This window comes from Ranitomeya variabilis, chromosome 2 (assembly GCF_051348905.1).
Source record: "Ranitomeya variabilis isolate aRanVar5 chromosome 2, aRanVar5.hap1, whole genome shotgun sequence".
Lineage (NCBI taxonomy): Eukaryota > Metazoa > Chordata > Amphibia > Anura > Dendrobatidae > Ranitomeya > Ranitomeya variabilis.
The window spans coordinates 695,096,780-695,168,868 of NC_135233.1; the positions used below are offsets into that span (position 1 = coordinate 695,096,780).

At 46.5% G+C, this 72,089-nt stretch overlaps 3 long non-coding RNA genes across 3 annotated transcripts; 1 reads left to right on the forward strand and 2 right to left on the reverse strand.

The window, feature by feature from the left end:
* Positions 1-42,890: 42,890 nt before the first annotated feature.
* LOC143809842 (uncharacterized) lies at positions 42,891-43,702 on the reverse strand. The gene is made up of 4 exons (XR_013222483.1): positions 43,500-43,702; positions 43,355-43,413; positions 43,220-43,281; positions 42,891-43,021 (listed from the first exon to the last, which is right to left on the reverse strand). It is a non-coding gene; the product is annotated as an uncharacterized LOC143809842 (long non-coding RNA).
* A 3,834-nt stretch (positions 43,703-47,536) lies between these two features.
* Positions 47,537-48,348, reverse strand: LOC143809843 (uncharacterized). The gene is made up of 4 exons (XR_013222484.1): positions 48,146-48,348; positions 48,001-48,059; positions 47,866-47,927; positions 47,537-47,667 (listed from the first exon to the last, which is right to left on the reverse strand). It is a non-coding gene; the product is annotated as an uncharacterized LOC143809843 (long non-coding RNA).
* Positions 48,349-57,826: 9,478 nt separating this feature from the next.
* On the forward strand, positions 57,827-58,643 carry LOC143809844 (uncharacterized). Its single transcript, XR_013222485.1, has 4 exons — positions 57,827-58,029; positions 58,116-58,174; positions 58,248-58,309; positions 58,508-58,643. It is a non-coding gene; the product is annotated as an uncharacterized LOC143809844 (long non-coding RNA).
* Positions 58,644-72,089: the final 13,446 nt, after the last annotated feature.

Genomic DNA, 72,089 nt, shown 5'->3' on the forward strand with positions numbered 1-72,089 from the left:
AGGCATGCGGCGGAGTTAGAAAAACACACTGAAGAGCTAGGCCAACCAACAGCGGCAGCTACCACCTCTTCAGCTCGTGTTGCGTCTTCCTCCAGCTCACACGCAGCTGGTTCGGCTTCCTCCCAGGATCGCCGTGGAAGAACCTCTGGCCCTGTTGTCCAGAGACCCGCTGTAATTCCACCCGCAGCACCACTTTCCCAGTCATCCACACACTCCCAGCCCAGTGTACAGCCATCTGTAGTACAGGCATGGGAGAAAAGGCGGCCTTTCTCGTCAAACCACCCACGAGCACAGGCTCTGACTGCAGGCATTGCCAAACTTCTGTCACTGGAAATGCTGTCATTCAGGCTGGTGGAGACTGACAGCTTTCGTGACTTGATGTCATTGGCAGTCCCACAGTACAATGTGCCCAGCCGCTTTTACTTCAGCAGACAAGCCGTCCCTGCCCTGCACAAGCATGTGGAGGGACACATAAAACACGCGCTACTGAATGCCGTCAGTAGCAAGGTCCACCTCACCACCGATGCGTGGACCAGTCAACATGGACAGGGGCGATACCTTTCCCTCACTGCCCATTGGGTTAATGTCGTTGAGCCGGGTACAGATCGTGCGAGTGGCGCAGGACGTGTCCTGCCCACTCCAAGGATTGCAGGAATCCAGTCTGTTCGCATTGACTCCTCCTCTTACACCAGTTCCTCAGAATCATCGCTGCAGGAGCCGTCACAGTCCACCTCCACATGGACCCATGATGAACGTTTACCTGTTACGACCGACATGAGCACAGCCGTGGCCAAACGTCAACAGGCCGTCTTGAAATTAATTTCTTTGGGGAATCGAAGCCACACAGCGCAGGAGCTCTGGAATGCCATCAAGCAGGAGAGCGGTGTGTGGTTTGTGCCAGCGAATCTCCAGCCAGGCATGGTAGTGTGTGATAATGGACGAAATCTGGTGGCAGCTCTGGGCCTCGGCAACCTCACTCACATCCCATGTCTGGCACATGTGCTCAATTTGGTCGTGCAGAGTTTTTTGAGGGACTATCCGGATCTTGATGCACTGCTGCACAAGGTCCGCCTAGAGTGTGCTCACTTGCGGCGTTCCAGAACGGCAAAAGCGCGCATTGCGGCTCTGCAGCGCCGACACCGCCTGCCGGAACATCGCATCATATGTGACCTACCTACCAGGTGAAATTCCACGTTACATATGTTGGAGCGGTTGTGTGAGCAGCAGCAAGCTGTAATGGAGTACCAGCTGCATCAGGCGCAAAGAAGTCGCACTCAGCGCCGTTCAGACTTTACAACCACAGAGTGGGCCACTATGAATGATGTCTGCCAGGTTTTGCGTCCCTTCGATTATTCCACGCGGATGGCGAGTGCAGATGATGCACTAGTCAGCATGACTGTCCCCCTTATCTGCCTGCTTGAAAAATCACTGCAAGCGCTAAGGGATGATGTTGTGGAAGAGGTGGAGGATGAGGATTCACCATTTCCATCATCTTCTGGACAGTCAGCGCCACGTGGTTCCTCACAAACGCGTAGGCAGGGGACAGTTTGTGAGGAGGATGAGGAGGAGTCAATGGAGGAGGAAGACATCCGTCCAGAGGAGGGAGTTAAGGCCCCGTCTCACTAAGCGATTTACCAACGATCACGACCAGCGATATGACCTGGCCATGATCGTTGGTAAGTCGCTGTGTGGTCGCTGGGGAGCTGTCACACAGACCGCTCTCTCCAGCGACCAACGATCAGGGGAACGACTTCGGCATCGTTGAAACTGTCTTCAACGATGCCGAAGTCCCCCTGCAGCACCCGGGTAACCAGGGCAAACATCGGGTTACTAAGCGCAGGGCCGCGCTTAGTAACCCGATGTTTACCCTGGTTACCAAAAAAAACAAACAGTACATACTCGCCTTTCGGTGTCCAGGTCCCTTGCCGTCTGCTTCCTGCTCTCACTGAGATCCGGCCGTACAGCGAGAGCAGAGCGCAGCGGTGACGTCACTGCTGTGCTCTCACTTCTCACTGTACGGCCGGCAGTCAGTGAGAGCAGGAAGCAGACGCCAAGGGACCTGGACACCGAAAGGCGAGTATGTAGTGTTTGTTTTTTTTGGTAACCAGGGTAAACATCGGGTTACTAAGCGCGGCCCTGCGCTTAGTAACCCGATGTTTACCCTGGTTACCAGTGAAGACATCGCTGGATCGGTGTCACACACACCGATTCAGCGATGTCAGCGGGGCCTCAACGACCAAAAAAAGGTCCAGGCCATTCCGACACGACCAGCGATCTCGCAGCAGGGGCCTGATCGCTGGTACGTGTCACACATAGCGAGATCGCTATGGAGGTCGCTGTTGCGTCACAAAACTTGTGACTCAGCAGCGATCTCGCTAGCGATCTCGCTATGTGAGACGGGGCCTTTACACAATTGTCCAGTAGTCAGTGTGTACAGCGAGGGTGGGGTGATGACGAGCGGGCAGAGATCACGCCTCCAGCAGGGGACAGCGTTTCTTGGCCAGTTGGCAGTCTGCAGCACATGGTGGATTACATGCTGCAGTGCCTGAGAAACGACCGCCACATCGCCCACATTCTCAACATGTCTGATTATTGGGTGTTCACCCTCCTCGATCCTCGCTACCGGGACAACGTAGAAAGCCTCATCACACAGTTGAACAGGGAGCGAAAAATGCGGGAGTACCAAGACACAGTGGTGAATTCCATCATCATCTCCATTCCAACTGAGAGAAGTGCTGCTAGTGCATTACAAAGCAGCTCAGTGCGTCCAGGCAGTGGTGGAGGCTCTGCACAAAGAGGGAGCAGAAGCAGTGCCTCTGCCCAAGGCAAGACCAGTATGGCCCAACTGTGGCACAGTTTTCTGTGCCCGCCACAAAAGTCTACACCATCACAGACGGCTCCAGTCAGCAGGAGGCAACGGTTCCGTCAGATGATGACAGACTACATGTCTTGCCCTCTTGCTGTACTCCCAGACGGCTCTTCACCTTTCACGTTTTTTGTCTCAAAGCTGGATACATGGCCAGAGCTAAGCCGGTATGCATTGGAGGTGCTGGCTTGCCCTGCGGCTAGTGTATTATCGGAACGCGTCTATAGTGCTGCAGGTGGTGTACTAACTGACCGTCGCATGCGACTATCCTCCGATAACGTTGACCGGCTTACTTTCCTGAAAATGAACAAGGCCTGGATCTCGCAGGAATTTGCCACTCCTCTTCCTGATTAAATAATTAGGTGACTGTCTACGTTATCCAGGTCTCCTGTTGTGTTCATCTTTCTACCACCTGAACTTAAATTCCTGGGCTCCAACACCGCCAGTTGAGGCTCAGAAGTGCCATCTGCACAGTCAAAACATACGACCCAGTGTTATTGGGTTTCAGTAACGTCAGCTGATCCCCAGCTGTGTAGCCGGCAATGTGTCCTGCGACCGCCACGCTGACACAACAACTGAAATGTAAGGGAACCTGTCCCCCCCCCCCCAAGGCGTTTGTTACTGAAAGAGCCACCTTGTGCAGCAGTAATGCTGCACAAGGAAAAGGTAGCTATTTTTGTTTAGCTCCTTGCACACGCAGAACTTAACACTTATAAAATGTGTCCACTGATGCTGTAAAACCGTCCCGGAGGTGGGACTTTCCTTCGTAATATGACGCAGCACAGCTGTCATTCCTACCCCCTTGGCACCGTTCCCCGGCTCCTCAGCGTTGTTTGATTCCGTCACAGAGCCTGCGCTGTTATGTTATCCCTTGGCCAGGCACACTTAGCGCTGTCCATCTTCTGACATCATTTGGTGTCAGGCTGGCTGCGCCTGTGCGGCCGCGCTGGCCGAGAGCCCGCCTCGCATTGTCTTCTGATTTAATCCCACTGGGGGCCTGAGATCCATGGACATGCGCAGTGCATATCTGAACCTCCGCCTCTCACTCATCTCCCTACGCCTTCTTCAGACTATGCGCCGTCAGCTGATCCCTAATAGCATGCCACGGCCGTGACGCCGCACAGTCTGAAGAAGCCGTAGGGAGGGGAGTGAGAGGCGAGGATATGCACTGCGCATGGCCACGGATCCCAGGCCCGCGGTGGGATTACATTAGACGACACTGCGAGGCGGGATCTCGGCCAGCGCGGCCGCACAGGCGCAGCCAGCCTGACACCAAATGATGTCAGAAGACAGGCAGCGCTAAGTGTGCTTGGCCAAGGGATAACATAACAGCGCAGGCTCCGGGACAGATTCAAACAACGCTGAGGAGCCGGGGCACGGCGCCAAGGGGGTAGGAATGACAGCTGTGCTGCGTCATATTACGAAGGAAAGTCCCACCTCCGGGACGGTCTCACGGTTTCAGGGGACACATTTTATAAGTGTTTAGTTCTGTGTTTGCAAGGAGCATAATGAAAAGAGCCACCTTTTCCTTTTGCATCTTTTGTGCTGCACAAGCTGGCTCTTTCAGCTACAAACGCCTTGGGGGGGGGGGGTTAAAGGTTCCCTTTCTCCAATCAGGATTCGGCCTACATTGTGTTCCTGTGCTTCTCCTGCTGTCCCTGGGCTCCAACACCGCTAGTTGTTGCCTGGTAGTGCTGTACGCACAGTCAACAGTCGCTCCTCTGTTATTGGGGTTCAGTAACGTCAGCTGTTCCCCAGCTGTGTGTGTGGCAATCCCTCCTATCTCCTCCACCTCCTCCTCCTCCTCCTCCTGTCCCTGGGCTCCAACACCGCTAGTTGCCGTCCAGAAGTGCTGTCCGCACAGTCCCAACAGTCGCTCCTCTGTTATTGGGGTTCAGCAACGTCAGCTGTTCCCCAGCTGTGTGTGTGGCAATCCCTCCTATCTCCTCCACCTCCTCCTCCTCCTCCTCCTGTCCCTGGGCTCCAACACCGCTAGTTGCTGTCCAGAAGTGCTGTCCGCACTGTCCCAACAGTCCCTCCTCTGTTATTGGGGTTCAGTAAAGCCTGCTGCTCCCCTACTGTGTGTGTGGCAATCCCTCCTATCTCCTCCTCCTCCTCCTCCTGTCCCTGGGCTCCAACACCGCTAGTTGCTGTCCAGAAGTGCTGTCCGCACAGTCCTAACAGTCCCTCCTCTGTTATTGGGATTCAGTAACGTCAGCTGTTCCCCAGCTGTGTGTGTGGCAATCCCTCCTATCTCCTCCACCTCCTCCTCCTCCTGTCCCTGGGCTCCAACACCGCTAGTTGCCGTCCAGAAGTGCTGTCCGCACAGTCCCAACAGTCCCTCCTCTGTTATTGGGGTTCAGTAAAGCCTGCTGCTCCCCTGCTGTGTGTGTGGCAATCCCTCCTATCTCCTCCACCTCCTCCTCCTCCTGTCCCTGGGCTCCAACAACGCTAGTTGCCGTCCAGAAGTGCTGTCCGCACAGTCCCAACAGTCCCTCCTCTGTTATTGGGGTTCAGTAAAGCCTGCTGCTCCCCTGCTGTGTGTGTGGCAATCCCTCCTATCTCCTCCACCTCCTCCTCCTCCTGTCCCTGGGCTCCAACACCGCTAGTTGCCGTCCAGAAGTGCTGTCCGCACAGTTCCAACAGTCCCTACTCTGTAATTGGGGTTCAGTAAAGCCTGCTGCTCCCCTGCTGTGTGTGTGGCAATCCCTCCTATCTCCTCCACCTCCTCCTCCTCCTGTCCCTGGGCTCCAACACCGCTAGTTGCCGTCCAGAAGTGCTGTCCGCACAGTCCCAACAGTCCCTCCTCTGTTATTGGGGTTCAGTAAAGCCTGCTGCTCCCCTGCTGTGTGTGTGGCAATCCCTCCTATCTCCTCCACCTCCTCCTCCTCCTGTCCCTGGGCTCCAACACCGCTAGTTGCCGTCCAGAAGTGCTGTCCGCACAGTCCCAACAGTCCCTCCTCTGTTATTGGGGTTCAGTAAAGCCTGCTGCTCCCCTGCTGTGTGTGCGGCAATCCCTCCTATCTCCTCTTCCTCCTGTCCCTGGGCTCCAACACCGCTAGTTGCTGTCCAGAAGTGCTGTCCGCACAGTCCCAACAGTCCCTCCTCTGTTATTGGGGTTCAGTAAAGCCTGCTGCTCCCCTGCTGTGTGTGTGGCAATCCCTCCTATCTCCTCCACCTCCTCCTCCTCCTGTCCCTGGGCTCCAACACCGCTAGTTGCCGTCCAGAAGTGCTGTCCGCACAGTCCCAACAGTCCCTCCTCTGTTATTGGGGTTCAGTAAAGCCTTCTGCTCCCCTGCTGTGTGTGTGGCAATCCCTCCTATCTCCTCCTCCTCCTCCTCCTGTCCCTGGGCTCCAACACCGCTAGTTGCTGTCCAGAAGTGCTGTCCGCACAGTCCCAACAGTCCCTCCTCTGTTATTGGGGTTCAGTAACGTCAGCTGTTCCCCAGCTGTGTGTGTGGCAATACCTCCTATCTCCTCCACCTCCTCCTCCTCCTGTCCCTGGGCTCCAACACCGCTAGTTGCCGTCCAGAAGTGCTGTCCGCACAGTCCCAACAGTCCCTCCTCTGTTATTGGGGTTCAGTAAAGCCTGCTGCTCCCCAGCTGTGTGTGTGGCAATCCCTCCTATCTCCTCCACCTCCTCCTGCTCCTGTCCCTGGGCTCCAACACCGCTAGTTGTTGTCTGGAAGTGCTGTCCGCACAGAGCCAAACACCTCGCCAATGTGTTAGTGGGGTTCAGTAATGCCTGCTGCTCCCCTGCTGTGTATACGGCATCGTGTCCTGCGACTGCCACGCAGGCACAACAAGTTAAATTTAAGGGAACCTGTCCCCCCCCAGGCGTTTGTTACTGAAGGAGACACCTTGTGCAGCAGTAATGATGCAAAGGGAAAAAGTGCCTCTTTTCGTGGTGCTCCTTGCACATGCTGAACCTAACTCTAATGAAATGTGTCCCCTCACATGGTGAAACCGTCCGGTCGGTGGAACTTTCCTTTGTCATGTGACGCAGCACAGCCGTCATTCTTACCCCCTTTGCGCCGTGCGCCTCCTCCTCAGCGTTGTTTGAATCTGTCCCGGAGTCTGCGCTGTTATGTTATCCCTTGGCCAGGCACACTTAGCGCTGCCCGTCTTCTGACATCATTTGGTGTCAGGATGGCTGCGCCTGTGTGGCCTCGCTGGATGAGATCCCGCCTCGTAGTGTCTTCTGATTTAATCCCACTGCGGACCTGTGATCCATGGACATTAGCAGTGCATATCTTAACCTCCGCCTCTCACTCATCTCCCTACGCCTTCTTCAGACTGTGCGCTGTCAGCTGATCCCTAATAGCATGCCACGGCCGTGACGCCGCACAGTCTGAAGAAGCCGTAGGGAGGGGAGTGAGAGGCGAGGTTATGCACTGCTTATGCCCATGGATCACAGGTCCGCAGAGTGATTACATTAGATGACACAGCGAGGCGGGATCTCGTCCAGTGCGGCCGCACAGGCGCAGCCATCCTGACACCAAATGATGTCAGAAGACGGGCAGCGCTAAGTGTGCCTGGCCAAGGGATAACATAACAGCGCAGACTCCGGGACAGATTCAAACAACGCTGAGGAGGAGGCGCACGGCAACAAGGGGGTAAGAATGACGGCTGTGCTGCGTCACATGACAAAGGAAAGTTCCACCGACCGGACGGTTTAATCGTGTGAGGGGACACATTTCATAAGTGTTAGGTTCAGCATGTGCAAGGACCATAATTAAAAGAGCTAAGTTTACCTTTTCCAGCATTAGTGCTGTACAAGATGGCTCTTTCAGCTACAAACGCCTGGGGGGGGGTGGGTTAAAGGTTCCCTTTCAACTTGCTCCAGTGCAGGCTGCGGCCTACACTCTGCTCCACCTGCAGAGCCCGGGCTCCAACACCGCTAGTTGCTGTCCGGAAGTGCTGGCTGCACAGAGAAAAACACCTCGCCAATGTGTCAGTGGGGTTCAGCACCGCCAGCTGTTCCCCTGCTGTGTAGCCGGCAACGTGTCCTGCAACAGCCACGCAGACACAACAGACCCAAAGCTGCCGCCAGTGCAGGCTTCGGCCTACACTCCGCTCCCCCTGCTCCTCCTGCTGACCCTGGGCTCTAACACCGCCAGTTGGGGCCCAGATGTGCTAGCTGCACAGAGAAAAACACCTCGCCAATGTGTCAGTGGGGTTCAGCACCGCCAGCTGCTCCCCTGCTGTGTAGCCGGCAACGTGTCCTGCAACAGCCACGCAGACACAAGAACTGAAATTGAAGGGAACCTGTCCCCCCTCCCCCAGGCGTTTGTATGTTTTACAGCCACCTTGTACAGCGGTAATGCTGCATGTGTGCAAGGTGGCTCATAAACTTATTCTCCTCACACATGTGGAACTGAACACGTCAAAAATGTGTCCTCTGTGACCATTTAACCATCCCGGAGGTGTGACTTTCCTTTGTAATGACACGCTGCAACCCCCTTGGTAGCGCTGCCCGTCTTCTGGCATCATTGTTTGGCTGCCTGCGCCTCTGCGGCCGCCCTGACCCACACAACGCCCCTCGGTGTCTTATTTATTTGGACTGCAAGGGTGTGATTGATGGGCATGAGCAGTGCATATGTTCGCCTGTCCCTCATCTCCTTCCGCCTTCTTCAGACTGTGCGGCTTCATGGCCGTGGCATGCGATAAGGGATCAGCTGACGCAGCACAGTCTGAAGCGGGTGTAAGGACCCGAGTGTGAGAGGCGAACATATGTACTGCGCCAGGCCATGAATCCCAGCCCCGCAGTGGTTTAACTATGTAAAGACACTGCGGGGCTGGGATTCATGGTCATCGCAAACCGCAACGGCCGACATTAAATGATGTCAGAAGATGGGCAGCGCTAACAGCGCAAGGCCAAGGGATAACACGACAGCGCAGACTCCTGTACAGCAAACAACAATGCTCAGGAGGCTGCGCCCAGCACCAAGGTGGGAATCTTTGTTATCTGTGCTGCGTCTCATTACGAAGGGAACTCTCGCCTCCAACACAGTTTGACTGTATAAAGGGCTAAATGTTATACGTGTTTCATTCAGCGTGTGCAAGGAGAAAAATGAAAAGAGCAACCTTTGACTTGTGCAGCACTACTGCTGCATAAGCTGTGGCTTTTCTAGTTTGTAACACCTGAGGGGGGGTTAAAGGTTACCTTTGAAATTGGTTCAATTAGGCTTCGGCCTACACTCTGCTCCCTCTGCTCCTCCTGCTGACCCTGGGCTCTAACACCGCCAGTTGGGGCCCAGATGTGCTGGCTGCACAGAGCCAAACACCTCGCCAATGTGTCAGTGGGGTTCAGCACCGCCAGCTGTTCCCCTGCTGTGTACCGGCAACGTGTCCTGCAACAGCCACGCAGACACAACAGACCCAAAGCTGCCGCCAGTGCAGGCTTCGGCCTACACTCCGCTCCCCCTGCTCCTCCTGCTGACCCTGGGCTCTAACACCGCCAGTTGGGGCCCAGATGTGCTAGCTGCACAGAGAAAAACACCTCGCCAATGTGTCAGTGGGGTTCAGCACCGCCAGCTGTTCCCCTGCTGTGTAGCCGGCAACGTGTCCTGCAACAGCCATGCAGACACAAGAACTGAAATTGAAGGGAACCTGTCCCCCCTCCCCCAGGCGTTTGTATGTTTTACAGCCACCTTGTACAGCGGTAATGCTGCATGTGTGCAAGGTGTCTCATAAACTTATTCTCCTCGCACATGTGGAACTGAACACGTCAAAAATGTGTCCTCTGTGACCATTTAACCATCCCGGAGGTGTGACTTTCCTTTGTAATGACACGCTGCAACCCCCTTGGTAGCGCTGCCCGTCTTCTGGCATCATTGTTTGGCTGCCTGCGCCTCTGCGGCCGCCCTGACCCACACAACGCCCCTCGGTGTCTTATTTATTTGGACTGCGAGGGTGTGATTGATGGGCATGAGCAGTGCATATGTTCGCCTGTCCCTCAACTCCTTCCGCCTTCTTCAGACTGTGCGGCTTCATGGCCGTGGCATGCGATAAGGGATCAGCTGACGCCGCACAGTCTGAAGAGGGTGTAAGGACCCGAGTGTGAGAGGCGAACATATGTACTGTGCCAGGCCATGAATCCCAGCCCCGCAGTGGTTTAACTATGTAAAGACACTGCGGGGCTGGGATTCATGGTCATCGCAAACCGCAACGGCCGACATTAAATTATGTCAGAAGATGGGCAGCGCTAACAGCGCAAGGCCAAGGGATAACATGACAGCGCAGACTCCTGTACAGCAAATAACAATGCTCAGAAGGCTGCGCCCAGCACCAAGGTGGGAATTTTTGTTATCTGTGCTGCGTCTCATTACGAAGGGAACTCTCGCCTCCAACACAGTTTGTCTGTATAAAGGGCTAAATGTTATACGTGTTTCATTCAGCGTGTGCAAGGAGAAAAATTAAAAGAGCAACCTTTGACTTGTGCAGCACTACTGCTGCATAAGCTGTGGCTCTTCTAGTTTGTAACACCTGAGGGGGGGTTAAAGGTTACCTTTGAAATTGGTTCAATTAGGCTTCGGCCTACACTCTGCTACCTCTGCTCCTCCTGCTGACCCTGGGCTCCAACACCGCCAGTTGGGGCCCAGATGTGCTGGCTGCACAGAGCCAAACACCTCGCCAATGTGTCAGTGGGGTTCAGAACCGCCAGCTGTTCCTCTGCTGTGTAGCCGGCAACGTGTCCTGCAACAGCCACGCAGACACAACAGACCTGCCGCCAGTGCAGGCTTCGGCCTACACTCTGCTCCCCCTGCTGACCCTTTGCTCCAACAACGCTAGTTGGGGCTCTAGGAAGACAAGCTTGAATAGGTCCCCATCCTGGTTCCAGCACCGTCAGCTGGTTCCGGACAGAGCCTTTGGCTTAGGTGCTTCCCTCTGGGTATCCGAGTTCCACCAATGTCAGGTGGTCCCTGGTAGTGCTTTCAGGCACGGGTACCTCCTGCTTAGTAACCGGGTTCCAGTAACGTCAGCTGGTCCTCGGTAGTTCCATTGGCTCTTGGACCTTCGGCTACCCATCCAGGTACCAGTACCGTCAGCTGGTTCTCGGCAGTGTCTTTTGCTCTTGTACCTTCTGCTCCCCATCCTGGTTCCAGTACTGTCAGCTGGTTCCGGGCAGAGCCTTTGGCTTAGGTGCCTCCCTCTGGGTATCTGAGTTCCACCAACGTCAGGTGGTCCTTGGTAGTGCTTTCAGGCACGGGTACCTCCTGCTTAGTAACCGGGTTCCAGTAACGTCAGCTGGTCCTCGGTTGTTCCATTGGCTCTTGGATCTTCGGGTAGCCATCCGAGTTCCAGTTCCATCAACTGTTTCTCGGCATTTTCTCAGCCTTCTTGTACCTTCTGCTACATTTCCAAGTTCAAGAAACTAATGACGATGACCCGGAAGACCACCCCTAAGATGACAACGACACCAGAGACGACAACCACCGAGATGACGACGACCCTGGAGACGATGACCCTGAAGACCACCCCGATGACGACGACCCCAGAGACGACGACCCTGGAGACGACGACGACCTGGAAGACCGAGAAGCAGAAGAACAAGAGGCTGCAGAACAAAGAGCAGAAGAACATTAAGCATAAGACTAAATATCAGAGCAAAAGATATTATCTAAATTATAAGCAGAAGAAGACTAAGCAGTGTATAGGGGTGAGTCCGTTCCTCCTCGTGGTGCCCCTGGATAAAGCCTGATGCTGCAGGCCAAACTGAACGCGGACAAATGTAACTCTTTTGTGACAGGCAGAACGGAAGGTGTAATCTTCAAACTTTTATAGATAACTACGGGAATGCCTGTCACAAATAAGAATATGATGAAGAAGTAGAAAATGATGACGATAATAGTAAAATAAAAAGAATATGAACAATGTAAGAAAAAAAAATAATAGGTAGAAGATGAAGAAGAAGATGAATAAGGTGAAGAAGTTGATGTCAAAGAAGCTGATGATGAGGATAATGAAGAAGAAAGTGTGGGAGAAGTAAAAAAGAAGGTGAAGGGCGTGGAAGTAGTGAAACATCAATATCTGACAAAATAAAAAAAAAAAAAAACATAGTCAAAATCTTTCTAACGCCGAACGTCATAAAAAAAAATAAAAATCATGCTATTCTATTAGATTGGGCTAAACCTCTGTGCCTTTAATGTCTCCACCACCTCCCCCAATACATCCTACATTATTCTTAGTTGTTTTCCTTCATGTAGAATGAACCTACAAGTTTATAAAGGGTTTATTTTAATTCCGATATTTTCATCCCATTGACTTGCATTGGGATCGGGTATCGGTATCGGATTAGATCCGATACTTTGACGGTATCGGCCGATACTTTCCGATACCGATACTTTCCGATATCGGAAGGTATCGCTCAACACTAATGATGTGATTGCCATTATTCATGGAATTACAGCAACCGCAAAAAAGTCTGATTTACCATTTATTTCTCTCTCCTCTGATATGACCTAGCACATCAGAGGAGAGAGAAAAGGGGTCCCATGAGCACCCCGGTACCTCCAGTGTCCTCCTGTCCCTCTGGCTCTGTTCCCCAACCCTCAGCATCTTCTTCTGGGTAGAAAATGGTGGTCGCATGCGCAGTGCGCCTGCTGAGATCTGCCATCCAGCAACCGGCAACAAAGAAATAGTAAATAAAACCTCTCTTTATCACCACCTTAGGTAAAAATAATAAAATAAAAAAATGTATTTTTTTCCATTTTTCATTAGAGTTAGGGTTAGGGCTAAGGTTAGGGTTGGGGTTAGAGCTATGGTTAGGGTTGTGTCTAGGGTTAGGGGTGAGGCTAGGCTTAGGGTTAGTGTTGGGGTTAGAGCTAGGGTTAGGGTTGAGCTGGAGTTAGGGTTGAGGCTAGGGTTACAGCTAGGGTTAGGGTTGGGGCTGGGGTTGGGGTTAGGGTTGGGGCTAGGGTTAGAGCTAGGGTTAGTGTTGGTGCTACGGTTAAGGTTCTGGCTAGGGTTAGGTTTGGGGCTAGGGTAAGGGTTGGGGATAGGGTTGTGTTGGGGTTAGGGTTGTGGTGATGCGGTTAGGGTGGTGTTGGGGTTTGAGTTGTGGTTAGGGTTATGTTTCGGGTTGGGATTAGGGTTAGGGTTGTGATGAGGTTAGGGTTGGTTTAGGGCTAGAATTTGGGGGTTTCCACTGTTTAGGTACATTGGGGTTCTCCAAACGCAACATGGCACCCGCCCTTGATTCCAGCCAATATTGCGTTCAAAAAGTCAAATAGTGCCCCCTCCATTCTGAGCCCTGCCATGTGCTCAAACAGTGGCTTTTCCCTACATACGGGGTATCGCCATACTCAGAAGAAATTGCACAACAAATTTCATAGTCCATTTTCTCCTGATGCCCTTGTGAAAATAAAAATGTTTGGTGCAAAGTTACATTTTTTGTGAAAAAATTAAAATGTTCATTTTTTTCCGTCCACATTGCTTTAGTTCTTGTGAAGCAACTGAAGGGTTAATAAACTTCTTGAATGTGGTTCTGCACACCTTGAGGGGTGCAGTTTTTAGAATAGTGTTACTTTTGGGTATTTTCTGTTATATTGACCCCCAAACTTGCTTCAAATGTGAGGTGGTCCCTAAAAAAATGGTTTTGTAAATTTTGTTGGAAAAATGAGAAATTGCTGGTCAATCGTTATAGCGTCCTAATAAAAAAAATTATGTTTCCAAAATTGTGCTGATTTAAAGTAGACATGTAGGAAATGTTATTTATTAACTATTTTGTGCGATATGACTTTCTGATTTAAGGGTACAAAAATTAAAATTTTGAAAATTGCAAAATTTTCAAATTTTTTGCCAAATTACCATTTATTTCATAAATAAACGCAAGTCATGTCAAAGAACTTTTACCACTAACATGAAGTGTAATATGTCACGAAAAACAGTCTCAGAATCAGTGGGATCCGTTGAAGCATTCCAGAGCTATAACTTTTACAGGAAAAAATGTTTAACATTTTTTTCCTGTAAAATGCAATTTCCCGTCGGTTTGGGATGTTTTATTATTACTCCTTAAATTGGAGTAAAAGTGTGACATCATTGTTCTCAGCAGCGATCTGGAAAGTTGAAATGCTTCCTGGGGTCTTCTCCATGCTGTTCTCCTTCTATTTTGCACTTTTCACATCCATTTGAATATTTTCACTGCCCCCCAGACCTCTTTGTAGGGTCTGTAGGAAAAAAGCCCGTCTTTCCCATTGACATTATACTCGTTAATCGAGCATGTGAGTATTAGGAATTGCTTAGTTTGAACAACGAGCATTTTATTGCTCCCTCATCTCTATTAAATACCCATTGTTTGATCGCATGTACTATATATTGCAGTATATAATAAAAATCTATGTCTCCTGTGAAGTCAGCATTCACAAGGCCCCTAGCTACCATGGCAGTCTATCAACACTAGAGAGGAGCAAATACAATTGAGCGTTAATTAATTCTTGTCTGGTTTTATAAAAATCCACATTTGCCAAAATGCGGATTATTTTTGGAATCGTAGAGGTTCCTTACAAGTTTGGGGCTGCATTTCAGAAATTGGAGCTAGGGATTTAATCAATATTAAATGGGTTGTCCACTACTAGGGCAACCACTTTAGAACTAAATGTTTTGACTCAACAAAATAAAAAAAACTATACTCACCTATCATGCTGGAGAATTTCCAGCGGTGTCCGCACTCGCAGTCCAGGAGCTCTGGTGCTCAATCAGCGCTGATGTCCCTATCCCCACCTTCGTACGGAATTAACATGACAAGGAAATCCGGGCTGCACTTGATCTCTGACTTCCTCTTCATGTTTAATCCATAAGAAGGCAGGGACAGCGATGGCAGTGCTGATTGGGAGCCGGACACCATGTGTCATTCCACTGTATCAGAGCTCCGGGACTGCGAGTGCTCAAAATGACGGAATGTTGCCAGCACAGGATTTGAGTATAGGTTTTGTTATTTTATTGGGGCCAAACATTTAGTTCAGAAAGGGGTTGTCCTATTAATGAACAACCCCTTTCATGGTGACCTCAGTGTTGAGAAATACTTATTCAATTTGTTTAAGCATTTTTACTTTGCAGAATGTTTTCTACATCTGCCTAAAACTTTAGGTATATATATATATATATATATATATATATATATATATATATATATATATATATATACATACATATACCAAATTTAATGTACCTGATGTTGTCTGCTTGCAGTAATAGTCCTTTATAAAATTATATATATTCACTAATTGCTTCAAATGTAAGAAAACATCTCCTTGCAATCCATCACTAAACTATGTTTTTTGAAAATATTTTTTTTTAATTATGCTGAATGATGAGCTCACTTGGAACACAAACAGCTGAGCAAAATATGTTACAAATATTATGTTCTGCATTCTTTATCTAATGATTGTGGGGGGACCAATTTAAATACTACCACATGTGTTACTTACTAGATATGATTATGATCATCCATTTGCATGTATGAGAAAGTGTACTTTTTTGTGTTTCATATAGCTATTAGTGTTGAGCATTCCGATACCGCAAGTATCGGGTATCGGCCGATACTTGCGGGTATCGGAATTCCGATACCGAGATCCGATACTTTTGTGGTATCGGGTATCGGTATCGAAACAACATTAATGTGTAAAATAAAGAATTAAAATAAAAAATATTGCTATACTCACCTCTCCGACGCAGCCTGGACCTCACCGAGGGAACCGGCAGCGTTGTTTGCTTAAAATGCGCGCTTTTACTTCCTTCCGTGACGCCACGGCTTGTGATTGGTCGCGTGCCGCCCATGTGGCCGCGACGCGACCAATCACAGCAAGCCGTGACGTAATTTTCAGGTCCTCAATGCCTAATTCTAGGCATTCATGATTTTAAAATTACGTTCTGGCTTGTGATTGGTCGCGTCGCGGTCACATGGGCGACGCGACCAATCACAAGCCGTGACGTCACGGGAGGCAGGAGACGCGCGCATTTTTAAAATTACATCACGGCTTGTGATTGGTTGCGTGCCGCCCATGTGACCGCGACGCGACCAATCACAGCAAGCCGTGACGTAATTTCAGGTCCTGAATGCAGAATTAGGCATACAGGACCTGAAATTACGTCACGGCTTGCTGTGATTGGTCGTGTCGCGGTCACATGGGCGGCACGCAACCAATCACAAGCCGTGACGTAATTTTAAAAATGCGCGCGTCTCCTGCCTCCCGTGACGTCACGGCTTGTGATTGGTCGCGTCGCCCATGTGACCGCGACGCGACCAATCACAAGCCGGAACGTAATTTTAAAATCATGAATGCCTAGAATTAGGCATTGAGGACCTGAAAATTACGTCACGGCTTGCTGTGATTGGTCGCGTCGCGGCCACATGGGCGGCACGCGACCAATCACAAGCCGTGACGTCACGGAAGGAAGTAAAAGCACGCATTTTAAGCAAAGAAGGCTCCCGGTTCCCTCGGTAAGGTCCAGGCTGCGTCGGAGAGGTGAGTATAGCAATATTTTTTATTTTAATTCTTTATTTTACACATTAATATGGATCCCAGGGCCTGAAGGAGAGTTTCCTCTCCTTCAGACCCTGGGAACCATCAGGAATACCGTCCGATACTTGAGTCCCATTGACTTGTATTGGTATCGGGTATCGGTATCGGATTAGATCCGATACTTTGCCGGTATCGGCCGATACTTTCCGATACCGATACTTTCAAGTATCGGACGGTATCGCTCAACACTAATAGCTATGCATTGTTGATATCAGTGTTAAATTAATATTAAAGAATTATAAGGAATTACTCTAAATCCACTGAAGATTTATACTATTAGCTGTATCAAATAAAACATAACAAACACTTAAAGGCAGATGCTGCTGATGAAAAATAATTGTCTCTAATGTTTAATAGATATTTTGTCCTAGTCCTAGCGATAGATACCAACATGAATCATGTTACAAGAAATGCAAAGGAACAACCTTGCTGTTTCTTCTTCTTCATGCTTAACAGATTGTGATGTTTATCTATGTCAGAAATATTAAAATAATACAGTTTCATTTATATCAATTTCATTACTAGGGTTTTTTATTTCTTTTTGCATTAGAGCCTCAGGTAGCCTGGCAATTTTAACACTTTTGATATATATCAGTAAAATCTAAATTGCAAAATAAAATATTAATATTGTACTCAGTAGGGTAAATACCAGGGGGCCTGGGATCCGCACTCAGAGGGGCATTCCCAGTGGTACGTACTGTCACTGTTAACCATATTGTCGTGCGCAGCATGCCTATATAGTTGAGATCTGCGGGAGAGCAAGGAGACACGATTTCACTGCATTACTGCTCTCTGTTCTGTAGAACACACGCCACTTTAAACCTGCGGTCTACAGAACAGCAGGTAATCCTCCAGTGTAAGCAAAGGACTTCAGATTGACGTCAGGACTCTAATGTCCTATGCGTGGGATGACAGCACGTTGGTCTCCCTTGCTTTGCAGGGTGGACTTGTCAGGATCCTGGATTAGGTGAGTAAAGGATGTTTTTTGTTTTATGTCAAACGTGTCATCGGACTGAGGGGGTATCATAAAGCATAGAGTCCTTTCATATAGTGTAGGGGGTCCCCTCATACATTGTAGGGATTAATGTTTGGGGCCCTCATACAAACTAGGAGCTTATGAAGGGGCCATTATACACCATGAAAGTTATTGCAGAAGTCATTATACTAATGCGAGGGTCATTATACAGTGTGAAAGTTAGTATGGGAATCATTATACGATCAGAGAAAGCTTTGGCCCGCAGCGCCCATTGCCCTCTTAGCTGTTCAACCCTGTTCCTACAAAACCAGCTTCTCCACCATGGCAGAAGATCAGCTCTCCACCCTCCTGTCAAGATCACACCCCACCACTGCACGCTTGACCTGCTCCCGTCCCACCTCATCCCTAACCTTGCCTCGGTCTTCATTCCACCCTAACACACCTCTTCAACCTCTCATTCACAACAGGTGTCTTCCCCTCATCCTTCAAACATGCCAAGATCACACCCATCTTCAAAAAGCCCTCCCTTGACACATTCTCTGTGTCTAGCTATCACCCGATATCTCTTCTCCCTTATGCCTCAAAACTACTGGAACATGTCCATCTTGAACTGTCCTCCCACCTCTCCTCCTGCTCCCTGTTTGACCGGTTACAATCTGGCTTCTGACCCCATCACTTAACCGAAACTGCCCTAACTAAAGTCACCAATGACCTACTAACTGCCAAGAGCAAGTGACACATCTCTGTCCTCCTCATGGACCTGTCTTCTGCCTTTGACACTGTGGACCATTCCCTTCTGCTGCAGATCCTCTCATCTCTTGGCATCACAGACTTGGCCCTATCCTGGATATTGTCATATCTGACAGACCGAATATTCAGTGCCTCCCTCCCCCACACCACCTCCTCACTCTGCCCCTTGTCCGTCGGTGTTCCTCATGGCTCTGTTCTAGGACCCCTACTCTTCTCCATCTACACCTTCAGCCTAGGACAGCTCACGGAATCCCACGGTATGCAGTATCATTTCTATGCCGATGACACGTAGATCTACCTATCTGGACCTGACCTCACCCCCTTACCAAAATCCCACACTGTCTGTCTGCTATCTCGGCCTTCTTTTCTGCTCGCTTTCAAAAATTGAAGATGGACAAAACAGAATTCATCATCTTTCCCCATCTCACTCTACCTCTCCACCAGACCTATCTATCAATGTCAATGGCTGCTCACTTTCCCCAGTCCCATACGCCCGGTGCCTCGGGGTGATCCTCGACTCTGCCCTCTCTTTTAAGCCACATATCCAAGACATTGCCTCCTGCCGTCTCAAACTCAAAAATATCTCCCGGATCCGCACATTCTTTGACCGCGACACCACAAAAACACTAGCGCATGCCCTTATCTCCCACCTTGACTACTGCAACCTACAACTCTCTGGCCTCCTCTCTAGCACTCTAGCACCACTCCAATCCATCCTACACTCTGCTGCCCGACTAATCTACCTGTCTCCCCACTATTCCCCAGCCTTTCCCCTATGCCAAACCCTTCACTGGCTTCTTATCATGCAAAGACTCCAGTTCAAAAGCCATCCACAACCTGTCTCTTCCATACATTTATGAAATGGTCTCCCGGAACTTACCTACACGCAATGTCCGATCATCTCAAAACTTCCTTCTCTACTCCCCTCTCATCTCTTCTTCCCACAACTGCATCCAAGACTTCTCCCGTGCTTCCCCCATACTCTGGAACTCTCTACCACAACACATCAGACTCTCGTGTACCATAGAAACCATTATACAGTGTGGAAGCTAATGCAGGAGCTGATATACACTATGGGAGCTAATCCTGGGGCCACTGTAGAGTTTGAAAGCTACTGTGGGAGCCATGTGGGAACTACTGTGATAGAATTCATACACTGAGGGGGACTTTATAGAATGTAAGAGCTATGGTGGGTAGCCATCAAACTGTGGGGACCATTTAGGGGCTATTATACAGTGTGAGAGCATTTATACAGTTTGGTGGCTACTGTGTTGGCTCTCAAGGTGTGGGTGCCATTATACGGCGTGAGTACAACTTTGAGGATCAACAAACAGTGTAGAGGCTACTGTCGGGGCCATTATACACTGTAAAATCAATTATACCGTGTGTTGACCATTATGCTGTGTTATGGGGGAGCTGTGGGCCCACCACTCTGTGCATGGTTAGCTGTGGGCTCATCATACTGTGTATAGGGGAGCTGTGGACTCACTTTACTGTATACAGATGAGTTGTGGGACCATCATACTGTGTATAGATGAGCAGTGATGAGCAGTACGTTCATCTTACTTATATAGGGGAGGTGGAGGAGCATCATAATGTTTATAGGGGAGCTGTGGACCCATCTTTTATGATACTGTAGCAACTCACTCACGAAAATAGGTAACACACCAAAAACTGCAACTGACTCTGCTATTTCCTGTACTCCGCAGTCTCTCATGGTTCGTGCATGACCTGAGATAGCCATAACCAAAGACTAGATGATGGCAACTCAGATCTATGCTGCCTGAAAGACAGTCAAGCATTTTACGTTCCTCCTAAATAACCGGAGGGCACAGCAGAGTGGAAATTACCTACAAAAGGGAAAGTGTGCTGAAACAGAAAGAGATTCAAGAGTGAGTAAAACAAACCATGTTATACAAAGTAAAGGAGTAAATAAGTATGTTAGAGAATATGCTGCCTACCTCCTAAAAAGAAACAGGATATAGGTACAGGATAAAATAACAAACAGATAAGATTGAAGTGATTAAACAGAGTCAGCATGGGTTCGTATCTAATAAGTCATGTCAGACTAACTTAAATTTCTTTCTATGACAGAATCACTGACTGGGTGGATCAGGGAAATGCTGTAGATATAGTATATCTTGACTTCAGCAAAGCATTTGACAAAGTATCTCACAAAATCCTTATTGAAAAAATGACTAAGTATGGAATAGACAAGGCAACTGTTAGGTGGATTCATAACTGGCATAGTGATTGGACCCAAAGAGTGATGGTAAATGGCTGCACATTCAGTTGGAAGAATGTCTCAAGTGGGGTACCACAGGGCTCTGTACTGGGCCCTGTATTGTTCAACATCTTTATCAATGATTTAGATGAAGGAATTGAGGGTAAACTGATTAAATTTGCTGATGACACAAAGCTAGGAGGGATAGCTAATACTAGAGAAGAGAGAGAGAGAGGATTCAAAGAGATATAAATAAACTGGAGCAGTGGGCAGCTACTAACAGAATTATTTTTAACAGGGAAAAAATGCAAAGCACTACATCTGGGCAATAAAAATGAAAAAAGTATATACAGAATGTAAGGAATAGTTCTAAGCAACAGCACATGTGAAACAGACTTAGGTATACTAATAGATCACAGACTAAACATGAGTCAACAGTGTGATGCAGCAGCAAAAAGGGCAAATACAATTCTGGGATATATTAACTGAAGCATACAGTCTAGATCATGTGAAGTCATTATTGCCCTCTACTCCCCTTTGGTCAGACCTCATTCAGAGGGTGGTGTATGCTGAACAGGTGGTGTATACTGAACAGATGGTGTAACCTGAGCTTCTACCAAGGTATGTAAATCTTGGAGAGCCTGACCAAACACCTGCGCATTGTGGTTAGCCCGGGAGTCCATGTCTCTAATTTTATTTTGTACAGCCGCCATCTCCTGCTGCAAGGAGTTAATCATAGCAAACATCTTGTCTACTCGTGTCTCTGTCATTGCCCCAGCAGAATCCTTTTTAGGCTGGAGTATCCTGTAATACTATTGTAGGAGCTCGAGGATTCTGATAGCGTGGGGCAATGAACAGACAGACGGGTTTCTTTAGTGCAAATAGTGTATTTTTACAACAGCAATAACACCCAAAACAATATACTGATAACCAACAGTGTCCTGGAATGAAACAAGTCCTTGAGACAAATACACCAAATCGGCAGAGTTCTTACGGCAGAGTCCTCAGCAAGGTGACCAAAAGGTGAGTGTGACAGGTGACATGGTGCAGATCCAAACACTGTCGGTGCAGAAAGAGTCAAATCCAGGTATGAAGTAAACACAGGGAAGTCCAGAACAAGTCCACAAGTTCATCCCAGGTGTGGCATGAACACGGGTAAGTCTAGAAACTAGTTCACAAGTTGAACCCAGATGTGGCATAAACACGGGTAAGTTCAGAAACAAGTTCACATTTAAGTATTATACTGGTGTTGTTTCCAACAGCTCCCACCGGGGGGAGTAAATGAAGGATTAAGTAGCAACACATAGTCCAGAATCAAAGTCCAAAAACAAAGTTCAAAAACACAGTTCTTACCAGGAGGAATGAACCAAGGGTTAAGTTCCAAGTCAGCAGACTAATGATAACATAGAGAGTGTAGCTTACATATGCAGGAATGTCCAGAGCCAGAGTCACACTCAGAACCAGCAGCTGAGCTGAAGGAGTCAGAATCAGAATACTCCAGCAAAGAGGCTGACACCTGACCCAGGTTTTAAACAAACGAACAGGAAGTAGGGCAGACAAAAACAGCAAACTCCATCTTAACAAGGGCAAAATCATTCACAAGGTGACTTGGAAAACCTGGAATACTGTCAGGCTAGAAGCAATGGGATGAAACTGAATGAGAGGAGACACAGATTAGATATTAGAAAAAACTTTTTGACATTGTGATCAATGAGTGGAACAGGCTGCTGTCATGTTCCCAATGGCAGGGAATTTAACAAATAACATGGGCAAAAACAGGACGAGCTCTAGGGTGATGGAACCTGAGCTGACCGCGATCCTGAACCTCAACACTCAACTAACAGTAGCCGGGGAGCGTTCCTGGGGGGACTCTAGACGCCTCGCGCCAGCCGGAGATCTAGCTTCCCCTATCAGAAGAATCACAGACCTATCTTGCCTCCAGAGAAATATTCCCACAGAAATAGCAGCCCCCCACATATAATGACGGTGAAATGAGAGGAAGGCACAATCGTAGTTATGAAAATAGATTCAGCAAAATGAGGCCCGCTTTAAGCTAGATAGCAGAGGATACAAAAGGTGCACTGCGCGGTCAGCTTAAAAACCCTTCAAAATACCATCCTGAAATTACTTGAACTCATGTGCCAACTCATGGTACATGAGTGGTAATTTCAGCCCACCAGAGCAACCAGTAGCAGAGAATTACATATCTGCAAGCTGGACTAAAAACATGAAAGCAAACATGAAACAGGGAAATCAGAACTTAGCTTGTCTTGAAGGCTTTAGGAGCAGGTAACAGAGACACACTGATACATTGATAGCCAGCAAGGGAATGACAGGAAAGCCAGGTTAAATAGGAAACACCCAGCCTCTGATGGACAGGTGGAAACCAGAGACCGCCACCCACCAAAGTCACCCAGTATCAGTTGTAACCACCAGAGGGAGCCCAAAAACAGAATCCACAACAGGCTGCCACGAGAGGTCATGAGTTCTCCTTTAATGGAAGTCTTCAAACAGAGGCTGCACAGATGATTTAGTGAATCCTGATTTAAGGAGGGGGTTGGACGCCCTGCGTTTTACCTGCCGATTATCTGCGGATTTTGTGCGGATTTCTCCTGTGTTTTTACACCTGCGGATTCCTATTATGGAATAGGTGTAAAACGCTGCGGAATTGACATTGAACTGTAGCGTTTCCGTGTGGAATTTTCCGCAGCATGTGCACTGCGGATTTTGGATTTCCATAGGTTTACATGGTACTGTACAATGCATGGAAAACTGCTGCGGATCCGCAGGGCCAAATCCGCTGCGGATCCGCAGCCAAATCCGCAACAAGTTGTTAGGACTGGCGGAACGCACCAAATAATATTTAGAGAGGATATGAGGTGCATTCGCAGCCCAGGGTCAACCGTGCAGAAAGGACACCTGCTGCTCGGTAATGGTGGGCTAAATGGCAGTATAATGTGAATACACACAAGGGTTAGATTCACCCGGTATGAAGGAAGCAATCCCTGTTGCATCACAGGGCCGCGATACAGCACAGAGAGCGCAAGTAAAAGGTCACAGAACTCTGTCCCAAGACACGGGGAAAGAGTTCTTCAAGACCTCTTACGCTTGACACTGTAACTGTGGTATCAGGTGTAGAACTGAACTAATAATAATAATAATTTATCGCACAAGAGTGCGTACAATGCCACTCTGGCGGACGCCACTAACCACCCTAAACAGGGCCCAGAAAGCACACTAAACGCACGATGCCACACTGGCGGTCGCTGCTGAGAGATGCTGATTTGTGTGCTGGATGTGCAGAGTAGCACTGTCTGGTAGTAGGTAGCTTCCACCATTCGCGAGCAGGCAACAACACTAGGGATGGGAATGATTCGGAGCTTTCATCCATCGACAGGCATTCATTTACACATACACAAGTAAATAAGTTTACACTAGCGCATGGCCAAGCGGCCATGCAAACCTTTTATAGCAGTAGCTCTCCAGGAGCTTCCTGATGGTCCAATATCCGCAACAGGACCTGAGCATGTAACCCCCGACCTCCAATGGGAGGTCATCCCGTGGGCATGCTCAGTATGGGAAAAGCAGGACTTAATCCCAGAAAGGCCTGCTTGCTGCTGATCAGTGCTGGCTACAAAGGCAGAGCCTGGAAAGGCAACAGTAACCATTTGCACAGTATCATCTTGAGCCAGACACTGGAACCAATGTCTCTGCTGAGCAGGTTCCACTGTGGCTGGAGGAGAATGGGAGACCGCAGTGGACATAGTTCGAGATTCCTCCTGTGCAGTGGTGGGAACTCGACACCTAACATGTGTGCACATATCCTTAGGGAGTTTAGTTCCCAGTTGTCATCTAATAGTTCTTTGGTTAGGGCTAGCTCTATACCCGTAGGCACCACTTGGGACTGTTTTGTCAGGATATCTAGCCTGTACAGGAACCAGTAGGCTCAGTAGCTTTATTTTAAATGTTTAGCCTATTAATCCCAGTGAGTTTATACACAAGCATAGTGTAAACGCTACCTTCTGCTAATACGAGCTATATCAGATGGTGGAGCTAGATGTTGTGACATGCTGAGTAAGGTTTAACACATTTCTAGCATGCTAACCATCCCTTCTGCGATGGTGACGGTGCCAAAGCTGTGTTGATTACTTCCTCTTCTGCCTTGTGCTTCCTCTGAGCCCCCCCTGAGCTAGCCCATGATCTTTCCAGCCTGATAATGTAAGCTCACGGCTGTTTGCCTTACCTTTGCTAGTTATCAAAAATGGAGGGAACTTATGTAATTATTTTCATATACTTATTACATTAAAAGTTGCACAGTAAGGCAAGCCACAAATTATATATGTGACGGATAGCTACTGTATCTATCTACTCATTTATCAATTCAATCATTACTCCAAAGCAACATGCCCGCTGCCTTGGGGTCATCCTTGATTCCGAGCTTTCATTCACCCCCCACATCCGATCACTGGCTCGCTCTTCTTATCTGCATCTCAAAAACATTTCTAGAATTCGCCCTTTTCTTACTTTCGACTCTGCAAAAACTCTTACTGTTTCTCTTATTCATTCCCGTCTGGACTATTGTAACTCTCTACTAATCGGCCTCCCTCTTACCAAACTCTCCCCGCTCCAATCTGTCCTGAATGCTGCTGCCAGGATCATATTCCTCACCAACCGCTACACCGATGCCTCTACCTTGTGCCAGTCATTACACTGGCTACCCATCCTCTCCAGAATCCAGTACAAAACTACTACCCTCATCCACAAAGCACTCCATGGCTCAGCACCACCCTACATATCCTCTCTGGTCTCAGTCTACCACCCTACCCGTGCCCTCCGCTCCGCTAATGACCTCAGGTTAGCATCCTCAATAATCAGAACCTCCCACTCCCGTCTCCAAGACTTTACACGTGCTGCGCCGATTCTTTGGAATGCACTACCTAGGTTAATACGATTAATCCCCAATCCCCACAGTTTTAAGCGTGCCCTAAAAATGCATTTGTTCAGACTGGCCTACCGCCTCAACGCATTAACCTAACTATCCCTGTGTGGCCTATTAAAAATAGAAAAAAAACAACAAAAAAAACCACATAATCAGGTTCCTTGCATCGTGTTCTCATACACTTTATGCAGTTAATAGCACTCTGTGTCTGTACTGCTAAATACTTAGGCTGTTAACTAGTGTTGAGCGATACCGTCCGATACTTGAAAGTATCGGTATCGGAAAGTATCGGCCGATACCGGCAAAGTATCGGATCCAATCCGATACCGATACCCGATACCAATACAAGTCAATGGGACTCAGGTATCGGACGGTATTCCTGATGGTTCCCAGGGTCTGAAGGAGAGGAAACTCTCCTTCAGGCCCTGGGAACCATATTAATGTGTAAAAGAAAGAATTAAAATAAAAAATATTGCTATACTCACCTGTCCGACGCAGCCGGGACCTCAGCGAGGGAACCGGCAGCGTTGTTTGTTTAAAATTCGCGCTTTTACTTGGTTACGTGAGGTCCCGGCTTGTGATTGGTCAGGGCGGCCATGTTGCCGGGACGCGGACCAATCACAGCAAGCCGTGACGAAATTACGTCACGGCTTGCTGTGATTGGTCCGAGTCCCGGCAACATGGCCGCCATTAACCAATCACAAGCCGTGACGTCACGGGAGGCTGGACATGCGCGTATTTTGAAAAGCGCGCGTGTCCAGCCTCCAGTGACGTCCCGGCTTATGATTGGTCACGGCGCCATGTTGCCGGGACGCGGACCAATCACAGCAAGCCGTGACGAAATTACGTCACGGCTTGCTGTGATTGGTCCGCGTCCCGGCAACATGGCCGCCATTAACCAATCACAAGCCGTGACGTCACGGGAGGCTGGACACGCGCGCTTTTCAAAATACGCGCATGTCCAGCCTCCCGTGACGTCCCGGCTTGTGATTGGTTAATGGCGGCCATGTTGCCGGGACGTCACTGGAGGCTGGACACGCGCGCTTTTCAAAATACGCGCATGTCCAGCCTCCCGTGACGTCCCGGCTTGTGATTGGTTAATGGCGGCCATGTTGCCGGGACGTCACTGGAGGCTGGACATGCGCGCTTTTCAAAATACGCGCATGTCCAGCCTCCCGTGACGTCCCGGCTTGTGATTGGTTAATGGCGGCCATGTTGCCGGGACGTCACTGGAGGCTGGACACGCGCGCTTTTCAAAATACGCGCATGTCCAGCCTCCCGTGACGTCACGGCTTGTGATTGGTTAATGGCGGCCATGTTGCCGGGACGCGGACCAATCACAGCAAGCCGTGACGTAATTTCGTCACGGCTTGCTGTGATTGGTCCGCGTCCCGGCAACATGGCCGCCCTGACCAATCACAAGCCGGGACTTCACGTAACCAAGTAAAAGCGCGAAATTTAAACAAACAACGCTGCCGGTTCCCTCGCTGAGGTCCCGGCTGCGTCGGACAGGTGAGTATAGCGATATTTTTTATTTTAATTCTCTTTTTTACACATTATTACATTAATGTTGTTGCGATACCCGATACCCGATATCACAAAAATATCGGATCTCGGTATCGGAAATTCCGATACAGCAAGTATCGGCCGATACCCGATACTTGCAGTATCGGAATGCTCAACACTACTGTTAACTGGTTCATGCAGCTTTACATGAACACCCGAGCCTTACACTATGGCTGGTCCAAATAACTAAAGCACTTGTTACCATCCACCTCTCGTGTCTCCCCTTTTCCTCATAGTTTGTAAGCTTGCGAGCAGGGCCCTCATGCCTCCTGGTATCTATTTTGAACTGTGATTTCTGTTATGCTGTAATGTCTATTGTCTGTACAAGTCCCCTCTATAAGTTGTAAAGCGCTGCGGAATATGTTGGCGCTATATAAATAAAAATTATTATTATTATATCTATTTATTTGCATATCTTTAGCACATAAAAATCTGTCATTTCTTTCCTGGTGCGTATCACAAGGATGGCAAAAGTATGTCTCATGAATGTTAGACGTTTACACATGGATGATACACACGCACACACAGATGGCACATGAATGGTACACACACACTCATGGATGGCACATGGATAGCACACGATTGGTATACAGTTGTACATGCAAGCACACGGATGACACACACATACACATGGATGAACAACAGAAAACTACACAGACAATTAAAAATGACTGTCCCATGTTTATGTTTTTTTGAACGGACATGTGAACGGGTCTAACTATACCTACTGATATTGTTCCAAGTGGGCTTCCCTTACGTTAAATGCAGTGTCCTGGAATCTGCTTCAGTAAGTTAAACTGTGCATTAAAGAGGTGTTATGGAAAACAATTTAATTTTAATTCTATGTGTCTTTTTATTAATACACTTTAGTTAAAGCATTAAGCTACTTACGGGTAGCGGCATTTCTCGGAGGCCCATGACAGCACGACGAGAGAGGGGATCCGCCCATTAGGAACAGGAAACCTACAGATACAAAAGGGCGGCACCTCTCCCCTGCATCAGTTGTATTTCAGAGCCTTGAGAGGACTACCGCGGTTAGTGGCACACAAAAATATACATTATATACAGTTTATATACAATATTATAACCCATATATTGGAACTGGGTATCATACGTGAGATATATACATTATAGGAGGTGCAACCCCCACGTGAAATAGGGAAGGAACTAAGGGTGCTGTCATGGGCCTCCGAGAAATGCCGCTACCCGTAAGTAGCTTAATGCTTTACTCGGACTCCCATGACAGCACGACGAGAGATTTACAGAGATGTAACACTACCTTAGGGAGGGACTATAGCTTGCAGCACCCTTAACCCGAAGGTGAGATCAGAGGAGGCCCCTAAATCCAACCTATAGTGTTTAAAGAAGGTGGACGGGGATGACCATGTGGCCGCCTTACATATCTGGTCGATTGAAATAAACTCAGTAAAACAAAAGACGTGCGCACTGTTCAGCCTGAGCTTCCTGTTTCACCTCCCTTCGGCTTAGGAACGTTTCACTACCACTACGGACCAAGGGTGCTCATACAGAAAAAAAGCTAATCCACATGAATCCATAAAAGAAAAGAGAGAGCACTCACCATCCGTGTGTTCAAGTCCGGTCTTTATTAAAGTGGCTTACGATAAAAAACAGAGCATGGCAGGGAGATGCAGTGGAGGGACGACAGCTGTTTCGCGCTCCTGCGCTTCAACAGGTCCGATTCGGACCTGTTGAAGCGCAGGAGCGCGAAACAGCTGTCGTCCCTCCACTGCATCTCCCTGCCATGCTCTGTTTTTTATCGTAAGCCACTTTAATAAAGACCGGACTTGAACACACGGATGGTGAGTGCTCTCTTTTCTTTTATGGATTTATCTGGTCGATTGATACTCCAGATTTTTCCGCCCAGGATGTAGCCATGGCTCTGGTGGAATGCGCCCTCAGATTCTGCGGAGTCGGACCCCCACCTGCAGTATAAGCCAAAGAGATAGCCTCCCTAATCCACTTCGCTAGTGTGTACTTTGATACCCTGAGTCCCTTTCTAGGATTTTGGAAAGATAAAAATAACGCATTATCTTTCTTCCATGTATCAGTAACAGATGTATTCTAACAGGCATCTCCTAACGTCTAGTGTATGGAGTAGCTCTTCTTTAGGGTTGGAGGGATTGGGAAGGAAAGATGGTAAAACTATCTCCTGTGACCTGTGAAACCGTGATGACACTTTTGGTAAATAGGCTGGGTCCGGTCTGAGGACTACCCTATCTGGCAGAAACTCTGTGTAAGGGGAAATTCTGGAGAGAGCTTGTATGTCCCCTACCCTACGGGCAGATGTTATCACTACCAGAAATGCTGTTTTAAGGGATAAGGCCTTAATTGAAGCTGATTGTAATGGTTCAAACGGCTCTCTAGTCAATGCTGACAGGACTAGATTAAGATCCCAAGGCATAGATCTATCCTTATGTATGGGTCTAGCCCTACTAGAAGCTTTAATGAACCTTGAGATCCAATAATTATTGGCGATGTTACAGGAAAACAAGGCCCCTAGGGCCGAGACTTGTACCTTCAGGGTACTAGTGGATAGATCTAGCTCTAAGCCCCTTTGCAGGAATTCTAAGATCTGTTTTATAGGAATTCCCTCTTCTAAATTAAAGTCAGAAGAGGCTAGGAATTTCCGCCAGGTTCTAGCATAGATTGTTGTTGTAATCTGCTTTCTACTTTTCATAAGGGTTTCAATAAAATTTGGGGAGAACCCTTTGTCCTTCAGTAACGCCCTCTCAAACTCCATGCCGTTAAATGGAGATTCTTTACTTGAGGATGGCTGATTGGACCCTGGTAGAGTAAATCTGGAATGTCCGGAAGCACCCAGGGGTCCTCCACTGACATGATCCTGAGCCAGGTGAACCAGGCCCTTCTGGGCCAAAATAGGGCAATCAAAATAACTCTTGCCCGATCCTCTCCTATTTTCCTGATTACCAGAGGTATCAAGGCCAGCGGGGGGAACGCATAAGCCAGCCGAAAGTTCCAACTGATCAGAAAGGCGTCTACCGCTAGAGGATTCTCCCTGGGATTTAGGGAACAGAATTTTACTGTCTTTCAATTGTCCCTGGTGGCAAATAAATCCACCTCTGGATGTCCCCATTTGTGGACAATCTGGTCGAACACAAGATCGTTTAGAGACCACTCCCCTTGTCTCAGGGTGTTGCGGCTTAGAAAGTCCGCTTTTACATTTTCTTTTCCTCTTATGTGCAGTGCGGTTAAAGATAGAAAATGGTCTTCCGCAGTCTGGAATAGATGATCTGTCACTCTCATCAGTGATTCGGAATGAGTTCCACCCTGGTGATTTATGTATGCGACCGCCACCTGGTTGTCCGAGAGGATCTTGACGTGGTGACCCTGCAGATATGAGAGTAATTTTTTAACTGAAAGTTCAACCGCCATTAATTCTTTTTGGTTGGAGGAGGCTGATGTTAGGGGGTCCCATAGACCCTGAACTACCATGTCATCCATGTGTGCTCCCCAACCTGAAGGGCTAGCGTCTGTCGTTACAATATGTGTCGCCTGTGTCACCCAGGGAACTCCTGCCGATAAATTGTCATTGATTAGCCACCATCTAAGAGATGTCAGTGCTTCTGGATCCAAAGTAATCTGACTTTGCAAGGACCCTTGTAAGATTCTGTCATTAACCAGTACCTCGGATTGTAAAGGTCTGGTGTGAAATTGGGCCCAACGGACAGCGGGAATGCACGAGGTTAGAGATCCTAACAGTGACATAGCCTGTCTAAGTGTCATGGATGGATTATCAGTTGCTCTAGACACCTGTTGTTGGATGTGTAATAACTTGTCGGGCGGAAGACAACACTGTTGGGTCTCTGAATTTAACAATAGTCCTAAGAATCTCTGTATTTTTTGGGCTGTAATCGGGATTTTTCATAATTCACAATCCACCCCAGATGCTCAAGTTTGGTTGTGGTTGTTTTTAGCTGAGAGAGGCAATGGTCTGCTGAATTCCCAACTATAAGGAAATCATCCAAATAGGGGCAATTAAGATGTCAGACTCTCGTAAGTGCGCCATGACTTCGGCCACTAACTTGGTAAACACCCTAGGAGCCGCTGATAAGCCAAAGGGAAGAGCTCTAAACTGGAAATGACGAATTTGTCCCCCCATTGACACAGCTACCCTCAGGAATCTCTGGAAGTCTTCATGTATTGGGACATGATAGTACGCGTCCTTTAGATCTACAACTACCATGAAGCAGTGTTTAAACAACATTTTTATTGCTGAACCAATTGATTCCATTTTGAACGATTCATTGGTCAGAAAATTATTAAGGCCTTTAAGATTTATGATCGTTCTAAACAATCCGTCCGGCTTCTTGATCAGAAAGAGAGGAGAGTAAAATCCCCTCCCTCTTTCTGATACTGAGATTTCAACCAAAACATTCTTGAAGCATAAGTTCGTGACCTCTGCTTCCAAGGCTGCTTGCTCAAGGGGGGAGGAACGTAAAGGGGTTAATTTAAATTTATCTCGAGGCCAGTGATCAAAGTCAAGTCTTAGACCTTTCGCTATGATGCCTCGGACCCATTTACTGTTCGTAATGTCAAACCAAGCTGAGGAGAATGCTGACAGTCTACCCCCCACAGGGATTGCTAGTCATTGGTCTGGTTTTTTCTGTTCTTTCGAGGAACGGCGGAACATATAGCCCGTACCTCTTCCGCGTCTATCCTCCCATCTAAAACTCTCTCTAGAGGGTGAGGATCCGCATTTTTTCCCGTGACCAAATCTCCTCTTAATGAAGGGCCTGCGGTAGGATGCTGAAGACGGATTAGGAAATTTCTTCTTATCATCCCCCGCTTTCTCCAGCAACTCATCCAGAGTTGGTCCAAAGAGATATTCTCCTTTACACGGGATGGCGCAGAGCTTAGTTCTGGATTGAATGTCGCCAGACCAGCACTTCAACCATAAAGCTCTACGAGCCGCGTTGGAGAGTCCTGCCGCTCTAGCCGCCATCCTGACTGAGTCCACAGATGCGTCTGACAGAAAGGCCGCAGCATTCTGCATAGTTGGTAAAGCCTTCAGAATGGAATCTCTGGAAGCGCCGTCCTTGAGCTGGGACTCTAACTGATCCAGCCAGACCATTAAAGACCTGGCTGTACATGTCGCGGCAACTGCTGGTCTTAGAGATCCCGTCGCCGTCTCCCAGGTTCCTTTAAGGAAAGTATCTGCCTTTCTGTCAAGGGGGTCCTTGAGGGTCCCCATATCCTCAAATGGCAATGAGGCTTTCTTTGACGCTTTTGCCACCGCCGCATCCAGCTTAGGGGCTTTATCCCATATTTCCACAACCGGATCATCGAAAGGGTACCTGCGTTTCAATGCTGGTGGTAAGGAACCCTTTTTCTCGGGTTTCTTCCATTCTCGGAGAATCAAGTCTTGGATTTTTTCGTTCACCGGGAAAGATCTATGTTTTTTACGATCCAATCCGCTGAATATCATATCCTGCTTTGAGGGCTGCGGCTTGGGCTCTTCTATCCCCATTGTGCCTCTAACAGACTTGACGACTTTGTCAATTCTATCCAGGGGTAGACAGAATCGTCCAGACTCCTCATCTGAAGAAGAGGAGGAAGGACTTGAGTGATAGGCACCCTCTTCTCTTTCTTCCTCTGAAGAATTAGAGTCCAGGGGGGTCCTATGTTTTGAACCTCCCGCTTGGGACAGGGACCGTAGGGATTCCCTTACTTCCAAACGGATCATTTCTTTCAGGTTAGCCGCACTCACAGATTCTTCCGCTACCTAGGGGAGGACAATATAGGTGATAACTACTATCTGACCTAATGTCACTTCCACCCAACCACTCCTGTAGACCTCACTGTCTGTTGTATACAGGGGGCACATAATTTTTTGGGACAAGAATCAGGTAAGGGGACCCCACAGAGGGCACATTCCTTATGCTTTGACTTGTCCGTGCTTTTCTTCCCCTAGAATGATAAAGTATAGGGGGCCTGCGTCACAGAGTGAACTTTCACGTAGATCACTTACCTGTGCGCCAAAGTACCGGAATACGAGGGGGTTCTTTCCTAGCCAAAGCTCTGGATCCTTTTGCGGATGAGCTTCTTCGACTGGACTGGTCGCTTCTGTCCTTGTCCTTGGGCTTCTGACGCACCTCATCCAGCTGCTGCTGCTGCTGCTGCTGCTGCTCACCACCACTCTCCATGATGACTTGCGACCAAAAGCAGGGTTCTGCAGTTGTCACCTGCTTAAATCCCCCTTGGATCCGGTCAGCAGATAGGTCAGCGCTGCCCCATTGGCTCAGGATACAGCAGGGAGGCAGGAAACCATGTGGGAGAAAACCGGCATCAGGATGCTATGGGCGCCGCCATCTTGGATCGACTGCACATGCGCAGACACCCGGCGACCCGGAAGCGGCTGCTAACTCCGCCCCCTCACGTCACCGCACCCGGAAACGCTCCAGCACACGCTGAGAGCGGTGCAGGACGCCGGGGATGGACCGCAGCGCTCCGGCAGTTCACCCAGACAGCCCTGACGCCGGCACCCCACATTCACCGCACCGCTGCACCACCAATGTGTATACTTACCGGCGCCGACGCTGATGGAGGCAGGAAATCCTCCGGACTCCGCTCCCTGCTGCGAACGCCACCGCGTGTAGTCCAGCCAGGACCACCGTGGCGTCTCCAGGGTTCTCCGCACCGGCCGAGGTAGGAGACCCCCCCGCTACCAGATTTGGTCCGGCCGGCCTGGGCTCCTTTAGTTCATCTGTAGGCACCCGTCCCTTTAGGAACAGGAAACCAACTGATGCAGGGGAGAGGTGCCGCCCTTTTGTATCTGTAGGTTTCCTGTTCCTAATGGGCGGATCCCCTCTCTCGTCGTGCTGTCATGGGAGTCCGAGTAAAAATTCCTTATCCTTCTCCCACTACTCTATCTAGCTATTTTATTTTTTCTATTTCCTTTTTGATGACGCTTCCTTTGAGAATCCCAGGGCATACTAGGATACTCAAAGCATCATTAGGGGGCAAGGGATGCTGTCATTGCAGCAGCCTCTATCACCTCTGTAAAATTAAGCATCATCAGTGCCCTCCATTTCAATGCCTGGGATAGTCCCTTCTGTACTGAGCATGCGTTGGTTACTATATGCTGAATGACACTGCACTCTCTTGACGGCTGTGATCAAAGGAATGAGCTGGCTGGAGAGCTCACTGCTCACTGTCATGGGGTGCTGTAAGAATACCCATCCTGCAGAGACCAGCGTCACTCCTGCATGTGACATCACATTAATCACACTAGGGTGAGTCAAGGGGATTGCAGTCCAAAATGCAAAAAGGTCTTCAGAAAAATAATGCAATATGATCGACTAATCTGAGGACCACTGGAAGTCGATGCCAAAAATTCTTTATTGCTTTAACATAATAACCAGTCATACGTAACACCAACGTTTCGGCCAAAGACCTTTATCAAGGTATTTATCTGTATGATGGTAAAGTAGTTTAAACTGATAATAAGGCTATGTGAACACTGTGGTGTTTGATAAAGGCCTTTGGCCGAAACGTTGGTGTTACGTGTGACTGGTTATTATGTTAAAGCAATAAAGAATTTTTGGAATTGACTTCCAGTGGTCCTCAGATTAGTCAATCATATCACATTAATCACCACATGGTAAACACCTTAAAGAATTTAAATCAAAATCCCTGTATTGGCATTTTTTTCGGGCTTCTCACATCTCCCTGTGGAGTAAAAAAGCAACTAAAATGTCACAGGAACACTAAAATGGTACCAGTAAAAACTACAGATTAGCACACAAAAATGATCATTCACAAAACTTACTTCTATTATATTTAAGTTCTAGAAAATAGTAGCACAAAGCGCAAAAAATGTTTACTTTACATTCAGAGATTTCTTATTTATACAGTACCGACATATTCCACAGCTCTTGACAGACATTGTGATGAAACACTATTAAATATTGCTGTAAAATTTTGATGATGCAAGTAATTCATTTAGTGAAAGGAGTAGAGTTGATGTGCATAATTTTTGTAGGATCTGACCCATCGGACAATTGCGTTATTTCTGTATGCTATATGTGAGCCATGAGAACTGTGTGCTACGTGGTAATGTCTGCGGCTCTCCTTTTATTCGACCTGGTTCAATGTCACATGTGTGTCATGCCACAATGAGGACATCGCTCCAGGCAAGCAAATTAAAAAAGCTTGGGATGCTGCGACACAGGAGACAGTACGCATGACTTCCATCCAGCAGCCACCTACTCAAGAAAAGAGTATTCCATTGGGTTACTTACTTTTAGTCTCATCTACAAATTCAAAGCTTGTCAATTAATTTCACACAATTCATTATTGTCTTGATTGTTGCAATGAACAGATTACAACAAAATCTAGAGCAAAAACTGCTAGCCACATGTGGATCTTTTGCAGCAAACTGGCAACAATTTTGCTGCAAAATCTGCAAGGAATATACTCCTTGTGTAGCCTTACTTTTTCACTCTAAAGAATATCCCAGATATATGTGTTATGTATATTGGCAATTATTGAAGGACCAAATGTAATGTATCACAGAAATTACAAGAAGAATATTGCAATTACCGTAATCATTATTATATTGTTAGGTCTTGCTGTGTTAATTCTAAACACATTTACAATATATTTTATCTGTTTGAAAATCATAAAACCTAGTCGTAAAATAAAGTCTAATAACTATTATACAGCTCTAACCTCTGTGGAAATATTTCAAGCAAATCTCATTTGAAATATTAAGATTTATATCTAAACAGTTGATTTTCGTGCAGCAGTATCTGTTTTTCCATGGGGGCTAACTATAATATAAATTCTAAGCATTAAAAGTCTTATTTAAGGGGCCCTATTCCCCTCAGGAGGCATTATATTTCACTGAACCGTAGAAAAGGAACTGAGCGGCACTCGATGTGTTAATCTTCACAGGCAGTAACAATGTGGGAGACGTCTTGGCATAAACTTCAAGCCACCAGTCTATGAATGTGCAGACGCTGAGTGGTGCTTAGCATATAAAGTAAACAAACTTTCCGACTTGCTCAAATGACAAAAGATGCAGCACTCACCGGATTCTTGCTGAAGATAGTGTCCTTTATTCACTTAAAGCGATGTGAGACATGTTATACGGAGAGGCGGCAGGAAAGAGGATTAGGTGCGGGGGAGAGGAGAAGGACTACGGCCGTTTCACGCCAAATGCGCTTCCACGGGTCCAGGTGCCACGCTTTAAGTGAATAAAGGACACTATCTTCAGCAAGAATCTGGTGAGTGCTGCATCTTTTGTCATTTGGGCATTATATTTCAGTTCAGCTCATTCATTGTGTTAGTTATCCAATCATTTTCAGAGTTATAAAAGTAATCATTGAATTAATACTTGAATTTAAGTCTATAGGGAAAATTTATTGAGCATTTTGTGCGAAAAAATTGGCAATACAAAAAAATCTTTTTATTTTTGCTTGACACGTAGCTTTGTAACATTTTGCGACGTTTGGTATTTTTACAGAAGGTTTGTCGAGTTTATGAAAAGTGGGTGAAGCTTACTCAGAGAGGCTTAGGCTAACATGGCCAGCAGATTCACTATAATTTTATGCTTCAGATGTGGTAAAATTTATATAAAAAAAATGTACTCAGTACTTGATTGAAGTATATTTTTTGATCTTGTATCATGGTTCACTGATTGATGCTTCAAATCTATTAAGAGGCAAACCTCCTAATTAATTTAGCTCCCCTTACTATACTAAATTCTGGTTCAAGACTGGCTTATAAGACACCAGTCTTGATAAATTCCCTATGTGTACAGTCAGCATGAAGTTTTCTACACCCTTACATTTTATGGACTTATAGATAAACAAAAAGTAATTCATATACTTCCACTGGTCCCACACTATACCTCTGTGTGCTTCCTTTTATAAAATAGTATTTTCCAATGCTTGCTTTATTACACCAGTGACACCTCTGAGAAGAGTTGACACTTAGCCAGAAAATGGTCACTTATGGAGGCACTATACAGTGGTACACAACTTGTAGTATGCTGCTGTAAATTTATTGTGCTAATAATTACCAATTTTCTAACTAAAATCTCATTGTTTCCTACTAGAGCCATAATCTTTTGATGTATGATAATACTCTTATACTAATGATTCAAATCATGTGGACATTATGGGGTTTATAGGAAGAAAGAGCCCAGCCATGGCTGTCCCATTGCTTTGGGTTTAAAAGGGTGAGAACTCTGCATTAATAAAAAAGAAAATTAGGAACTGCTCCAATGGTCATGGTAAGGGTATACCTTATTTGAGGATCCATTAATTTTACAAATACAATTTTACAAAGGGAAAAACATAGAATGGAGAAAAGTTTAATTATGATAAATAATGAAAAAGCTTCTGGCCTGGAAACAGAAGAACAAAGAGAACCACTTTTTGCCAGGTTAGTACATGGAAGTCTTCATAGTTATCTCTACCCACTCATGTCTAGCATGGAATAATGCATTATCTATCTCCAGCTTTACTAATGATATAGTATACTGTATTAGGAAGACTTAGAAGGTCATATTCTTCTAATGCAGTTGTCATGCTGCTGCGGTGCAGTATAGTGCAACCTCCACCAGAGGGAGCTTGAGAGGGAAGTGAGACTGCGTACACAGAGAAGCATCACAGAGCAGCAGCACAGGTACCACCAAGTGACGAGAGAGTGGTCAGACAAGCCGAGTCAAAAAACAGAGGTAGAAGTTCTAAAGGGATCAAAAGTACACGTGGTCAGGAACAAGCCAGGAGGTTCAGTGTCATGTTCCCAATGGCAGGGAATCTGAACAACAGAACACAGGCAAAAAACAGGACGAGCTCTAGGGTGATGGAACCTGAGCTGACCGCGATCCTGAACCTCAACTCACAACTAGCAGCAGCCGGGGAGCGTTCCTGGGGGCACTCTAGACGCCTCGCGCCAGCCGGAGATCTAGCTTCCCCTATCAGAAGAATAACAGACCTCGCTTGCCTCCAGAGAAATGTACCCACAGAAATAGCAGCCCCCCACATATAATGACGGTGAAATGAGAGGAAGGCACAAACGTAGTTATGAAAATAGATTCAGCAAAAATGAGGCCCGCTAAAAGCTAGATAGCAGAGGATACAAAAGGTGAACTGCGCGGTCAGCTTAAAAAACCCTTCAAAATACCATCCTGAAATTACTTGAACTCATGTGCCAACTCATGGTAAATGAGTGGTAATTTCAGCCCACTAGAGCAACCAGCCACAGAGAATTACATATCTGCAAGCTGGACTAAAAAACATGAAAACAAACATGAAACAGGGAAATCCAGACTTAGCTTGTCTTGAAGGCTTTAGGAGCAGGTAGCAAAGGTAACAGAGACACACTGATACATTGATAGCCGGCAAGGGAATGACAGGAAAGCCAGGTTAAATAGGAAACACCCAGCCTCTGATGTACAGGTGGAAACCAGAGACCGCAACCCACCAAAGTCACCCAGTACCAGTTGTAACCACCAGAGGGAGCCCAAAAACAGAGTCCACAACAGTTCAGCAATGGTCAGGAGCGGATAAAACAAAGGCAGAAGGCAGAAGCAAGTCCAAATTCAAGCCAAGTCAGAAACCAGAGAATCAAACCGACAAACAGGGAGATGCTGTGAAAAGGGCAGACAGAGGAAGTCAACAGACACGGGGCAAGTCAGGGATGACAGCAGGACAAATCAAGGGCTACCAGAGTCAGGTTCACACACCAAAGGCAGAACTATAGCTGACACCGCCATCAGGATGCATAGGAGCTAAATAGCAAACCTGAACCCAGAATGAAGCAGAGCAAAGTTAACCCTTGACATGATCCGCCCGGAAAAAGGGCAGACAGGATTAAACCCTGGAATGGATCATGACAGCAGTCAGTCATAATTTAAAATTTTATGGCTTTTAGTAATAAGTAAACACTCACACATTTATATGACTGAATCATTAGGCCATGAAATAGAGTTAATAGTATATTCCAAAAAGTAATATAGAGCCCTATCTCAAATATATCTTTATTTGGTCATATGAATATACAAAGAGATGCAGTGTGCAATAGTGATACTAAATGTTGACATGTTTTGTTATGTTAACATTTTGCTAGTTTTGAATAAAATATCCCTCACCCAATACAATATTTATACCAGTGAACAAACTATAATGTGCAATTTTTAATACTGGTGTTTTCGGATGTAGCAATGGGCCATTGGGAACAGAGACATGTGTGGCATGACAACCTTTTGGACTCCTTAAAGCTATATTTTAAGTAATCAACTAATTGTCTATCATTTTATGTCATAAATTTGGATTTTTAATAGACATACAAAAAGAAAATTTGGTTTATTAATCTGCCGGTGCTGGATTTCAGTTTTTGCAAAACAAAGTATTGTTAATATTATAGATATAGATTCTACTCTAAAATAAAATAGAACTTGAACTTAAAACTGAAAAAATGTTAATAAAATCTAGATTTAGTTATGAAAATTATAAAATTATCTTTTTTTGTGTGGATCTTGAAACACTGACACAAATTACTCAGGTCAAAGTGTAAGGTTTCAATTATTGCTTTTAACTTTGAGGAATTTCAGGTCTTATTATTACTTAACCAACAAAAATGGATTCATAGCAACTACCCTTATAGGTCACTTTTTATGCCTCCCATGTAGATGTAAATGGCAGCGTATGTCTCTATACATATGGATATAATAAATTGCAACCAAACATAATGCTAAATATATTTTAATTTAATTTGACAAGACTATTTTCCTTGACATTACGTCATTCATCATTTCAGCATTGCTAATTAGAAAAAAAGAAATTTGAGCTCACAGATTTAGATATCTGAATGTGTATCCAAATCTATGAAAGTGAAACAATAAAACTATGTGCCATATAGGAAATGTAACTTACGGTGTTTTCTAACTATGTAAAGCAGAAGTGTATGGAAACATAAATTCACTCATTGAAAACCTGTGAACCCAAATTTGCCATGACATTTGTAATGAAAATTAGGGTCAATCCTTAGTGACCTTATGGTTCACAGGTATGGACTATAGGAAACAAACTTACAATTAGAGTACAATGACTCGTATTAAGGTCCTCTCATTATCATATCCTCCCCCTTTATACCAGTGAATACTGTAGAATGTCTGTAGAGTCATTGAACCATAATTAACTGTTTCTAAAAACCGTAATTGAAACCATATCTAAGCTCTTTTTCCTTAATAATTGCATCACAAACTACATCTGTAATTCATTTCCATGACCTCAAACATGATTATTGGATATCACCAAAAGAAAAAACACGTGCTATAACCACATCAAAATGGTAAGGAAAAAGCACTATAAACATTTTTTTCTGGATGCTACTTAGCCATGCCTGACCAAGCATTAAATACACTATAGAATCAACCTGTATCCACCTTACTACTACATGTGGTGTTAAGCAGGACATTTTTCAAATCTAAAAAAATATTAAATATTTAAATTACAAAAAAAGATAGGAAAAATGTTTTATTAGGAATCCTTAATTATTTTTTTTCACTAATCTGCAGGCAAAATATCTTTAGAAGCAGCAGTCAGATGTGATATCAGTAGAGTTAAAAGCAAATCTGTCAACACTTTTTTACTATTTAATTTGAGAGAAGCATAATGTAGTTCAAGAGGTCCTGATTCTAGTGATGTGACTTTTACTAGGCTGCTTGTTGTAATTTCTATACCATCAGGAATTTATCATCAAGAGAAGCGGGATGTTGATTATGGTGTCATTGCCGCTCATCATCTTGGTTGAGTCCTTAAAGTTTTGGAGAACTGCACAGATGTCAGACATCAGCTCTTAAGTGTGGAGGCTTACCGGAATAACGATGTGCATGGTGTAGCTGGTGTTCAACTCCTGCCCTCTGCTGCTCACAAAGCCTTACCAACATATGTTACGTTGACTTCCAACACGTGGTGAGATCGCTCACCAGTCGGTGAGCTGGAAGTTGCAAATGACGCTGCAGCACAGGCAGCTGCATCTGACATGTGGAAATCGGCACACAAGCTGCAGACTTTCACAAGTAACTCAGGTTGGTCTGGGTAGGTTTTGAGAGACCACTGAAACAATAAGTTGAGCATGTGGGCCAGGCATGGTACATCTGCGAGGTTGTCAAGCTTCAGAGCTGCCACCAGGTTACAGCCATTGTCACACCTTGACCATGCCTGGTTGTAGGTTCAGGGGCGAGAGCCACAGATCAGTCTGGTCTGTTAGACTTTTCAACAACTCCAGCAGTGTGCGGTTTGCCACCTAATCAGATTAGCTTCAGCAGAGCCTGTTGCCGCTTGTCCAAGGCAGTGCTGCAGTGCTTCCAGCTTGCGAATGATGTTGATGTTTCAGAGATGAAGGGTGAGGAGTAGGTGGTGCAGGAACTGCTGTAGAAGGTGGTGTAAACCCAGATTAAACAAGGGCCTGCAATCCTCATTGTTGGTAGCATGTATTCCATCCCAGGGTCAGACTGTGTCCGGGCTACCACAATGTTCACCCAGTGTGCAGTCAGGGAAATGTAGCATCGCTTGCCACTAGCACTTGTCCAGGTGTCCATGGTTAAGTAGACCTTACCATTAACAGCATTGGTTAGGTCACAGCTGATGTTATGGGACATGTGCTTGTGTAAGGTGGGGACTAGGGTTGAGTGAAACGGATCAAATAATTTCAAAAGTCGCCGACTTTTGGCAAAGTCGGGTTTCATGAAACCCGACCCGATCCCAGCGTGGGATCAGCCACGCGGTCAGCGACCTTCGCGCCAAAGTCGCGTTTTGTATGACGCTTTCAGCGCCTTTTCTCAGCCAATGAAGGTGGACGCAGAGTGTGGGCAGCGTGATGACATAGGTCTCGGTCCCCACCATTGCAGAGAAGGGCATGGCAGTGATTGGCTTGCTTTCTGCGGCGTCACAGGGGCTATAAAGGGGCGTTACCGCCGACCTCCATCTTACTGCTACCAATCTGAGCATAGGGAGAGGTTGCTGCCGCTTCGTCAGAAGCAGGGATAGTGTTAGGCAGGGTAAATTAACCCCCAAAACCGCTTGTGCTGTAGCGATTTCCACTGTCCAACACCACCTTTTCTTTGCAGGGACAGTGGAGGCTAGATTTTTCTTAATCAGCTCTGTAGCTTATAGGGCTGTCCTAGAAGGCTCCCTGATAGCTGCGTTGCTGTGTGTACGCCACTGTGCAAACAAACTTCTTTTTTCAAAGCACAAATCCTGCTGCTCCTTCCTTTCTGCACAGCTATCTTGTTTGTTTGCCCACACTTTTTGTGTGCAGCCGTCCCTTTAATTGCTGCCTGCCATACTTTTCTGAGATTATTGTTGGGAGATAGTAATTGTATTTTTTTTTTTTTAAATATATCTTCAAGCCACTGTCTGCCCCTGAAACTGTGTAGTGTAAAACAGTGGGACTGCATTTTTCTGCACTGTCCCACACCTAAAAAGGGAGATTTATATTGCCAATCAGTGCATCTGCGCCAGTCCTGTCTGTGGTATCTCTGTCAGTCATTTTGTGCCACAGAAACTATACTGTAATATAGTGGGCCTCATTTATTCACTAGTCTCACAAAAAAAATTAATTAAAATAAAGGGAGAATAATATTGCCAAATCTGTGCATCTGTGCCAGTCGTGTCTGTGGTTACTCTGTCAGTCATTTTGTGCCACAGAAACTATACTGTCAAACATTGGGCCTGATTTATTCACTTGTCTCCCATATAATAAAAATAAAAATAAAGGGAGAATGATATTGCCAAATCTGTGCATCTGTGCCAGTCGTGTCTGTGGTTGCTCTGTCAGTCATTTTGTGCCATAGAAACAATACTCATATGAATTAGTTTATGCAAGAATTCTATTAGTTTATTGGGAGCGTAACAGAATATTACAGTATATGCGATAAACAACGTTTCGGCTCAACCAGAGCCTTTGTCACGTGTTCGCTGTAGAAAAAAGAAAATACGCAAAACAACACAAATAAAGTAAATAACACTAAATGGTACAACAAAAACAATAATGAGTCATCCTAGAGGTAGAGGGAAGAAGAGAAGATACGTGTCCACTAACAGACATACGAGGACGTCTGTGGAAGTGACGACCAGGGGTCGAGTATAGGTGAAGGTACACAATTGTCCTGTGCATCCTGTGGATAGGAATAATAATGAGTGCCAATAGAGTATGTACAATGCAGAGAAAAAAAGAGAGAATACTCCTAATAGTAGTTTACGTGCTATATATACAACCTTATATATAATCCAATCATTGTACCTGAATACACATAACTGAAAGTAACAACAAAGCATGTCTCAGAATACAGGTAGTGAGTTGCGCAGGTGATTACCTTATAAGATAATAGATTGGTGCGTAGGGAGAAAATAGTCCCAGCGGTGCAGTATAGGCGTTCTGTGGAAATAGTGAACAAAGGTAAGCTGCAGTAGTATACTAGAAAAGGTGCCCATAGAAGTTGTTAGATTACCTTGAGCACTGTATTAGGTACGTATATATCAATAGAAGTTCCCTTCTAATAGTGTGGACCTGTGTAGGGCAAGAAATGCGCATATGGTACTCCCATAAATGACTAACATGAATGCAGAGACCAAGATGGGACTAGTGGCTGTTACCTGAGTAAATCCTGTATGAGAGCGGCGCTCCCGCGCTGTGCTCTGGTGCAGCGTGTGCCTGGTCTGTGTTGGAGACGGCGTGCATGTCTTTAATGTCCGCCGCACCGGAAGTGGTTGGTGCGGACCGGAAGTGACATGCCGCTGTACTTTGGGGCCTGATTGCGCAAGCGCTGTTGCTGGTTATAGTATCCTAGCAACCAAGCGCCGCCTGCAGCTAGGAGTAAGGCATGTGCCAACCTGAAACTAGATGGAGAAGTTGTGCAGCACGCTGATGGCAATATAAAGGCTGCGCACTGGTCTGGGGATAACATAGCAATGTTATAGTAGTGCATTACCTGTAATGTGAATGAGGCACTGTGTAATTTAGAACAATGGTAGGGGGCCTGGATTGGATTGTACAGCGATATGGGGGCTATAAGATGGCAGTAATACCAGAGTGTGTGGTGCCTGGCCCGGGATATAGGAGTCATACAGTCTACAACAGAGCGAAAAGAGCTAAAAACAAGTAAGGTAAAAATTATAGTTTAAAATTAAAAAGGTGCACAACCTGGATAAGTAATGTACAGTTATGGAGGCTACAGGGCTAAGGGCAACTCACCCAGTTTAGTGGAAGGGGAGTAGTATGATATTAACGAGTCTGAAAAAGAAATATGGTTATGGAATAAATTCAATAATTCAAATAATGCTCATACCAGCCAATCAATCTCTCTGTTGAGTCCCTTCAGAGTCAGGGTATCCAATTTAAAAATCCAGTATGTCTCGCGTGCCTTGAGAAGTTTAATATGATCGCCCCCTCTCCTGGGGCGAGGTACGTGCTCAATGACTTGAAATTTGAGCTGGGCCACAGTATGTCTAGATTTGGTAAAATGGTCAGGTAGAGGTAACCAATTTTTTCCGCACCTAATCGTGGACTTGTGACTCGCAATTCTGTCCTTAATGTGCTGCGTGGTTTCCCCTACGTACAGGAGACCGCATGGGCATTTTATTAAATAGACAACAAAATTGGAGTCGCACGTATAAAATCCGCGTACTGGATATGACTTCCCAGATCTTGGGTGGGTTATGGTGTCTGATTTGATTACGTTCGAACAGGCTGCACAATTTAGGCAGGGGAACGTGCCGTTTCGCCGAGTGCTCAATACCCTCTGCATGGTGGTTGGTCGCTTGCTACCAATATCCGCCCTCACGAGCTTGTCCCTAATGTTGGGGGGTCTTTTACTGCACATCAAGGCTGGTTCATTAAAAGGAGGGATAGTGGGATAAGCTTTCGCTAGGAGTGGCCAATGTCTCCTTATAATGGAATGTACTTTGGGTACCAGCGGATGAAATACATGTACGAAAGGAATCCTTTCTCGTGTATTTCTCAGGGGCTGAGGTGATGGAGGTGAAAGGATGCGTGTTTTCTCTACAGCGAGCAATTTAGGAGGATAGCACCGTGTTTGGAATTTGGAGGTCATTGTGTCCAATCTGTCAGATAATGTCACTGGGTCAGAAACGATACGTGCTACCCTTTTCAGCTGGGAACGTGGCAGACTGTTTTTTAGTGAACGTGGATGGCAGCTGGTGTAGTGCAAAAGACTATTACAGTCAGTGGGTTTGCAATACATATCGGTGGAGAGACTACCATCGGTGTCCTTGAGGACCTTGGTATCTAGGAAAGGTACTGAGATGCTGTCAAAATGAATAGTGAATTGAAGCTCCGGGAGAACAGAATTTAGGTGGGAGTGAAAGGATGTCAATGCGTCAGAGGTACCAGTCCAAATGAGAAAAATGTCATCAATATAGCGGTGATAACATAGAACGTGCTGCAAAAAAAGTTTATTAGTGAACACATGGGTTATTTCAAAGTGGTTCATAAACGCGTTGGCATACGCTGGCGCAACGTTCGAACCCATCGCGGTGCCGCACTTCTGTATGTAAAAGGTGTCCTCAAACAAAAAATAATTCTCATGGAGCACCAGGGTAAGTAGGTCCATGCAGAATTGTATGGCGTCTTCTGATATTGAAGACTGACATAGTAGATGTTTAGTGGCCTCGATACCTTTAGTGTGCTGGATTGACGTGTAGAGGCTATTGACGTCAAGTGTAACCAAGGTACTGTTGGGTGGTACTCTGTCAAGCCGTTTAATGATATCAAGAAAATGTCCCGTGTCCAAAAGGAAGGATCGGGTGGTTCTGACTAGTGGTGTAAGTATTCTTTCCAAAAAGACAGACAGAGGAGACAGGACAGAATCTGTAGAGGCTACTATAGGTCGGCCTGGGGGATTTAATAACGATTTATGGATTTTGGGTAATATGTAAAAAACCGGTGTCACAGGATGGGGATTTATAAGGAAAGTAGCTGTTTTTTGATCGATGGTATGTTGGGTCAGGTAGGTGTCGATCACAGTTTTGATTTTGTGGCTGATGGTTGCCACTGGGTCTCTTGATATGATATCATAGGTATTAGTATCAGCTAGTTGTCGGTTAATCTCCCCTATGTACTGTGCACGGTTCATAACGACGATAGCTCCCCCTTTGTCAGCTGGCTTCACTATAATTGATGTATTAGCGTGAAGAGAGGACAGAGCTTGTTTCTCCGTGGAAGAAAGATTGGAGTGAGGAGGAAATAGACCAAGACGCTGTTGGTGTATAAGTGAGTCGACCTCATGGTCCACCAAAGAAATAAAGGTTTCTGCCGCATGATAGGTCTTAGGAGGATAGAAATTGCTCCGATTACGAAGCCCAAGGGTGGTGATAGACAAGGCTGGTGGTATATCAACCCCAGTTGGAAGTACTGGAGCCCGAGCATGATCAGTATTAAGGTCAAAATGAGTCTTTAGTCTAATTGTCTGATAGAAGTTTTCCAAGTCCTTTTTAAGTTGTAAAGCATTCCAATTTGGTGTCGGACAGAAGGACAGACCCTTCTGGAGTACTGAAAGTTCAGCTGGGGATAAAAGATAGTCCGATATATTAACCACTAGGTTCGTCGTCTCACCTGTGATCTTGTGGTCATTCTTTCGCTTTGCTCTCCTTGTGGGTCTCCTTCGCGGTGTCCCCCTCTGCGTCCCTTGGATAAAAAATGGCGACGGTTGGAATGGGTCGAGGAGTCGCTTTCGGAGCTGTAGGAACCTTCTCTGCGTTGATATCTTGGTCTGCGCCAGGTGGAGGTAGAGGATTCGGTCCATTTGTAGACTTTATTGGTGGCGTAGTCCTCAGAATCTCGTTGGAATTTGAGTCGTTTGCGCTCCTGTAGGACCTTCTGGTGATCTGTTAAAGCCTTCTCAGTCTTGGTCTTGAGGGAAGACCACTCCGTAGAAGAAAGGGTAGTAGAAAGCTGTGTCTCTATATTCTGAATATTCTGTTTAGTCTCCGCTATTGCCCTCTGGAGGAACTCTATTGTTAGTATGATAATATCAAGAGAACACTTATTAAGGATCCTCTTGTATTTCTCACAATATTCGGGGTTGTCTGCAAAAAGGGTGGGATGTAAATTGCACCTGAGTCCCCTAGGTATCTTATTTTGCCTGTGGTACTCTGCTAGGGTTGTGCAGTGAAGGTCGTAGGAGAGAAGCCTACGTTTTTCTTTTTCAAAGTCCCTGGTCCTCAGTTCGTTCACTGGGGTCCTTAGGAATTCACTTGAACCTGTCACATGGGACAGTATGTCAGAACTTGTGGCCACATCATACGCAAATGTGTCAGTAGACATGAGAATGTTGCAATGACGTTATAAGGAATGGCCGGTGCAACTACCAATAATAGTAGTAGTAGTAAGAAGGGTTAATTTGGTGTGCACTCAGCCTGAATACAGGTGAGGTGCTGGTGCAATGGACCGGTGGTCTCAATAGCAGAATTGTTGAAATTCACCGCACACTCATATGAATTAGTTTATGCAAGAATTCTATTAGTTTATTGGGATCGTAACAGAATATTACAGTATATGCGATAAACAACGTTTCGGCTCAACCAGAGCCTTTGTCACGTGTTCGCTGTAGAAAAAAGAAAATACGCAAAACAACACAAATAAAGTAAATAACACGAAATGGTACAACAAAAACAATAATGAGTCATCCTAGAGGTAGAGGGAAGAAGAGAAGATACGTGTCCACTAACAGACATACGAGGACGTCTGTGGAAGTGACGACCAGGGGTCGAGTATAGGTGAAGGTACACAATTGTCCTGTGCATCCTGTGGATAGGAATAATAATGAGTGCCAATAGAGTATGTACAATGCAGAGAAAAAAAGAGAGAATACTCCTAATAGTAGTTTACGTGCTATATATACAACCTTATATATAATCCAATCATTGTACCTGAATACACATAACTGAAAGTAACAACAAAGCATGTCTCAGAATACAGGTAGTGAGTTGCGCAGGTGATTACCTTATAAGATAATAGATTGGTGCGTAGGGAGAAAATAGTCCCAGCGGTGCAGTATAGGCGTTCTGTGGAAATAGTGAACAAAGGTAAGCTGCAGTAGTATACTAGAAAAGGTGCCCATAGAAGTTGTTAGATTACCTTGAGCACTGTATTAGGTACGTATATATCAATAGAAGTTCCCTTCTAATAGTGTGGACCTGTGTAGGGCAAGAAATGCGCATATGGTACTCCCATAAATGACTAACATGAATGCAGAGACCAAGATGGGACTAGTGGCTGTTACCTGAGTAAATCCTGTATGAGAGCGGCGCTCCCGCGCTGTGCTCTGGTGCAGCGTGTGCCTGGTCTGTGTTGGAGACGGCGTGCATGTCTTTAATGTCCGCCGCACCGGAAGTGGTTGGTGCGGACCGGAAGTGACATGCCGCTGTACTTTGGGGCCTGATTGCGCAAGCGCTGTTGCTGGTTATAGTATCCTAGCAACCAAGCGCCGCCTGCAGCTAGGAGTAAGGCATGTGCCAACCTGAAACTAGATGGAGAAGTTGTGCAGCACGCTGATGGCAATATAAAGGCTGCGCACTGGTCTGGGGATAACATAGCAATGTTATAGTAGTGCATTACCTGTAATGTGAATGAGGCACTGTGTAATTTAGAACAATGGTAGGGGGCCTGGATTGGATTGTACAGCGATATGGGGGCTATAAGATGGCAGTAATACCAGAGTGTGTGGTGCCTGGCCCGGGATATAGGAGTCATACAGTCTACAACAGAGCGAAAAGAGCTAAAAACAAGTAAGGTAAAAATTATAGTTTAAAATTAAAAAGGTGCACAACCTGGATAAGTAATGTACAGTTATGGAGGCTACAGGGCTAAGGGCAACTCACCCAGTTTAGTGGAAGGGGAGTAGTATGATATTAACGAGTCTGAAAAAGAAATATGGTTATGGAATAAATTCAATAATTCAAATAATGCTCATACCAGCCAATCAATCTCTCTGTTGAGTCCCTTCAGAGTCAGGGTATCCAATTTAAAAATCCAGTATGTCTCGCGTGCCTTGAGAAGTTTAATATGATCGCCCCCTCTCCTGGGGCGAGGTACGTGCTCAATGACTTGAAATTTGAGCTGGGCCACAGTATGTCTAGATTTGGTAAAATGGTCAGGTAGAGGTAACCAATTTTTTCCGCACCTAATCGTGGACTTGTGACTCGCAATTCTGTCCTTAATGTGCTGCGTGGTTTCCCCTACGTACAGGAGACCGCATGGGCATTTTATTAAATAGACAACAAAATTGGAGTCGCACGTATAAAATCCGCGTACTGGATATGACTTCCCAGATCTTGGGTGGGTTATGGTGTCTGATTTGATTACGTTCGAACAGGCTGCACAATTTAGGCAGGGGAACGTGCCGTTTCGCCGAGTGCTCAATACCCTCTGCATGGTGGTTGGTCGCTTGCTACCAACATCCGCCCTCACGAGCTTGTCCCTAATGTTGGGGGGTCTTTTATTGCACATCAAGGCTGGTTCATTAAAAGGAGGGATAGTGGGATAAGCTTTCGCTAGGAGTGGCCAATGTCTCCTTATAATGGAATGTACTTTGGGTACCAGCGGATGAAATACATGTACGAAAGGAATCCTTTCTCGTGTATTTCTCGGGGGCTGAGGTGATGGAGGTGAAAGGATGCGTGTTTTCTCTACAGCGAGCAATTTAGGAGGATAGCACCGTGTTTGGAATTTGGAGGTCATTGTGTCCAATCTGTCAGATAATGTCACTGGGTCAGAAACGATACGTGCTACCCTTTTCCTATTCCTCCAGAGGGCAATAGCGGAGACTAAACAGAATATTCAGAATATAGAGACACAGCTTTCTACTACCCTTTCTTCTACGGAGTGGTCTTCCCTCAAGACCAAGACTGAGAAGGCTTTAACAGATCACCAGAAGGTCCTACAGGAGCGCAAACGACTCAAATTCCAACGAGATTCTGAGGACTACGCCACCGAATCCTCTACCTCCACCTGGCGCAGACCAAGATATCAACGCAGAGAAGGTTCCTACAGCTCCGAAAGTGACTCCTCGACCCATTCCAACCGTCGCCATTTTTTATCCAAGGGACGCAGAGGGGGACACCGCGAAGGAGACCCACAAGGAGAGCAAAGCGAAAGAATGACCACAAGATCACAGGTGAGACGACGAACCTAGTGGTTAATATATCGGACTATCTTTAATCCCCAGCTGAACTTTCAGTACTCCAGAAGGGTCTGTCTGTTGTGATTTTGCTTTTTGCTCCCTCTAGTGGTCATTAGTGATTTGACTCTGGAGCTTCTGTCTTTTCCTATATCCTCACCTGGGCCGTTAGTTCAGGGGCTTTGCTATATAAGCTCCCTGGACCTTCAGTTCAATGCCTGGCATCGTTGAAATCAGAGCTAATCTGTTGTGCTCTTGTCCTATGATCCTGGTTCCTGTATTTCAAGCTGTCTTTTTCCTTGCTTTTTGCTTTTGTTTTGTTTGGTATTTTTGTCCAGCTTGTTCCAATCTGTATCCTGACCTTTGCTGGAAGCTCTAGGGGGCTGGTGTTCTCCCCCCGGACCGTTAGATGGTTCGGGGGTTCTTGAATCTCCAGCGTGGATTTTTATAGGGTTTTTGTTGACCAGATAAGTTATCTTGCTATATTCTGCTATTAGTAAGCTGGCCTCTCTTTGCTGTACCTGGTTCATTTCTGTGTTTGTCATTTCCTCTTACCTCACCGTTATTATTTGTGGGGGGCTTGTATCTTGCTTTGGGGTCCCTTTCTCTGGAGGCAAGAGAGGTCTTTGTTTTCTTCTCCTAGGGGTAGTTAGATTCTCCGGCTGGCGCGAGTCATCTAGCGATCGCCGTAGGCATGATCCCCGGCTACTTCTAGTGTTGGCGTTAGGAGTAGCTATTTGGTCAACCCAGTTACCACAGCCCTATGAGCTGGATTTTTGAATCTCGCAGACTTACACGTTCCTCTGAGACCCTGTCCACTGGGGTCATAACAGTATGCCAGGCCCGTATTAAATGTTTAATGCATTGCAGAAGTGGGATTATAAGAAAGAAAATTTTGAGGTTTTTTTTTTCCCTCTCTCATTTTTTTTTTTTTTTTCTTTTCCCCTTTACCTCAGAGTGGCTTAAGCTTGCTGCAGACATGAATGTCCAGACCTTGATTACAAGTGTGGACCAGCTTGCCGCTCGTGTGCAGGGTATACAAGATTATGTTACCAGAAATCCTAGGTCTGAACCCAAGATTCCGATTCCTGAACTGTTTTCAGGAGACCGATTTAAGTTTAGGAATTTCAGGAATAATTGTAAATTGTTTTTGTCCCTGAAACCTTGTTCGTCTGGAGACTCTGCTCAACAAGTAAAAATTGTTATTTCATTCTTACGGGGTGACCCTCAAGATTGGGCTTTTTCGTTGGCGCCAGGAGATCCGGCATTGGCTGATATTGATGCGTTTTTTCTGGCGCTCGGTTTACTTTATGAGGAATCCAATCTTGAGATTCAGGCAGAGAAAGCCTTGCTGGCTATGTCTCAGGGCCAGGACGAGGCTGAGGTGTATTGCCAAAAATTTCGGAAATGGTCCGTGCTGACACATTGGAACGAGTGTGCACTGGCCGCTAATTTTAGAAATGACCTTTCTGAGGCCATTAAGAATGTTATGGTGGGTTTTCCCATTCCCACAGGTCTGAATGATACCATGTCCCTGGCTATTCAAATTGACCGGCGGTTGCGGGAGCGCAAAACCGCAAATTCCCTCATGTTGTTGTCTGAACAGACACCTGATGTGATGCAATGTGATAGAAAAACCGCAAATTCCCTCATGGTGTTGTCTGAACGGACACCTGATTTGATGCAATGTGATAGAATCCTGACTAGAAATGAGAGGAAAATTCATAGACGCCGGAATGGCTTGTGCTACTACTGTGGTGATTCTACACATGTTATCTCAGCATGCTCTAAACGTATATCTAAGGTTGTTAGTCCTGTCACCGTTGGTAATTTGCATCCTAAGTTTATTCTGTCTGTAACTTTGATTTGCTCACTGTCATCTTATCCTGTCATGGCGTTTGTAGATTCAGGTGCTGCCCTGAGTCTTATGGATCTCTCATTTGCTAAGCGCTGTGGTTTTATTCTTGAACCATTAGAAAATCCTATCCCTCTTAGGGGTATTGATGCTACGCCATTAGCAGAAAATAAACCGCAGTATTGGACACAGGTTACCATGTGCATGACTCCTGAACACCGCGAGGTGATACGTTTTCTCGTTCTACATAAAATGCATGATTTGGTTGTTTTGGGGCTGCCATGGTTACAGACCCATAATCCAGTCCTTGACTGGAAGGCTATGTCAGTGTCTAGTTGGGGCTGTCGTGGTATTCATGAGGATTCCCTGCCTGTGTCTATTGCTTCTTCTACGCCTTCGGAAGTTCCGGAGTATTTGTCTGACTATCAGGATGTCTTTAGCGAGTCCAGGTCCAGTGCATTGCCTCCTCATAGGGAATGTGACTGTGCAATAGATTTGATTCCAGGCAGTAAATTTCCTAAGGGAAGACTGTTTAATCTGTCGATACCTGAACATACCGCTATGCGTTCATATATCAAGGAGTCTCTGGAGAAAGGACACATCCGTCCGTCTTCTTCCCCTCTTGGTGCGGGATTCTTTTTTGTGGCTAAAAAGGACGGATCTTTGAGGCCTTGTATTGACTATCGGCTTTTAAATAAGATCACTGTCAAATTTCAGTATCCTTTGCCGCTGTTGTCTGACTTGTTTGCCCGGATTAAAGGTGCCAAGTGGTTTACCAAGATAGACCTTCGTGGTGCGTACAACCTTGTGCGCATTAAGCAAGGGGATGAATGGAAAACCGCATTCAATACGCCCGAAGGTCATTTTGAGTACTTGGTGATGCCTTTTGGGCTCTCTAATGCCCCTTCAGTTTTTCAGTCCTTTATGCATGACATTTTCCGGAACTATCTGGATAAATTTCTGATCGTTTATCTGGATGATATTCTGGTTTTTTCTGATAATTGGGACTCGCATGTGGAGCAGGTCAGGATGGTCTTTAAAATTTTGCGTGAAAATTCTTTGTTTGTCAAGGGCTCAAAGTGTCTTTTTGGTGTACAGAAGGTTCCCTTTTTGGGGTTCATTTTTTCCCCTTCTGCTGTGGAGATGGACCCAGTCAAGGTCCGAGCTATTCTTGATTGGACTCAGCCCTCGTCAGTTAAGAGTCTTCAGAAGTTCTTGGGTTTCGCTAACTTCTACCGTCGTTTTATCGCTAACTTTTCTAGCATTGTGAAACCTTTGAGGGATATGACCAAGAAGGGCTCCGATGTGGTTAATTGGGCTCCTGCTGCCGTGGAGGCTTTCCAGGAGTTGAAACGTCGGTTTACTTCGGCGCCTGTTTTGTGCCAGCCTGATGTCTCGCTTCCCTTTCAGGTTGAGGTGGATGCTTCAGAGATTGGAGCAGGGGCCGTTTTGTCGCAGAGAGGCCCTGGTTGCTCTGTTATGAGACCTTGCGCCTTTTTCTCTAGGAAGTTTTCGCCTGCGGAGCGAAATTATGATGTGGGCAATCGGGAGTTGTTGGCCATGAAATGGGCATTTGAGGAGTGGCGTCATTGGCTCGAGGGTGCTAAGCATCGTGTGGTGGTCTTGACTGATCACAAAAATCTTATGTATCTCGAGTCTGCTTTCCATCCTCAGACTAATGGACAGACGGAGCGAACTAATCAGACTTTGGAGGCTTATTTGAGGTGTTTTGTCTCTGCTGATCAGGACGATTGGGTGACCTTCTTGCCGTTAGCTGAGTTTGCCCTTAATAATCGGGCTAGTTCCGCCACCTTGGTTTCGCCGTTTTTCTGCAACTCTGGTTTCCACCCTCGTTTTTCTTCGGGTCATGTGGAACCTTCTGACTGCCCTGGGGTGGATTCTGTGGTGGATAGGTTGCAGCGGATCTGGAATCTTGTGGTGGACAACTTGAAGTTGTCACAGGAGAGGGCTCAGCGCTTTGCAAACCGCCGCCGCGGTGTGGGTCCCCGACTACGTGTTGGGGATTTGGTGTGGCTTTCTTCCCGCTTTGTTCCTATGAAGGTTTCCTCTCCCAAATTTAAACCTCGTTTTATTGGTCCTTACAAGATATTGGAAATCCTTAATCCTGTATCCTTTCGCCTGGATCTTCCTGTGTTGTTTGCTATCCACAACGTGTTTCATAGGTCCTTGTTGCGGCGGTACGTTGTGCCTGTGGTTCCTTCTGCTGAGCCTCCTGCTCCGGTGTTGGTCGAGGGCGAGTTGGAGTACGTGGTGGAGAAGATCTTGGATTCTCGTCTCTCCAGGCGGAGGCTTCAGTACCTGGTCAAGTGGAAGGGCTATGGTCAGGAAGATAATTCCTGGGTGGTCGCCTCTGATGTTCATGCGGCCGATTTAGTTCGTGCCTTTCACGCCGCTCGTCCTGATCGCCCTGGTGGTCGTGGTGAGGGTTCGGTGACCCCTCACTAAGGGGGGGGTACTGTTGTGATTTTGCTTTTTGCTCCCTCTAGTGGTCATTAGTGATTTGACTCTGGAGCTTCTGTCTTTTCCTATATCCTCACCTGGGCCGTTAGTTCAGGGGCATTGCTATATAAGCTCCCTGGACCTTCAGTTCAATGCCTGGCATCGTTGAAATCAGAGCTAATCTGTTGTGCTCTTGTCCTATGATCCTGGTTCCTGTATTTCAAGCTAAGTCTTTTTCCTTGCTTTTTGCTTTTGTTTTGTTTGGTATTTTTGTCCAGCTTGTTCCAATCTGTATCCTGACCTTTGCTGGAAGCTCTAGGGGGCTGGTGTTCTCCCCCCGGACCGTTAGACGGTTCGGGGGTTCTTGAATCTCCAGCGTGGATTTTTATAGGGTTTTTGTTGACCAGATAAGTTATCTTGCTATATTCTGCTATTAGTAAGCTGGCCTCTCTTTGCTGTACCTGGTTCATTTATGTGTTTGTCATTTCCTCTTACCTCACCGTTATTATTTGTGGGGGGCTTGTATCTTGCTTTGGGGTCCCTTTCTCTGGAGGCAAGAGAGGTCTTTGTTTTCTTCTCCTAGGGGTAGTTAGATTCTCCGGCTGGTGCGAGTCATCTAGCGATCGCCGTAGGCATGATCCCCGGCTACTTCTAGTGTTGGCGTTAGGAGTAGCTATTTGGTCAACCCAGTTACCACAGCCCTATGAGCTGGATTTTTGAATCTCGCAGACTTACACGTTCCTCTGAGACCCTGTCCACTGGGGTTATAACATCTGTCCTTCTGTCCGACACCAAATTGGAATGCTTTACAACTTAAAAAGGACTTGGAAAACTTCTATCAGACAATTAGACTAAAGACTCATTTTGACCTTAATACTGATCATGCTCGGGCTCCAGTACTTCCAACTGGGGTTGATATACCACCAGCCTTGTCTATCACCACTCTTGGGCTTCGTAATCGGAGCAATTTCTATCCTCCTAAGACCTATCATGCGGCAGAAACCTTTATTTCTTTGGTGGACCATGAGGTCGACTCACTTATACACCAACAGCGTCTTGGTCTATTTCCTCCTCACTCCAATCTTTCTTCCACGGAGAAACAAGCTCTGTCCTCTCTTCACGCTAATACATCAATTATAGTGAAGCCAGCTGACAAAGGGGGAGCTATCGTCGTTATGAACCGTGCACAGTACATAGGGGAGATTAACCGACAACTAGCTGATACTAATACCTATGATATCATATCAAGAGACCCAGTGGCAACCATCAGCCACAAAATCAAAACTGTGATCGACACCTACCTGACCCAACATACCATCGATCAAAAAACAGCTACTTTCCTTATAAATCCCCATCCTGTGACACCAGTTTTTTACATATTACCCAAAATCCATAAATCGTTATTAAATCCCCCAGGCCGACCTATAGTAGCCTCTACAGATTCTGTCCTGTCTCCTCTGTCTGTCTTTTTGGAAAGAATACTTACACCACTAGTCAGAACCACCCGATCCTTCCTTTTGGACACGGGACATTTTCTTGATATCATTAAACGGCTTGACAGAGTACCACCCAACAGTACCTTGGTTACACTTGACGTCAATAGCCTCTACACGTCAATCCAGCACACTAAAGGTATCGAGGCCACTAAACATCTACTATGTCAGTCTTCAATATCAGAAGACGCCATACAATTCTGCATGGACCTACTTACCCTGGTGCTCCATGAGAATTATTTTTTGTTTGAGGACACCTTTTACATACAGAAGTGCGGCACCGCGATGGGTTCGAACGTTGCGCCAGCGTATGCCAACGCGTTTATGAACCACTTTGAAATAACCCATGTGTTCACTAATAAACTTTTTTTGCAGCACGTTCTATGTTATCACCGCTATATTGATGACATTTTTCTCATTTGGACTGGTACCTCTGACGCATTGACATCCTTTCACTCCCACCTAAATTCTGTTCTCCCGGAGCTTCAATTCACTATTCATTTTGACAGCATCTCAGTACCTTTCCTAGATACCAAGGTCCTCAAGGACACCGATGGTAGTCTCTCCACCGATATGTATTGCAAACCCACTGACTGTAATAGTCTTTTGCACTACACCAGCTGCCATCCACGTTCACTAAAAAACAGTCTGCCACGTTCCCAGCTGAAAAGGGTAGCACGTATCGTTTCTGACCCAGTGACATTATCTGACAGATTGGACACAATGACCTCCAAATTCCAAACACGGTGCTATCCTCCTAAATTGCTCGCTGTAGAGAAAACACGCATCCTTTCACCTCCATCACCTCAGCCCCCGAGAAATACACGAGAAAGGATTCCTTTCGTACATGTATTTCATCCGCTGGTACCCAAAGTACATTCCATTATAAGGAGACATTGGCCACTCCTAGCGAAAGCTTATCCCACTATCCCTCCTTTTAATGAACCAGCCTTGATGTGCAATAAAAGACCCCCCAACATTAGGGACAAGCTCGTGAGGGCGGATGTTGGTAGCAAGCGACCAACCACCATGCAGAGGGTATTGAGCACTCGGCGAAACGGCACGTTCCCCTGCCTAAATTGTGCAGCCTGTTCGAACGTAATCAAATCAGACACCATAACCCACCCAAGATCTGGGAAGTCATATCCAGTACGCGGATTTTATACGTGCGACTCCAATTTTGTTGTCTATTTAATAAAATGCCCATGCGGTCTCCTGTACGTAGGGGAAACCACGCAGCACATTAAGGACAGAATTGCGAGTCACAAGTCCACGATTAGGTGCGGAAAAAATTGGTTACCTCTACCTGACCATTTTACCAAATCTAGACATACTGTGGCCCAGCTCAAATTTCAAGTCATTGAGCACGTACCTCGCCCCAGGAGAGGGGGCGATCATATTAAACTTCTCAAGGCACGCGAGACATACTGGATTTTTAAATTGGATACCCTGACTCTGAAGGGACTCAACAGAGAGATTGATTGGCTGGTATGAGCATTATTTGAATTATTGAATTTATTCCATAACCATATTTCTTTTTCAGACTCGTTAATATCATACTACTCCCCTTCCACTAAACTGGGTGAGTTGCCCTTAGCCCTGTAGCCTCCATAACTGTACATTACTTATCCAGGTTGTGCACCTTTTTAATTTTAAAATATAATTTTTACCTTACTTGTTTTTAGCTCTTTTCGCTCTGTTGTAGACTGTATGACTCCTATATCCCGGGCCAGGCACCACACACTCTGGTATTACTGCCATCTTATAGCCCCCATATCGCTGTACAATCCAATCCAGGCCCCCTACCATTGTTCTAAATTACACAGTGCCTCATTCACATTACAGGTAATGCACTACTATAACATTGCTATGTTATCCCCAGACCAGTGCGCAGCCTTTATATTGCCATCAGCGTGCTGCACAACTTCTCCATCTAGTTTCAGGTTGGCACATGCCTTACTCCTAGCTGCAGGCGGCGCTTGGTTGCTAGGATACTATAACCAGCAACAGCGCTTGCGCAATCAGGCCCCAAAGTACAGCGGCATGTCACTTCCGGTCCGCACCAACCACTTCCGGTGCGGCGGACATTAAAGACATGCACGCCGTCTCCAACACAGACCAGGCACACGCTGCACCAGAGCACAGCGCGGGAGCGCCGCTCTCATACAGGATTTACTCAGGTAACAGCCACTAGTCCCATCTTGGTCTCTGCATTCATGTTAGTCATTTATGGGAGTACCATATGCGCATTTCTTGCCCTACACAGGTCCACACTATTAGAAGGGAACTTCTATTGATATATACGTACCTAATACAGTGCTCAAGGTAATCTAACAACTTCTATGGGCACCTTTTCTAGTATACTACTGCAGCTTACCTTTGTTCACTATTTCCACAGAACGCCTATACTGCACCGCTGGGACTATTTTCTCCCTACGCACCAATCTATTATCTTATAAGGTAATCACCTGCGCAACTCACTACCTGTATTCTGAGACATGCTTTGTTGTTACTTTCAGTTATGTGTATTCAGGTACAATGATTGGATTATATATAAGGTTGTATATATAGCACGTAAACTACTATTAGGAGTATTCTCTCTTTTTTTCTCTGCATTGTACATACTCTATTGGCACTCATTATTATTCCTATCCACAGGATGCACAGGACAATTGTGTACCTTCACCTATACTCGACCCCTGGTCGTCACTTCCACAGACGTCCTCGTATGTCTGTTAGTGGACACGTATCTTCTCTTCTTCCCTCTACCTCTAGGATGACTCATTATTGTTTTTGTTGTACCATTTCGTGTTATTTACTTTATTTGTGTTGTTTTGCGTATTTTCTTTTTTCTACAGCGAACACGTGACAAAGGCTCTGGTTGAGCCGAAACGTTGTTTATCGCATATACTGTAATATTCTGTTACGCTCCCAATAAACTAATAGAATTCTTGCGTAAACTAATTCATATGAGTGTGCGGTGAATTTCAACAATTCTGCTATTGAGACCACCGGTCCATTGCACCAGCACCTCACCTGTATTCAGGCTGAGTGCACACCAAATTAACCCTTCTTAATAGAAACAATACTGTCATACATTGGGCCTGATTTATTCACTTGTCTCCCATATAATAAAAATAAAGGGAGAATAATATAGCCAAATCTGTGCATCTGTGCCAGCCGTGTCTGTGGTTGCTCTGTCAGTTATTTTGTGCCACAGAAACTATACTGTCGTACATTGGACCTGATTTATTCACTTGTCTCCCATATAATAAAAATAAAAATAAAGGGAGAATAATATTGCCAAATCTGTGCATCTGTGCCAGTCGTGTCTGTGATATCTCTGTCAGTCATTTTGTGCCACAGAAACAATACTGTCACACATTGGGCCTGATTTATTCACTTGTCTCCCATATAATAAAAATAAAGGGATAATAATATAGCCAAATCTGTGCATCTGTGCCAGCCGTGTCTGTGGTTGCTCTATCAGTCATTTGGTGCCACAGAAACTATACTGTCGTACATTGGGCCTGATTTATTCACTTGTCTCCCATATAATAAAAATAAAAATAAAGGGAGAATAATATTGCCAAATCTGTGCATCTGTGCCAGTCATGTCTGTGGTTGCTCTGTCAGTCATTTTGTGCCACAGAAACAATACTGTCATACATTGGGCCTGATTTATTCACTTGTCTCCCATATAAAAAAAGAAAGGAGAATAATATTGCCAAATCTGTGCATCTGTGCCAGTCGTGTCTGTGGTATCTCTGTCAGTCATTTTCAGCCACAGAAACTATACTGTCATACAGTGGGCCTGATTTATTCAGCACTCACCCACACTTAAAAAGGTAGATTTATATTCACAACAAGGTAACATACACCTTCTACCTTGTTTTTCTGTACCATATAACGGTTGTTAGATTGGTTACATTTTCCCAAGAATGAGGAAGGCTGGTGGAAGAGGTCGTGGCCGTGGGCGGTCATTGCCATCTGGTAATGCTGATAGTGGTGGTGCTGGTGGAGCATCGGGTGGTAGAGGGAAAATCAAAATAGCACCTAAGTCTCAAATTGTTGAGCCAGCATCATCGTCCGGCTACACAAGGCCTCGAACGCTACCTTTTCTGGGAGTTGGAAAACCGTTGTTAAAGCCGGAGCAGCAGGACAAAGTTTGGCTTTCCTTGCTGACTCTGCCTCTAGCTCTTTCGCCTCCTCTTCGGATAGTTCAAAATTGAAAAGTAGCCAGTCGTCGGTGGCTGCTCCCAGTCAGGAACAAGTTGATTCCTTGTGTCCTTCCCTCAAAACAACAGTGAAGGATGTGTCAGGTGACACAACAGTTTACTCCATGGAGCTCTTTGCACATACCATGCCTGGGTTAGAAAGGGAAATAGTTAACAGCCCACTAGAAGATGATTTGGACACTGAGTGCACTGATGCACAGCCACAGCTAGATTGTCATGCTGTTCCATCGACGCACATCACTACATTGCCCTCGCAGTGTACTGAGCCAGAAACTGACCCTGATGAGACGATGGTGCCCATTCCCGAACGTTATAGCACCTTACACGGTGACACAGAGATAGCTGAACATGAGATTGAAGAGGTGATAGATGACCCAGTTGTTGACCCAGATTGGCAGCTATTGGGGGAAGAGGGTGCCGCTGGCAGTAGCTCAGAAGCGGAGGAGGAGGATCGTTAGCAGCCATCTACATCACATTTGCATTCATCTGGCAGACCCGTCTCTGGCCAAAAAAGTTTGGCAAAACCAAAACTATTTTTCGGACAGCATGGCCATCCAGTTAAAGTAGCACAGTGTGCAATGCCTGAAAAGGTATTCAATAGTAGGAAGAGTGCAGTCTGGCAATTTTTTAACCAAGATCCGAATGATCAGTGCAAGGTGATCTGTAAGAAATGCTCCAGGACATTTAGCAGAGGTCAGAATGCAAAAGTTTAAATACAACTTGCATGCATTGACATTTAACCACCATGCACTTGCAAGCCTGGACTAGCTGCCAAACATCTCATAACGTTGTTGTACCCGCTCACAATGAAGCTAGTCAGCAACGCTAAATTCCTTCCCTCACTGTAAGCCCACCGGTTAGAATAACAACAACAGCAAATGTGGAGGTGTCATCGCTAGGGAAAAGCAGTCAGGGAACCACAAGTTTATTGGTAGAAAACACAGCATGTAGGCCTACATCGAGAATACCATCAAATTCACCACCCCTCTCTCAATCCGCCATGTCCACCACCACCACCACCGCAAGTCCCATCATATGCACCTCGCCAGTCCAGCTCACCCTCCAAGAGACTCTCATTAGGAAAAGAAAGTACTCACCCTCTCATCCGCGTACACAGGGTTTGAACGCCCACATTGCTAGACTTATATCGTGAGAGATGATGCCCTACCGCTTGGTTGAAAGTGAAGCTTTCAAAGCCTTGATGGCCTTCACAGTACCACGCTATGAGCTACCCAGTCGACACTTCTTTGCGAGAAAAGCCATCCCAGCCCTCCACCAGCATGTCAAAGACCGCATTCTCCATGCACTGAGGCAATCAGTCAGTAGAAAGGTGCACCTCACAACTGATGCATGGACCAGTAGGCATGGTCAGGAACGTTACGTGTCCATCACAGCGCACTGGGTTAATGTGGTGGATGCAGGGTCCACAGGGGGCAGCCATAGTGGGACAGTTCTGCCTAGCCCACGGTCTAGGAAACAGTTGGCAGTAGGCGTTTGACACTCCTCCTCCTCCTCTTCCTCCTCCTCCAGAAGCCAAACTTCGACCAGAGAGCGCAGTCGCCCTACCACTCCATCCGCAGCTGCCAGTGTTGCACGCGAGGTGTCCCATTATGGAACAGCTAGTGGTAAGCGTCAGCAAGCTGTGTTGGAAATGAAGTGTTTGGGCGACAACAGACACACCAGCGGAAGTTCTGGCCGAGTTCTTGCAGCAAGAAACTCAGTCATGGCTGGGCAGTGTACATCTTGAGGCAGGCAAGGTAGTCAGTGATAACGGAAGGAATTTTATGGCTGCCATAGCCCTTTCAGAACTGAAACACATTTCTTGCCTGGCTCACACCTTGAACCTGCTGGTGCAGTGCTTCCTGAAAAGTTATCCGGGGTTACCAGACCTGCTCCTGAAGGTGCGAAGACTTTACTCGCACATCCGCCGGTCGCCCGTACACTCCAGCCGCATGCAGAACCATCAGCGATTGTTGAAGCTTCCCCAGCACCTCCTAATAATCGATGTTGCAACAAGGTGGAACTCTACACTGCACATGCTTCAGAGGCTGTGCGAACAGAGGCGTGCTGTCATGTATTTGTGGGAGGATACACATACACGGGCAGGCAGTTGGATGGCAGACATGGAGTTGTCTGCTGTGCAGTGGTCGAAGCTCCAAGACCTGTTGTGATTTTGCTTTTTGCTCCCTCTAGTGGTCATTAGTGATTTGACTCTGGAGCTTCTGTCTTTTCCTATATCCTCACCTGGGCCGTTAGTTCAGGGGCGTTGCTATATAAGCTCCCTGGACCTTCAGTTCAATGCCTGGCATCGTTGAAATCAGAGCTAATCTGTTGTGCTCTTGTCCTATGATCCTGGTTCCAGTATTTCAAGCTAAGTCTTCTTCTTTGCTTTTTGCTTTTGTTTTGTTTGGTATTTTTGTCCAGCTTGTTCCAATCTGTATCCTGACCTTTGCTGGAAGCTCTAGGGGGCTGGTGTTCTCCCCCCGGACCGTTAGACGGTTCGGGGGTTCTTGAATCTCCAGCGTGGATTTTTATAGGGTTTTTGTTGACCAGATAAGTTATCTTGCTATATTCTGCTATTAGTAAGCTGGCCTCTCTTTGCTGAACCTGGTTCATTTCTGTGTTTGTCATTTCCTCTTACCTCACCGTTATTATTTGTGGGGGGGCTTGTATCTTGCTTTGGGGTCCCTTTCTCTGGAGGCAAGAGAGGTCTTTGTTTTCTTCTCCTAGGGGTAGTTAGATTCTCCGGCTGGCGCGAGTCATCTAGCGATCCGTAGGCATGATCCCCGGCTACTTCTAGTGTTGGCGTTAGGAGTAGCTATTTGGTCAACCCAGTTACCACAGCCCTATGAGCTGGATTTTTGAATCTCGCAGACTTACACGTTCCTCTGAGACCCTGTCCACTGGGGTCATAACAGTATGCCAGGCCAGTATTAAATGTTTAATGCATTGCAGAAGTGGGATTATAAGAAAGAAAATTGAGGTTTTTTTTTCCCTCTCTCATTTTTTTTTTTTTTTTCTTTTCCCCTTTACCTCAGAGTGGCTTAAGCTTGCTGCAGACATGAATGTCCAGACCTTGATTACAAGTGTGGACCAGCTTGCCGCTCGTGTGCAGGGTATACAAGATTATGTTACCAGAAATCCTAGGTCTGAACCCAAGATTCCGATTCCTGAACTGTTTTCAGGAGACCGATTTAAGTTTAGGAATTTCAGGAATAATTGTAAATTGTTTTTGTCCCTGAAACCTTGTTCGTCTGGAGACTCTGCTCAACAAGTAAAAATTGTTATTTCATTCTTACGGGGTGACCCTCAAGATTGGGCTTTTTCGTTGGCGCCAGGAGATCCGGCATTGGCTGATATTGATGCGTTTTTTCTGGCGCTCGGTTTACTTTATGAGGAACCCAATCTTGAGATTCAGGCAGAGAAAGCCTTGCTGGCTATGTCTCAGGGCCAGGACGAGGCTGAGGTGTATTGCCAAAAATTTCGGAAATGGTCCGTGCTGACACATTGGAACGAGTGTGCACTGGCCGCTAATTTTAGAAATGGCCTTTCTGAGGCCATTAAGAATGTTATGGTGGGTTTTCCCATTCCCACAGGTCTGAATGATACCATGTCCCTGGCTATTCAAATTGACCGGCGGTTGCGGGAGCGCAAAACCGCAAATTCCCTCATGTTGTTGTCTGAACGGACACCTGATTTGATGCAATGTGATAGAATCCTGACTAGAAATGAGAGGAAAATTCATAGACGCCGGAATGGCTTGTGCTACTACTGTGGTGATTCTACACATGTTATCTCAGCATGCTCTAAACGTATATCTAAGGTTGTTAGTCCTGTCACCGTTGGTAATTTGCATCCTAAGTTTATTCTGTCTGTAACTTTGATTTGCTCACTGTCATCTTATCCGGTCATGGCGTTTGTAGATTCAGGTGCTGCCCTGAGTCTTATGGATCTCTCATTTGCTAAGCGCTGTGGTTTTATTCTTGAACCATTAGAAAATCCTATCCCTCTTAGGGGTATTGATGCTACGCCATTGGCAGAAAATAAGCCGCAGTATTGGACACAGGTTACCATGTGCATGACTCCTGAACACCGCGAGGTGATACGTTTTCTCGTTCTACATAAAATGCATGATTTGGTTGTTTTGGGGCTGCCATGGTTACAGACCCATAATCCAGTCCTTGACTGGAAGGCTATGTCAGTGTCTAGTTGGGGCTGTCGTGGTATTCATGAGGATTCCCTGCCTGTGTCTATTGCTTCTTCTACGCCTTCGGAAGTTCCGGAGTACTTGTCTGATTATCAGGATGTCTTTAGCGAGTCCAGGTCCAGTGCATTGCCTCCTCATAGGGAATGTGACTGTGCTATAGATTTGATTCCAGGCAGTAAATTTCCTAAGGGAAGACTGTTTAATCTGTCGATACCTGAACATACCGCTATGCGTTGATATATCAAGGAGTCTCTGGAGAAAGGACACATCCGTCCGTCTTCTTCCCCTCTTGGTGCGGGATTCTTTTTTGTGGCTAAAAAGGACGGATCTTTGAGGCCTTGTATTGACTATCGGCTTTTAAATAAGATCACTGTCAAATTTCAGTATCCTTTGCTGCTGTTGTCTGACTTGTTTGCCCGGATTAAAGGTGCCAAGTGGTTTACCAAGATAGACCTTCGTGGTGCGTACAACCTTGTGCGCATTAAGCAAGGGGATGAATGGAAAACCACATTCAATACGCCCGAAGGTCATTTTGAGTACTTGGTGATGCCTTTTGGGCTCTCTAATGCCCCTTCAGTTTTTCAGTCCTTTATGCATGACATTTTCCGGAACTATCTGGATAAATTTCTGATCGTTTATCTGGATGATATTCTGGTTTTTTCTGATAATTGGGACTCGCATGTGGAGCAGGTCAGGATGGTCTTTAAAATTTTGCGTGAAAATTCTTTGTTTGTCAAGGGCTCAAAGTGTCTTTTTGGTGTACAGAAGGTTCCCTTTTTGGGGTTCATTTTTTCCCCTTCTGCTGTGGAGATGGACCCAGTCAAGGTCCGAGCTATTCTTGATTGGACTCAGCCCTCGTCAGTTAAGAGTCTTCAGAAGTTCTTGGGTTTCGCTAACTTCTACCGTCGTTTTATCGCTAACTTTTCTAGCATTGTGAAACCTTTGACGGATATGACCAAGAAGGGCTCCGATGTGGTTAATTGGGCTCCTGCTGCCGTGGAGGCTTTCCAGGAGTTGAAACGTCGGTTTACTTCGGCGCCTGTTTTGTGCCAGCCTGATGTCTCGCTTCCCTTTCAAGTTGAGGTGGATGCTTCAGAGATTGGAGCAGGGGCCGTTTTGTCACAGAGAGGCCCTGGTTGCTCTGTTATGAGACCTTGCACCTTTTTCTCTAGGAAGTTTTCGCCTGCGGAGCGAAATTATGATGTGGGCAATCGGGAGTTGTTGGCCATGAAATGGGCATTTGAGGAGTGGCGTCATTGGCTCGAGGGTGCTAAGCATCGTGTGGTGGTCTTGACTGATCACAAAAATCTGATGTATCTCGAGTCTGCTAAACGCCTGAATCCTAGACAGGCCCGCTGGTCATTGTTTTTCTCCTGTTTTGACTTTGTTGTCTCGTATTTACCAGGTTCAAAGAATGTGAAGGCCGATGCTCTTTCCAGGAGCTTTGTGCCTGATGCTCCTGGAGTCGCTGAACCTGTTGGTATTCTTAAGGATGGTATTACCTTGTCAGCTATTTCTCCTGATCTGCGACGTGTGTTGCAGAGATTTCAGGCTGATAGGCCTGATTCTTGTCCACCTGACAGACTGTTTGTGCCTGATAAGTGGACCAGCAGAGTCATTTCCGAGGTTCATTCCTCGGTGTTGGCAGGTCACCCAGGAATTTTTGGCACCAGAGATCTGGTGGCCAGATCCTTTTGGTGGCCTTCCTTGTCTAGGGATGTGCGGTCATTGGTACAGTCCTGTGGGACTTGTGCTCGAGCTAAGCCTTGCTGTTCTCGTGCCAGCGGGTTGCTCTTGCCCTTGCCTGTCCCTAAGAGACCTTGGACACATATCTCCATGGATTTCATTTCTGATCTTCCGGTGTCTCAGGGCATGTCTGTTATCTGGGTGATATGTGATCGCTTCTCCAAGATGGTCCATTTGGTTCCTTTGCCTAAACTGCCTTCCTCTTCCGATCTGGTTCCTGTGTTTTTCCAGAACGTGGTTCGTTTGCACGGCATCCCTGAGAATATTGTGTCAGACAGAGGATCCCAGTTCGTTTCCAGATTCTGGCGATCCTTTTGTAGTAAGATGGGCATTGACTTGTCGTTTTCGTCTGCTTTCCATCCTCAGACTAATGGACAGACGGAGCGAACTAATCAGACTTTGGAGGCTTATTTGAGGTGTTTTGTCTCTGCTGATCAGGACGATTGGGTGACCTTCTTGCCGTTAGCTGAGTTTGCCCTTAATAATCGGGCTAGTTCCGCCACCTTGGTTTCGCCGTTTTTCTGCAACTCTGGTTTCCACCCTCGTTTTTCTTCGGGTCATGTGGAACCTTCTGACTGCCCTGGGGTGGATTCTGTGGTGGATAGGTTGCAGCGGATCTGGAATCTTGTGGTGGACAACTTGAAGTTGTCACAGGAGAGGGCTCAGCGCTTTGCCAACCGCCGCCGCGGTGTGGGTCCCCGACTACGTGTTGGGGATTTGGTGTGGCTTTCTTCCCGCTTTGTTCCTATGAAGGTTTCCTCTCCCAAATTTAAACCTCGTTTTATTGGTCCTTACAAGATATTGGAAATTCTTAATCCTGTATCCTTTCGCCTGGATCTACCTGTGTCGTTTGCTATCCACAACGTGTTTCATAGGTCCTTGTTGCGGCGGTACGTTGTGCCTGTGGTTCCTTCTGCTGAGCCTCCTGCTCCGGTGTTGGTTGAGGGCGAGTTGGAGTACGTGGTGGAGAAGATCTTGGATTCTCGTCTCTCCAGGCGGAGGCTTCAGTACCTGGTCAAGTGGAAGGGCTATGGTCAGGAAGATAATTCCTGGGTGGTCGCCTCTGATGTTCATGCGGCCGATTTAGTTCGTGCCTTTCATGCCGCTCATCCTGATCGCCCTGGTGGTCGTGGTGAGGGTTCGGTGACCCCTCACTAAGGGGGGGGTACTGTTGTGATTTTGCTTTTTGCTCCCTCTAGTGGTCATTAGTGATTTGACTCTGGAGCGTCTGTCTTTTCCTATATCCTCACCTGGGCCGTTAGTTCAGGGGCGTTGCTATATAAGCTCCCTGGACCTTCAGTTCAATGCCTGGCATCGTTGAAATCAGAGCTAATCTGTTGTGCTCTTGTCCTCTGATCCTGGTTCCTGTTTTTCAAGCTAAGTCTTCTTCTTTGCTTTTTGCTTTGTTTTGTTTGGTATTTTTGTCCAGCTTGTTCCTATCTGTATCCTGACCTTTGCTGAAGCTCTAGGGGGCTGGTGTTCTCCCCCCGGACCGTTAGACGGTTCGGGGGTTCTTGAATCTCCAGCGTGGATTTTTATAGGGTTTTTGTTGACCAGATAAGTTATCTTGCTATATTCTGCTATTAGTAAGCTGGCCTCTCTTTGCTGAACCTGGTTCATTTCTGTGTTTGTCATTTCCTCTTACCTCACAGTTATTATTTGTGGGGGGGCTTGTATCTTGCTTTGGGGTCCCTTTCTCTGGAGGCAAGAGAGGTCTTTGTTTTCTTCTCCTAGGGGTAGTTAGATTCTCCGGCTGGCGCGAGTCATCTAGCGATCACCGTAGGCATGATCCCCGGCTACTTCTAGTGTTGGCGTTAGGAGTAGCTATTTGGTCAACCCAGTTACCACAGCCCTATGAGCTGGATTTTTGTATCTTGCAGACTTACACGTTCCTCTGAGACCCTGTCCACTGGGGTCATAACAGTTTTGATAGAAACGTCAACTTTCTTATGAAAGCCTTCTCCAAACTATACATTTCATATGCAAAAAGGCCCTTGCATTGTAGTTTGGTATTTATTTCATTCCTTAGTGTAGTTACATCAACAGCAAATCCAAAATCTGCAATCCAGTCAGCACCTGGCATCTTCGGGCAGCACAGTGATTAAGTGGTTAGCACTGCAGCCTTGCAGTGTTGGGGTCCTGGGTTCGATTCCTACCAAGGACAATATCTAGAAGTGTGGCACCCCTGGGATCCAGTCACCACAGAGTACTGCACCTCACCCAGAGGTGTTGTATTCCACTCTCAGGTAAGGAGGGGGCATGGTACAGAACCCTACACCTGTATCCAACACTAGACAATTCAGTCAGGGCACCTGGACATACCCTAAGGGAGGATGGCCTAATCCCAGGCTGGATAGGAAAGGGTGTTGGATGAGCGGGTGGGGTAGGTAGAGTAGGGGGGGAGCTTCAGGCAGCAAGAGTCAGGAAAGATCTAGAAGTTGGTGACAGGAGTGGAACTGAGCAGACATGAGGGTCTGCAAGTCCTTTCAGACAGACTGAAACAGACAGAAAGGAGTTCCCAGAGAGAGAGGGAGCTGAAGGAAAGTTATGCTAAAGAAAGAAGAGAAGGAAGGGGTCCTAGAGGCACTGGTAGTGAAAAATCCAAACATGATGCTCGCATTCACACTGACCATAGTCAGTTGGAGGGACCAGGTCGCAGTCAGGGGACCAGCCCCATTCTAGTGGAGAAATTAGATAACAGGAGGCTGTGGTTTTTGCAAGAAGCACAGCCACATCTGCACACATTCGCTGAAAAGGCAGCCATATAGGATCCAGGGGGATTTGGTGTACACCGCCTGACAAGATCAGCAGCTGCTGGCTTGGGACACTGTGTGGCAGGCGCAGGGTAGGAGAGGCAAAGCCAGCGCAGAGAGATGGCCAGGAAAGGACATATGAAAGAGGGTTCTGGAAAGTGCACCTAAATTGCTTGAGAGTTGGCTGGATCACTCCTGCTGGGGCAACTAAGAACTGTGAGTAAAGCTTTGGAAACTGCACCTTGCTGTGTCCTCACACTTATTTACTGAGCCATCCACCCTGCACTACAATCACCACAACTGCCATTACCACCATTTTACAATCTAAGTGCCCTGGGACTAAAGCTCTGCCTGTGGAGAGCTGTACCAACTCTGCTGCATCACCATCTGCCCCAGTGGTCTCTTCAAGCAGTGTCGGCTAACATCTTATATTTGCCGAGTACCACAGGTGACGTCATTAACATTTATCCCATAATCTTTAATCCCCTTTTATTGGTCGCCCAGGGCCACGGACTTGGTCACTGCTGATGTGACACGTGTCCTTTAGGGTTGAGCGACTGACTTTTTTAGGATCGAGGCGGGTTTCGCGAAACCCGACTTTGTCAAAAGTCGAATCAAGTGAAATCGGCCGATTATCGCGCAAAGTCGGGGATCGACCGAAACACGAAACCCAATGTAAGTCAATGGGGAGCAAAGTCGGCAGTGAGTGGAGGACAGGAAAACACCTACAGTGCCCATTTTAATCTCAAAAACAGCAATTTGTGTCACTTAAGTTTGTGAATCTTAATTTACCTTATAATAATAGTTAGGCATTGAAAATTGGGGGTCATTTGGCTAAAGTTGAGGGGGGTAGGGCTGGCTCAAGTTATCCGTGGGCCCAGGAAAGGCGGACTACATCACCGCGGTGGAGCAGGGAGAGGTCAGTATTTCAACTTTGCAAGTGCTGTGATCCTGAGCAAGCGGGGGGGGGCACACTCATTGGCATTGGCACTGGCACAGTGCCCCTCAAAGTACGGCGTAGTGTTTGACGGCGGGGGTGCCTCCCACTGGCAGAGACACTTTTGCGTACTATGAGGGGCCCTGTGACAGTGACATCGCCAACGAGTATGCCCTCCCCACCTGATGAAGGAACCTGCACTTTCATCTGCGCCTTCCTCTTTGTCCCCGTATAGTATGCGGGAAGGGGAACCTGAATTTCAGCAGGGTCAGATTCTGGCTGTGTAGAGTGCAAGGGGAATGTAGCGGTCTGGGTCAATGTACCAGCAGACTCATGTAGCACTGGCTGGGCAATGGGCAGGATGAGGAGGAAACACAGATATAGGCCCAAATAATAAAGTGGGCAAAATGCAGTTCAAAATTGGTAACAGGACTAACCATTGCTTTGTTCAGTGGAGGACAACTGTAATAAGAGGCAGACACAGTTAGTAGGCCCAAATAATAAAGTGGGCCAAATAAAGTTCAAAATTGGTAACAGGAGTAAAAAGGCGGCACTGCTTTGTTCAGTGGAGGAGAACACCAAGGAGCGCCAGACACCGTTAGTAGGCCCAACCAAACTAGTATCCCAAATGCAGTTTCGTATTAAAAATATAGGCCGAAAGCCTGAAGATTGAAGCTCAGCTATATTCAGTGGAGGAGACAAGCAAGGAGTGGCAGACACCGTTAGTAGGCCCCAACCAAACTAGTAGGCCAAATGCAGTTTAAAATCTGATATAGTCCGAAAGCCTGAAGATTGAAGCTCAGCTATATTCAGTGGAGGAGAGAAGCAAGGAGCGGCAGACACCGTTAGTAGGCCCCAACAAAACTAGTAGGCCAAATGCATTTTAAAATCTGATATAGGCCGAAAGCCTGAAGATTGAAGCTCTGGAAAAAAACCAGGAGAACACCAAGGAGCGACAGACACCGTTAGTAGGCCCCAACCAAACTAGTAGGCCAAATGCAGTTTAAAATCTGATATAGGCTGAAAGCCTGAAGATTGAAGCTCAGCTTTGTTCAGTGGAGGACAACACCAAGGAGCGGGAGACACCGTTAGTAGGCCCAACCCAACTAGAAGCCCCAATGCAGTTTTCAAATTCCTATAGGTTAAAAACCTGACAATTGAAGCTCAGCTTTTTTCAGAGGAGGACAGCTGTATTGAGTGGCGCAGACAGACACAGGTAGTAGGCCTTAAACCAAAAAGTTGGCTCAATGCAGTTTAAAAAAGGTTACAGGGGTACACAGGCAGCATTGGTGTGGTCAGCGGAGGACGATTGCACCGAGGGGCAGACACAGTTAGTAGGGCCAAAAAAGTAATAGGCAAAATGCAGTTAAAAATAGGTTAAAGGAGTACGTAGGCAGCCTAGCTTTGTTCAGTGGAGGACAACTGTAAGGAGTGTCTGACACAGTTAGTAGGCCAAAATAATAAAGTGAGGTTAATGTCTGGCAAAAAAAAAAATAAAAAAAAATCACAAATAAACAGGTGGCATACCTAGGTACAGGGGTGGCCTCCTCTGCTGACTTGCAGACAGTGGTAGTTGGCGCAAAGTATTAACTGGTGTAAATGTAGGACAGGGCCCCTGAATATTTTTACTAGCATCAATCATGTCAACAAATTGGTATTGGCAGTGCCATTGAAGGATTTAACAGCACAGACTAAACAGTGGTGGAGCAGTGAGAGGTAATTTTGCAAGTGGTAGAGCACTGTTTGAGCTGGGGGGGGAAACACTCTCTCGTGGGCAGCGGTACTGGCCCAGGGCCCCTCATGTTACGACGGTGTGTCTGACGTTGGTCACGGCCAGAGACACTTCATTGTACTATGAGGGACCCTGTGCCAGTGCCGTCGCCCAAGAGTGGGCACACCTACTTGTTCAGCCAAACGGCACTCGCACGGGTGCTTGCGCCAAGTGGTGACCACGGCCTATGGTGGACATACAGCAGCTGCAAATGGAGAAATTGGAGCAGTCAGTAAGACGAGTCCAAAAGCAAGACCTTTTTACAGGAAAGCTAGGTGTCAGCAGGGAAAGGTGGGGCAAAATAATTAGAAATCCATGATTGGTTCATTTTAATGAAGGTTAGATCATCAACATTTTGGGTAGCCAGATGAGTCCTTTATTCGGTCAGTATTGAACCAGCAGCACTGAATACTCTTTCTGATAGCACACTAGCAGCTGGGCAAGCAAGCTCCTGTAAAGCATATTCTGCCAACTCAGGCCACGTGTCTATTTTGGATGCCCAGTATTCAAATGGAAATGATGTGTGAGGGAGAACATCGATATGGCAGGAAAAATAGTTAGTAACCATACTGGACAAATGTTGTCTCC